This window comes from Patiria miniata, unplaced genomic scaffold (genome assembly GCF_015706575.1).
Source record: "Patiria miniata isolate m_02_andy unplaced genomic scaffold, ASM1570657v1 HiC_scaffold_1, whole genome shotgun sequence".
Classification (NCBI taxonomy): Eukaryota; Metazoa; Echinodermata; class Asteroidea; order Valvatida; family Asterinidae; genus Patiria; species Patiria miniata.
In genome coordinates, this window is record NW_024037047.1 from 37,814,334 (window position 1) to 37,874,690 (window position 60,357).

Here is a 60,357-nt window from a genome sequence, read left to right on the forward strand (position 1 = left end):
AAACTCTTTGATTTGATGTTGAAAATCAAGTTCATTAGTGCACAGACTAACCCTCTCTTTTTTCTTTTGCAGTTTTTTTTTCTTTCTTCCCTGTCTCTTGTCCGAGTGTACTTGCAGGTATTGACGACGGCCGGGACGGGATGTTTCTCTGAGGGTCCGCTGTTGGGTTTTGTGAGTTGAGTTGTGCATGTTTAATTTCACATGCTTTTTCTTAGAGTTTTATTGTGTAGTGGGCCCCTGTGTTGTATGTATAGGTGTTGAAGTCAAAGACTTGCTTTCCAAAATGCAACATAGCCCTTTGGAATACTGGTGCCAAATGTCTAGAGTCTTAAGACTCCAGAGAGTAAATCACAGCAGAAAAGCTGACTCTCGAGGAAAATCCTCCCAAAAAGTGACGAAGAATGGCGTTATGGCATTTTGGAGGGAAACTCTTTGATTTGATGTTGAAATCAAGTTCATTAGTTGCACAGACTACCCTCTCTTTTTTTCTTTTTGCAGTTTTTTTTTCTTTCTTCCCTGTCTCTTGTCCGAGTGTACTTGCAGGTATTGACAACGGCCGGGACGGGATGTTCTCTGAGGGTCCGCTGTTGGGGTTTTGTGAGTTGAGTTGTGCATGTTTAATTTCATGCTTTTTCTTAGAGTTTTATTGTGTAGTGGGGCCCCTGTGTTTGTATGTATAGGTGTTGAAATCAAAGACTTGCTTTCCAAAATGCAACATAGCCATTGGAATACTGGTGCCAATGTCTAGAGTCTTAAGACTCCAGAGAGTAAATCACAGCAGAAAAGCTGACTCTCGAGGAAAAATTCTTCCTAAAAGTGACGAAGAATGGCGTTATGGCGTTTTGGAGGGAAACTCTTTGATTTGATGTTGAAATCAAGTTCATTAGTGCACACACTAACCCTCTCTTTTTTTCTTTTGCAGTTTTTTTTTCTTTCTTCCCTGTCTCTTGTTCGAGGTGTACTTGCAGGTATTGACGACGGCCGGAAGACGGGATGTTTCTCTGAGGGTCCGCTGTTGGGGTTTTGTGAGTTGAGTTGTGCATGTTTAATTTCATGCTTTTTCTTAGAGTTTTATTGTGTAGTGGGGCCCTGTGTTTGTATGTATAGGTGTTGAAGTCAAAGACTTGCTTTCCAAAATGCAACATAGCCATTTGGAATACTGGTGCCAATTTCTAGAGTCTTAAGACTCCAGAGAGTAAATCACAGCAGAAAAGAGCTGACTCTCGAGGAAAAGTCTTCCCAAAAAGTGACGAAGAATGGCGTTATGGCGTTTTGGAGGGAAACTCTTTGATTTGATGTTGAAATCAAGTTCATTAGTGCACAGACTAACCCTCTCTTTTTTTCTTTGTGCAGTTTTTTTCTTTCTTCCCTGTCTCTTGTCCGAGTGTACTTGCAGGTATTGACGACGGCCGGGACGGGATGTTCTCTGAGGGTCCGCTGTTGGGGTTTTGTGAGTTGAGTTGTGCATGTTTAATTTCATGCTTTTTCTTAGAGTTTTTGTGTAGTGGGGCCCCTGTGTTTGTATGTATAGGTGTTGAAGTCAAAGACTTGCTTTCCAAAATGCAACATAGCCATTGGAATACTGGTGCCAAATGTCAGAGTCTTAAGTAAGACTCCAGAGAGTAAATCACACAGAGAAAAGCTGACTCTCGAGGAAAATTCTTCCCTAAAAGTGACGAAGAATGGCGTTATGGGCATTTTGGAGGGAAACTCTTTGATTTGATGTTGAAATCAAGTTCATTAGTGCACAGACTAACCCTCTCTTTTTTTTTCTTTGCAGTTTTTTTTCTTTCTTCCCCTGTCCTCTTGTCCGTGTACTTTTGCAGGTATTGACGACGGCCGGACGGGATGTTTTCTCTGAGGGTCCGCTGTTGGGGTTTTGTGAGTGAGTTGTGCATGTTTAATTTCATGCTTTTTCTTAGAGTTTTATTGTGTAGTGGGGCCCCTGTGTTTGTGTATGTATAGGTGTTGAAGTCAAAGACTTGCTTTCCAAAATGCAACATAGCCATTTGGAATACTGGTGCCAAATGTCTAGAGTCTTAAGACTCCAGAGAGTAAATCACAGCAGAAAAGCTGACTCTCGAGGAAAAGTCTTCCCCAAAAGTGACGAAGAATGGCGTTATGGCATTTTGGGGAGGGAAACTCTTTGATTTGATGTTGATCAAGTTCATTAGTGCACAGACTAACCCTCTCTTTTTTCCTTTTGCAGTTTTTTTTCTTTCTTCCCTGTCTCTTGTCCGAGTGTACTTGCAGGTATTGACGACGGCCGGGACGGGATGTTCTCTGAGGTCCGCTGTTGGGGTTTTGTGAGTTGAGTTTGTGCATGTTTTAATTTCATGCTTTTTCTCTTAGAGTTTTATTGTGTAGTGGGGCCCCTGTGTGTTTGTATGTATAGGTGTTGAAGTCAAAGACTTGCTTTCCAAAATGCAACATAGCCATTGGAATCTGGTGCCAAATGTCTAATCTTAAGACTCCAGAGAGTAAATCACAGCAGAAAGCTGACTCTCGAGGAAAATTCTTCCCTAAAGTGACGAAGAATGGCGTTATGGCGTTTGGAGGGAACTCTTTGATTTGATGTTGAAATCAAGTTCATTAGTGCACAGACTAACCCTGTCTTTTTTTCTTTTGCAGTTTTTTTTTCTTTCTTCCCTGTCTCTTGTCCGAGTGTACTTGCAGGTATTGACGACGGCCGGGACGGGATGTTCTCTGAGGGTCCGCTGTTGGGGTTTTGTGTGAGTTGAGTTTGTGCATGTTTAATTTCATGCTTTTTCTTAGAGTTTTATTGTGTAGTGGGGGCCCTGTGTTTGTATGTATAGGTGTTGAAGTCAAAAGACTTGCTTTCCAAAATGCAACATAGCCATTTGGAATACTGTGCCAAATGTCTAGAGTCTTAAGACTCCAGAGAGTAAATCACAGCAGAAAAGCTGACTCTCGAGGAAAATTCTTCCCTAAAAGTGACGAAGAATGGCGTCATGGCCTTTTGGAGGGAAACTCTTTGATTTGATGTTGAAATCAAGTTCATTATTGCACAATCCCCTCTCTTTTTTTCTTTTGCAGTTTTTTTTTCTTTCTTCCCTGTCTCTTGTCCGAGTGTACTTGCAGGTATTGACGACGGCCGGGACGGGATGTTCTCTGAGGGTCCGCTGTTGGGTGTTTTGTGAGTTGAGTTGTGCATGTTTAATTTCATGCTTTTCTTAGAGTTTTATTGTGTAGTGTGGGGCCCCTGTGTTTGTATGTATAGGTGTTGAGTCAAAGACTTGCTTTCCAAAATGCAACATAGCCATTTGGAATACTGGTGCCAAATGTCTAGAGTCTTAAGACTCCAGAGAGTAAATCACAGCAGAAAAGCTGACTCTCGAGGAAAATTCTTCCCTAAATGACGAAGAATGGCGTTATGGCCTTTTGGAGGGAAACTCTTTGATTTGATGTTGAAATCAAGTTCATTAGTGCACAGACTAACCCTCTCTTTTTTTCTTTTGCAGTTTTTTTTTCTTTCTTCCCTGTCTCTTGTCCGAGTGTACTTGCAGGTATTGACGACGGCCGGGACGGGATGTTCTCTGAGGGTCCGCTGTTGGGGTTTTGTGAGTTGAGTTGTGCTGTTTAATTTCATGCTTTTTCTTAGAGTTTTATTGTGTAGTGGGGCCCCTGTGGTTTGTATGTATAGGTGTTGAAGTCAAAGACTTGCTTTCCAAAATGCAACATAGCCATTTGGAATACTGGTGCCAAATGTCTAGAGTCTTAAGACTCCAGAGATTAATCACAGCAGAAAAGCTGACTCTCAAGGAAATTCTTCCCAAAAAGTGACGAAGAATGGCGTTATGGCGTTTTGGAGGGAAACTCTTTGATTTGATGTTGAAATCAAGTTCATTAGTGCACAGACTACCCTCTCTTTTTTTTCTTTTGCAGTTTTTTTTTCTTTCCCTGTCTCTTGTCCGAGTGTACTTGCAGGTATTGACGACGGCCGGGACGGGATGTTCTCTGAGGGTCCGCTGTTGGGGTTTTGTGAGTTGAGTTGTGCATGTTTATTTCATGCTTTTTCTTAGAGTTTTATTGTTATTGTGGTGGGGCCCCTGTGTTTGTATGTATAGGTGTTGAAGTCAAAGACTTGCTTTCCAAAATGCAACATAGCCCTTTGGAATACTGGTGCAAATGTCTAGAGTCTTAAGACTCCAGAGAGTAAATCACAGCAGAAAAGCTGACTCTCGAGGAAAAGTCTTCCCAAAAAGTGACGAAGAATGGCGTTATGGATTTTGGAGGGAACTCTTTGATTTGATGTTGAAATCAAGTTCATTAGTGCACAGACTAACCCTCTCTTTTTTTTTCTTTTGCAGTTTTTTTTTTTTCTTCCCTTCTCTTGTCCGAGTGTACTTGCAGGTATTGACACGGCCGGGACGGGATGTTCTCTGAGGGTCCGCTGTTGGGGTTTTGTGAGTTGAGTTGTGCATGTTTATTTTCATGCTTTTTCTTAGAGTTTTATTGTGTAGTGGGGCCCCTGTGTTTGTATGTATAGGTGTTGAAATCAAAGACTTGCTTTCCAAAATGCAACATAGCCATTTGGAATACTGGTGCCAAATGTCTAGAGTCTTAAGACTCCAGAGGTAAATCACAGCAGAAGAAGCTGACTCTCGAGGAAATTCTTCCAAAAGTGACGAAGAATGGGCTTATGGCGTTTTGGAGGGAAACTCTTTGATTTGATTTTGAAATCAAGTTCATTAGTGCACACACTAACCCTCTCTTTTTTTCTTTTGCAGTTTTTTTTTCTTTCTTCCCTGTCTCTTGTTCGAGTGTACTTGCAGGTATTGACGACGGCCGGGACGGATTTCTCTGAGGGTCCGCTGTTGGGGTTTTGTGAGTTGAGTGTGCATGTTTAAATTTCATGCTTTTTCTTAGAGTTTTATGTGTAGTAGTGGGCCCCTGTGTTTGTATGTATAGGTGTTGAAGTCAAAGACTTGCTTTCCAAAATGCAACATAGCCATTTGGAATACTGGTGCCAAATGTCTAGAGTCTTAAGACTCCAGAGAGTAAATCACAGCAGAAAAGCTGACTCTCGAGGAAAAGTCTTCCCCAAAGTGACGAAGAATGGCGTTATGGCGTTTTGGAGGGAAACTCTTTGATTTGATGTTGAAATCAAGTTCATTAGTGCACAGACTAAACCCTCTCTTTTTTTTCTTTTGCAGTTTTTTTTTTTTTCTTCCCGTCTCTTGTCCGAGTGTACTTGCAGGTATTGACGACGGCCGGGACGGGATGTTCTCTGAGGGTCCGCTGTTGGGTTTTGTGAGTTTGAGTTGTGCATGTTTATTTCATGCTTTTTCTTAGAGTTTTATTGTGTAGTGGGGCCCCTGTGTTTGTATGTATAGGTGTTGAAGTCAAAGACTTGCTTTCCAAAATGCAACATAGCCATTTGGAATACTGGTGCCAAATGTCTAGAGTCTTAAGACTCCAGAGAGTAAATCACCAGAAAAGCTGACTCTCGAGGAAAATTCTTCCTAAAAGTGACGAAGAATGGCGTTATTGCATTTTGGAGGGAAACTCTTTGATTTGATGTTGAAATCAAGTTCATTAGTGCACAGACTAACCCTCTCTTTTTTTCTTTTGCAGTTTTTTTTTCTTTCTTCCCTGTCTCTCTTGTCCGAGTGTACTTGCAGGTATTGACGACGGCCGGGACGGGATGTTCTCTGAGGGTCCGCTGTTGGGGTTTTTGTGAGTTGAGTTGTGCATGTTTAATTTCATGCTTTTTCTTAGAGTTTTATTGTGTAGTGGGGCCCTGTGTTTTGTATGTATAGGTGTTGAAGTCAAAGACTTGCTTTCCAAAATGCAACATAGCCATTTTGGAATACTGGTGCCAAATGTAGAGTCTTAAGACTCCAGAGAGTAAATCACAGCAGAAAAGCTGACTCTCGAGGAAAAGTCTTCCCAAAAGTGACGAAGAATGGCGTTATGGCATTTTGGAGGGAAACTCTTTGATTTGATGTTGAAATCAAGTTCATTAGTGCACAGACTAACCCTCTCTTTTTTTCTTTTGCAGTTTTTTTTCTTCTTCCCTGTCTCTGTCCGAGTGTACTTGCAGGTATTGACGACGGCCGGGACGGGATGTTCTCTGAGGGTCCGCTGTTGGGGTTTGTGAGTTGAGTTGTGCATGTTTAATTTCATGCTTTTTCTTAGAGTTTTATTGTGTAGTGGGGCCCCTGTGTTTGTATGTATAGGTGTGAAGTCAAAGACTTGCTTTCCAAAATGCAACATAGCCATTTGAAATACTGGTGCCAAATGTCTAGAGTCTTAAGACTCCAGAGAGTAAATCACAGCAGAAAAGCTGAGTCTCGAGGAAAATTCTTCCCAAAAGTGACGAAGAATGGCGTTATGGCGTTTTGGAGGGAAACTCTTTGATTTGATGTTGAAACAAGTTCATTAGTGCACAGACTAACCCTCTCTTTTTTTCTTTTGCAGTTTTTTTTTCTTCTTCCCTGTCTCTTGTCCGAGTGTACTTGCAGGTATTGACGACGGCCGGGACGGGTGTTCTCTGAGGGTCCGCTGTTGGGGTTTTGTGAGTTGAGTTGTGCATGTTTAATTTCATGCTTTTTCTTAGAGTTTTTTGTGTAGTGGGGCCCCTGTGTTTGTATGTATAGGTGTTGAAGTCAAAGACTTGCTTTCCAAAATGCAACATAGCCATTTGGAATACTGGTGCCAAATGTCTAGAGTCTTAAGACTCCAGAGAAGTAAATCACAGCAGAAAGCAGACTCTCGAGGAAATTCTTCCCAAAAAGTGACGAAGAATGGCGTTATGGCGTTTTGGAGGGAAACTCTTTGATTTGATGTTGAAATCAAGTTCATAGTGCACAGACTAAACCTCTCCCTTTTTCTTTTGCAGTTTTTTTTTTCTTTCTTCCCTGTTCTCTTGTCCGAGTGTACTTGCAGGTATTGACGACGGCCGGGACGGATGTTCTCTGAGGGTCCGCTGTTGGGGTTTTGTGAGTTGAGTTTGTGCATGTTTATTTTCAGCTTTTTCTAGAGTTTTATTGGTTGTGTGGGGGCCCTGTGTTTGTATGTATAGGTGTTGAAGTCAAAGACTTGCTTTCCAAAATGCAACATAGCCATTTGGAATACTGGTGCCAAATGTCTAGAGTCTTAAGACTCCAGAGAGTAAATCACAGCAGAAAAGCTGACTCTCGGGAAAATTCTTCCCAAAAAGTGACGAAGAATGGGGTTATGGCGTTTTGGAGGGAAACTCTTTGATTTGATGTTGAAATCCAAGTTCATTAGTGCACAGGAGACTAACCCCTCTTTTTTTCTTTTGCAGTTTTTTTTTCTTTCTCTCCTGTCTCTTGTCCGAGTGTACTTGCAGGTATTGACGACGGCCGGGACGGGATGTTCTCTGAGGGTCCGCTGTTGGGGTTTTGTGAGTTGGGTTGTGGCATGTTTTAATTTCATGCTTTTTCTTAGAGTTTTATTGTGTAGTGGGGCCCCTGTGTTTGTATGTATAGGTGTTGAAGTCAAAGACTTGCTTTCCAAAATGCAACATAGCCATTTGGAATACTGGTGCAAATGTCTAGAGTCTTAAGACTCCAGAGAGTAAATCACAGCAGAAAAGCTGACTCTCAAGGAAAATTCTTCCAAAAGTGACGAAGAATGCGTTATGGGCGTTTTGGAGGGAACTCTTTGATTTGATGTTGAAATCAAGTTCATTAGTGCACAGACTAACCCTCTCTTTTTTTTCTTTTGCAGTTTTTTTTTCTTTCTCCCTGTCTCTTGTCCGAGTGTACTTGCAGGTATGGACGACGGCCGGGACGGGATGTTCTCTGAGGGTCCGCTGTTGGGGTTTTGTGAGTGAGTTGTGCATGTTTAATTTCATGCTTTTTCTTAGAGTTTTATTGTGTAGTGGGTCCCTGTGTTGTATGTATAGGGTGTTGAAGTCAAAGACTTGCTTTCCAAAATGCAACATAGCCATTTGGAATACTGGTGCCAAATGTCTAGAGTCTTAAGACTCCAGAGAGTAAATCACAGCAGAAAAGCTGACTCTCGAGAAAAATTCTTCCCAAAAAGTGAAGAAAATGGCGTTATGGCGTTTTGGAGGGAAACTCTTTGATTTGATGTTGAAATCAAGTTCATTAGTGCACAGACTAACCCTGTCTTTTTTTCTTTTGCAGTTTTTTTTTTTCTTCTTCCCTGTCTCTTGTCCGAGTGTACTTGCAGGTATTGACGACGGCCGGGACGGGATGTTCTCTGAGGGTCCGCTTTGGGGTTTTGTGAGTTGAGTTGTGCATGTTTAATTCATGCTTTTTCTTAGAGTTTTTATTGTTAGTGGGGCCCCCTGTGTTTGTATGTATAGGTGTTGAAGTCAAAGACTTGCTTTCCAAAATGCAACATAGCCATTTGGAATACTGGTGCCAAATGTCTAGAGTCTTAAGACTCCCGAGAGTAATCACAGCAGAAGAAGCTGACTCTCGAGGAAAAGTCTTCCCAAAAGTGACGAAGAATGGCTTATGGCATTTTGGGAGGGAAACTCTTTGATTTGATGTTGAAATCAAGTTCATTAGTGCACAGACTAACCCTCTCTTTTTTTTCTTTTGCAGGTTTTTTTTTTTCTTCCCTGTCTCTTGTCCGAGTGTACTTGCAGGTTATTGACGACGGCCCGGGACGGGATGTTCTCTGAGGGTCCGCTGTTGGGGTTTTGTGAGTTGAGTTGTGCATGTTTAATTTCATGCTTTTTTCTTAGAGTTTTATTGTGTAGTGGGGGCCCCTGTGTTTGTATGTATAGGTGTTGAAGTCAAACTTGCTTTCCAAAATGCAACATAGCCATTTGGAATACTGGTGCCAAATGTCTAGAGTCTTAAGACTCCAGAGAGTAAATCACAGCAGAAAAGCTGACTCTAGAAGGAATTCTTCCCTAAGTGACGAAGAATGGCGTTTTGGAGGGAAACTCTTTGATTTGATGTTGAAATCAAGTTCATTAGTGCACAGACTAACCCTCTCTTTTTTTCTTTTGCAGTTTTTTTTTCTTTCTTCCCTGTCTCTTGTCCGAGTGTACTTGTAGGTATTGACGACGGCCGGGACGGGATGTTCTCTGAGGGTCCGCTGTTGGGGTTTTGTGAGTTGAGTTGTGCATGTTTAATTTCATGCTTTTTCTTAGAGTTTTATTGTGTAGTGGGGCCCCCTGGTTTGTATGTATAGTGTTGAAGTCAAAGACTTGCTTTCCAAAATGCAACATAGCCATTTGGAATACTGGTGCCAAATGTCTAGAGTCTTAAGACTCCAGAGAGTAAATCACAGCAGAAAAGCTGACTCTCGAGGAAAACTTCTCCCAAAAGTGACGAAGAATGGCGTTATGGCGTTTTGGAGGGAACTCTTTGATTTGATGTTGAAATCAAGTTCATTAGTGCACAGACTAACCCTCTCTTTTTTTCTTTTGCAGTTTTTTTTCTTTCTTCCTGTCTCTTGTCCGAGTGTACTTGCAGGTATTGACGACGGCCGGGACGGGATGTTCTCTGAGGGTCCGCTGTTGGGGTTTTGTGAGTTGAGTTGTGCATGTTTAATTTCATGCTTTTTCTTAGAGTTTTTATTGTGTAGTGGGGCCCTGTGTTTGTATGTATAGGTGTTGAAGTCAAAGACTTGCTTTCCAAAATGCAACATAGCCATTTGGAATACTGGTGCCAAATGTCTAGAGTCTTAAGACTCCAGAGAGTAAATCACAGCAGAAAAAGCTGACTCTCCAGGAAAATTCTTCCCTAAAAGTGACGAAGAATGGCGTTATGGCGTTTTGGAGGGAAACTCTTTGATTTGATGTTGAATCAAGTTCATTAGTGCACAGACTAACCTCTCTTTTTTTCTTTTGCAGTTTTTTTTTCCTTTCTTCCTTGTCTCTTGTCCGAGTGTACTTGCAGGTATGGACGACGGCCGGGGAACGGGATGTTCTCTGAGGGTCCGCTGTTGGGGTTTTGTGAGTTTTGGTTGTGCATGTTTAATTTCATGCTTTTTCTTAGAGTTTTTTGTGTAGTGGGGCCCCTGTGTTTGTATGTATAGGTGTTGAAGTCAAAGACTTGCTTTCCAAAATGCAACATAGCCATTTGGAATACTGGTGCCAAATGTCTAGAGTCTTAAGACTCCAGAGAGTAAATCACCGCAGAAAAGCTGACTCTCGAGGAAAAGTCTTCCAAAAAGTGACGAAGAATGGCGTTATGGCATTTTGGAGGGAAACTCTTTGATTTGATGTTGAAATCAAGTTCATTAGTGCACAGACTAACCCTGTCTTTTTTTCTTTTGCAGTTTTTTTTTCTTTCTTCCCTGTCTCTTGTCCGAGTGTACTTGCAGGTATTGACGACGGCCGGGACGGGATGTTCTCTGAGGGTCCGCTGTTGGGGTTTTGTGTGAGTTGAGTTGTGCATGTTTAATTTCATGCTTTTTTTAGAGTTTTATTGTGTAGTGGGGCCCCTGTGTTTGTATGTATAGGTGTTGAAGTCAAAGACTTGCTTTCCAAAATGCAACATAGCCGTTTGGAATACTGGTGCCAAATGTCTAGAGTCTAAGACTCCAGAGAGTAAATCACAGCAGAAAAGCTGACTCTCGAGGAAAAGTCTTCCCTAAAGTGACGAAGAATGGCGTTATGGCGTTTTGGAGGGAAACTCTTTGATTTGATGTTGAAATCAAGTTCATTAGTGCACAGACTAACCCTCTCTCTTTTTTCTTTTGCAGTTTTTTTTCTTTCTTCCCTGTCTCTTGTCCCGAGTGTACTTGCAGGTATTAATGACGACGGCCGGGACGGATGTTCTCTGAGGGTCCGCTGTTGGGGTTTTGTGAGTTGAGTTGTGCTTGTTTAATTTCATGCTTTTTCTTAGAGTTTTATTGTGTAGTGGGGCCCCTGTGTTTTGTATGTATAGGTGTGAAGTCAAAGACTTGCTTTCCAAAATGCAACATAGCCATTTGTAATACTGGTGCCAAATGTCTAGAGTCTTAAGACTCCAGAGAGTAAATCACAGCAGAAAAGCTGAGTCTCGAGGAAAATTCTTCCAAAAAGTGACGAAGAATGGCGTTATGGCGTTTTGGGAGGAAACTCTTTGATTTGATGTTGAAATCAAGTTCATTAGTGCACAGACTAACCCTCTCTTTTTTCTTTTGCAGTTTTTTTTTCTTCTTCCCTGTCTCTTGTCCGAGTGTACTTGCAGGTATTGACGACGGCCGGGACGGGATGTTCTCTGAGGGTCCGCTGTTGGGGTTTTGTGAGTTGAGTTGTGCATGTTTATTTCATGCTTTTTCTTAGAGTTTTATTGTGTAGTGGGGCCCCTGTGTTTGTATGTATAGGTGTTGAAGTCAAAGACTTGCTTTCCAAAATGCAACATAGTAGCTTTGGAATACTGGTGCCAATGTCTAGAGTCTTAAGACTCCAGAGAGTAAATCACAGCAGAAAAGCAGACTCTCGAGGGAAATTCTTCCCAAAAAGTGACGAAGAATGGCGTTATGGCGTTTTGGAGGGAAACTCTTTGATTTGATGTTGAAATCAGTTCATTAGTGCACAGACTAAACCTCTTCTCTTTTTCTTTTGCAGTTTTTTTTTTCTTTCTTCCCTGTTTCTTGTCCGAGTGTACTTGCAGGTATTGACGACGGCCGGGACGGGATGTTCTCTGAGGGTCCGCTGTTGGGGTTTTGTGTGAGTTGAGTTGTGCATGTTTAATTTCATGCTTTTTCTTAGAGTTTTATTGTGTAGTGGGCCCCTGCCTGTTGTGTGTATATGGTGGTGTTGAAGTCAAGACTTGCTTTCCAAAATGCAACATAGCCATTTGGAATACTGGTGCCCAAATGTCTAGAGTCTTAAGACTCCAGAGAGTAAATCACAGCAGAAAAGCTGACTCTCGAGGAAAATTCTTCCCAAAAAGTGACGAAGAATGGCGTTATGGGCGTTTTGGGGGAAACTCTTTGATTTGATGTTGAAATCAAGTTCATTAGTGCACAGACTAACCCTCTCTTTTTTTTCTTTTGCAGTTTTTTTTCTTTCTTCCCTGTCTCTTGTCCGAGTGTACTTGCAGGTATTGACGACGGCCGGGACGGGATGTTCTCTGAGGGTCCGCTGTTGGGGTTTTGTGAGTTGAGTTGTGTGCATGTTTAATTCATGCTTTTTCTTAGAGTTTTATTGTGTAGTGGGGCCCCTGTGTTTGTATGTATAGGTGTTGAAGTCAAAGACTTGCTTTCCAAAATGCAACATAGCCATTTGGAATACTGGTGCCAAATGTCTAGAGTCTTAAGACTCCAGAGAGTAAATCACAGCAGAAAAGCTGACTCTCAAGGAAAATTCTTCCAAAAGTGACGAAGAATGGCGTTATGGCGTTTTGGAGGGAAACTCTTTGATTTGATGTTGAAATCAAGTTCATTAGTGCACAGACTAACCCTCTCTTTTTTTCTTTTGCAGTTTTTTTTCTTTCTTCCCTGTCTCTTGTCCGAGTGTACTTGCAGGTATTGACGACGGCCGGGACGGGATGTTCTCTGAGGGTCCGCTGTTGGGGTTTTGTGAGTTGAGTTGTGCATGTTTAATTTCATGCTTTTTCTTAGAGTTTTTATTGTGTGAGTGGGGCCCCTGTGTTTGTATGTATAGGTGTTGAAGTCAAAGACTTGCTTTCCAAAATGCAACATAGCCATTTGGAATACTGGTTCCAAATGTCTAGAGTCTTAAGACTCCCGAGAGTAAATCACAGCAGAAAAGCTGACTCTCGCTGAAAATTCTTCCCAAAAAGTGACGAAGAATGGCGTTATGGCGTTTTGGAGGGAAACTCTTTGATTTGATGTTGAAATCAAGTTCATTAGTGCACAGACTAACCCTCTCTTTTTTCTTTTGCAGTTTTTTTTTCTTTCTTCCCTGTCTCTTGTCCGAGTGTACTTGCAGGTATTGACGACGGCCGGGACGGGATGTTCTCTGAGGGTCCGCTGTTGGGGTTTTGTGAGTTGAGTTGTGCATATTTAATTTCATGCTTTTTCTTAGAGTTTTATTGTGTAGTAAGGCCCCTGTGTTTGTATGTATAGGTGTTGAAGTCAAAGACTTGCTTTCCAAAATGCAACATAGCCATTTGGAATACTGGTGCCAAATGTCTAGAGTCTTAAGACTCCAGAGAGTAAATCACAGCAGAAAAGCTGACTCTCGAGGAAAATTCTTCCCAAAAGTGACGAAGAATGGCGTTATGGCGTTTTGGAGGGAAACTCTTTGATTTGATGTTGAAATCAAGTTCATTAGTGCACAGACTAACCCTCTCTTTTTTTCTTTTGCAGTTTTTTTTCTTCTTCCCTGTCTCTTGTCCGAGTGTACTTCCAGGTATTGACGACGGCCGGGACGGGATGTTCTCCGAGGGTCCGCTGTTGGGGTTTTGTGAGTTGAGTTGTGCATGTTTAATTCATGCTTTTTCTTAGAGTTTTATTGTGTAGTGGGGCCCCTGTGTTTGTATGTATAGGTGTTGAAGTCAAAGACTTGCTTTCGAAAATGCAACAAAGCCATTTGGAATACTGGTTCCAAATGTCTAGAGTCTTAAGACTCCCGAGAGTAAATCACAGCAGAAAAGCTGACTCTCGCTGAAAATTCTTCCCAAAAAGTGACGAAGAATGGCGTTATGGCGTTTTGGAGGGAAACTCTTTGATTTGATGTTGAAATCAAGTTCATTAGTGCACAGACTAACCCTCTCTTTTTTTTCTTTTGCAGTTTTTTTTTCTTTCTTCCCTGTCTCTTGTCCGAGTGTACTTGCAGGTATTGACGACGGCCGGGACGGGATGTTCTCTGAGGGTCCGCTGTTGGGGTTTTGTGAGTTGAGTTGTGCATGTTTAATTTCATGCTTTTTCTTAGAGTTTTATTGTGTAGGGGCCCCTGTGTTTGTATGTATATAGTGTTGAAGTCAAAGACTTGCTTTCCAAAATGCAACAGAGCCATTTGGAATACTGGTGCCAAATGTCTAGAGTCTTAAGACTCCCGAGAGTAAATCACAGCAGAAAAGCTGACTCTCGCTGAAAATTCTTCCCAAAAGTGACGAAGAATGGCGTTATGGCGTTTTGGAGGGAAACTCTTTGATTTGATGTTGAAATCAAGTTCATTAGTGCACAGACTAACCCTCTCTTTTTTTCTTTTGCAGTTTTTTTTTCTTTCTTCTCTGTCTCTTGTCCGAGTGTACTTGCAGGTATGACGACGGCCGGGACGGGATGTTCTCTGAGGGTCCGCTGTTGGGGTTTTGTGAGTTGAGTTGTGCATGTTTAATTTCATGCTTTTTCTTAGAGTTTTATTGTGTAGTGGGGCCCCTGTGTTTGTATGTATAGGTGTTGAAGTCAAAGACTTGCTTTCCAAAATACAACATAGCCATTCGGAATACTGGTGCCAAATGTCTAGAGTCTTAAGACTGCAGAGAGTAAATCACAGCAGAAAAGCTGACTCTCGAGGAAAATTCTTCCCAAAAAGTGACGAAGAATGGCGTTATGGCGTTTTGGAGGGAAACTCTTTGATTTGATGTTGAAATCAAGTTCATTAGTGCACAGACTAACCCTCTCTTTTTTTCTTTTGCAGTTTTTTTTCTTTCTTCCCTGTCTCTTGTCCGAGTGTACTTGCAGGTATTGACGACGGCCGGGACGGGATGTTCTCTGAGGGTCCGCTGTTGGGGTTTTGTGAGTTGAGTTGTGCTTGTTTAATTTCATGCTTTTTCTTAGAGTTTTATTGTGTAGTGGGGCCCCTGTGTTTGTATGTATAGGTGTTGAAGTCAAAGACTTGCTTTCCAAAATACAACATAGCCATTTGGAATACTGGTGCCAAAGTCTAGAGTCTTAAGACTCCAGAGAGTAAATCACAGCAGAAAAGCTGACTCTCGAGGAAAATTCTTCCCAAAAAGTGACGAAGAATGGCGTTATGGCGTTTTGGAGGGAAACTCTTTGATTTGATGTTGAAATCAAGTTCATTAGTGCACAGACTAACCCTCTCTTTTTTTTCTTTTGCAGTTTTTTTTTTCTTTCTTCCCTGTCTCTTGTCCGAGTGTACTTGCAGGTATTGACGACGGCCGGGACGGGATGTTCTCTGAGGTCCGCTGTTGGGGTTTTGTGAGTTGAGTTGTGCATGTTTAATTTCATGCTTTTTCTTAGAGTTTTATTGTTTAGTGGGGCCCCTGTGTTTGTATGTATAGGTGTTGAAGTCAAAGACTTGCTTTCGAAAATGCAACATAGCCATTTGGAATACTGGTTCCAAATGTCTAGAGTCTTAAGACTCCCGAGAGTAAATCACAGCAGAAAAGCTGACTCTCGCTGAAAATTCTTCCCAAAAAGTGACGAAGAATGGCGTTATGGCGTTTGGAGGGAAACTCTTTGATTTGATGTTGAAATCAAGTTCATTAGTGCACAGACTAACCCTCTCTTTTTTTCTTTTGCAGTTTTTTTTCTTTCTTCCCTGTCTCTTGTCCGAGTGTACTTGCAGGTATTGACGACGGCCGGGACGGGATGTTCTCTGAGGGTCCGCTGTTGGGGTTTTGTGAGTTGAGTTGTGCATATTTAATTTCATGCTTTTTCTTAGAGTTTTATTGTGTAGTAAGGCCCCTGTGTTTGTATGTATAGGTGTTGAAGTCAAAGACTTGCTTTCCAAAATGCAACATAGCCATTTGGAATACTGGTGCCAAATGTCTAGAGTCTTAAGACTCCCGAGAGTAAATCACAGCAGAAAAGCTGACTCTCGCTGAAAATTCTTCCCAAAAAGTGACGAAGAATGGCGTTATGGCGTTTTGGAGGGAAACTCTTTGATTTGATGTTGAAATCAAGTTCATTAGTGCACAGACTAACCCTCTCTTTTTTTTCTTTTGCAGTTTTTTTTTCTTTCTTCTCTGTCTCTTGTCCGAGTGTACTTGCAGGTATTGACGACGGCCGGGACGGGATGTTCTCTGAGGGTCCGCTGTTGGGGTTTTGTGAGTTGAGTTGTGCATGTTTAATTTCATGCTTTTTCTTAGAGTTTTATTGTGTAGTGGGGCCCCTGTGTTTGTATGTATAGGTGTTGAAGTCAAAGACTTGCTTTCCAAAATACAACATAGCCATTCGGAATACTGGTGCCAAATGTCTAGAGTCTTAAGACTGCAGAGAGTAAATCACAGCAGAAAAGCTGACTCTCGAGGAAAATTCTTCCCAAAAGTGACGAAGAATGGCGTTATGGCGTTTTGGAAGGAAACTCTTTGATTTGATGTTGAAATCAAGTTCATTAGTGCACAGACTAACCCTCTCTTTTTTTCTTTTGCAGTTTTTTTCTTTCTTCCCTGTCTCTTGTCCGAGTGTACTTGCAGGTATTGACGACGGCCGGGACGGGATGTTCTCTGAGGGTCCGCTGTTGGGGTTTTGTGAGTTGAGTTGTGCATGTTTAATTTCATGCTTTTTCTTAGAGTTTTATTGTGTAGTGGGGCCCCTGTGTTTGTATGTATAGGTGTTGAAGTCAAAGACTTGCTTTCGAAAATGCAACATAGCCATTTGGAATACTGGTTCCAAATGTCTAGAGTCTTCAGACTCCCGAGAGTAAATCACAGCAGAAAAGCTGACTCTCGCTGAAAATTCTTCCCAAAAAGTGACGAAGAATGGCGTTATGGCGTTTTGGAGGGAAACTCTTTGATTTGATGTTGAAATCAAGTTCATTAGTGCACAGACTAACCCTGTCTTTTTTTCTTTTGCAGTTTTTTTTCTTTCTTCCTGTCTTTTGTCCGAGTGTACTTGCAGGTATTGACGACGGCCGGGACGGGATGTTCTCTGAGGGTCCGCTGTTGGGGTTTTGTGAGTTGAGTTGTGCATATTTAATTTCATGCTTTTTCTTAGAGTTTTATTGTGTAGTAAGGCCCCTGTGTTTGTATGTATAGGTGTTGAAGTCAAAGACTTGCTTTCCAAAATGCAACATAGCCATTTGGAATACTGGTGCCAAATGTCTAGAGTCTTAAGACTCCCGAGAGTAAATCACCGCAGAAAAGCTGACTCTCGCTGAAAATTCTTCCCAAAAAGTGACGAAGAATGGCGTTATGGCGTTTTGGAGGGAAACTCTTTGATTTGATGTTGAAATCAAGTTCATTAGTGCACAGACTAACCCTCTCTTTTTTCTTTTGCAGTTTTTTTTTCTTTCTTCTCTGTCTCTTGTCCGAGTGTACTTGCAGGTATTGACGACGGCCGGGACGGGATGTTCTCTGAGGGTCCGCTGTTGGGGTTTTGTGAGTTGAGTTGTGCATGTTTAATTTCATGCTTTTTCTTAGAGTTTTATTGTGTAGTGGGGCCCCTGTGTTTGTATGTATAGGTGTTGAAGTCAAAGACTTGCTTTCCAAATACAACATAGCCATTTGGAATACTGGTGCCAAATGTCTAGAGTCTTAAGACTGCAGAGAGTAAATCACAGCAGAAAAGCTGACTCTCGAGGAAAATTCTTCCAAAAAGTGACGAAGAATGGCGTTATGGCGTTTTGGAGGGAAACTCTTTGATTTGATGTTGAAATCAAGTTCATTAGTGCACAGACTAACCCTCTCTTTTTTTCTTTTGCAGTTTTTTTTTCTTTCTTCCCTGTCTCTTGTCCGAGTGTACTTGCAGGTATTGACGACGGCCGGGACGGGATGTTCTCTGAGGGTCCGCTGTTGGGGTTTTGTGAGTTGAGTTGTGCATATTTAATTTCATGCTTTTTCTTAGAGTTTTATTGTGTAGTAAGGCCCCTGTGTTTGTATGTATAGGTGTTGAAGTCAAAGACTTGCTTTCCAAAATGCAACATAGCCATTTGGAATACTGGTGCCAAATGTCTAGAGTCTTAAGACTCCCGAGAGTAAATCACAGCAGAAAAGCTGACTCTCGCTGAAAATTCTTCCCAAAAAGTGACGAAGAATGGCGTTTTGGAGGGAAACTCTTTGATTTGATGTTGAAATCAAGTTCATTAGTGCACAGACTAACCCTCTCTTTTTTTCTTTTGCAGTTTTTTTTTCTTTCTTCTCTGTCTCTTGTCCGAGTGTACTTGCAGGTATTGACGACGGCCGGGACGGGATGTTCTCTGAGGGTCCGCTGTTGGGGTTTTGTGAGTTGAGTTGTGCATGTTTAATTTCATGCTTTTTCTTAGAGTTTTATTGTGTAGTGGGGCCCCTGTGTTTGTATGTATAGGTGTTGAAGTCAAAGACTTGCTTTCCAAAATACAACATAGCCATTCGGAATACTGGTGCCAAATGTCTAGAGTCTTAAGACTGCAGAGAGTAAATCACAGCAGAAAAGCTGACTCTCGAGGAAAATTCTTCCCAAAAAGTGACGAAGAATGGCGTTATGGCGTTTTGGAGGGAAACTCTTTGATTTGATGTTGAAATCAAGTTCATTAGTGCACAGACTAACCCTCTCTTTTTTTCTTTTGCAGTTTTTTTTCTTTCTTCGCTGTCTCTTGTCCGAGTGTACTTGCAGGTATTGACGACGGCCGGGACGGGATGTTCTCTGAGGGTCCGCTGTTGGGGTTTTGTGAGTTGAGTTGTGCTTGTTTAATTTCATGCTTTTCTTAGAGTTTTTATTGTGTAGTGGGGCCCCTGTGTTTGTATGTATAGGTGTTGAAGTCAAAGACTTGCTTTCCAAAATACAACATAGCCATTTGGAATACTGGTGCCAAATGTCTAGAGTCTTAAGACTCCAGAGAGTAAATCACAGCAGAAAAGCTGACTCTCGAGGAAAATTCTTCCCAAAAAGTGACGAAGAATGGCGTTATGGCGTTTTGGAGGGAAACTCTTTGATTTGATGTTGAAATCAAGTTCATTAGTGCACAGACTAACCCTGTCTTTTTTTCTTTTGCAGTTTTTTTTTCTTTCTTCCCTGTCTCTTGTCCGAGTGTACTTGCAGGTATTGACGACGGCCGGGACGGGATGTTCTCTGAGGGTCCGCTGTTGGGGTTTTGTGAGTTGAGTTGTGCATGTTTAATTTCATGCTTTTTCTTAGAGTTTTATTGTGTAGTGGGGCCCTGTGTTTGTATGTATGGGTGTTGAAGTCAAAGACTTGCTTTCCAAAATGCAACATAGCCATTTGGAATACTGGTGCCAAATGTCTAGAGTCTTAAGACTCCCGAGAGTAAATCACAGCAGAAAAGCTGACTCTCGCTGAAAATTCTTCCCAAAAAGTGACGAAGAATGGCGTTATGGCGTTTTGGAGGGAAACTCTTTGATTTGATGTTGAAATCAAGTTCATTAGTGCACAGACTAACCCTCTCTTTTTTTCTTTTGCAGTTTTTTTTTCTTCTTCCCTGTCTCTTGTCCGAGTGTACTTGCAGGTATTGACGACGGCCGGGACGGGATGTTCTCTGAGGGTCCGCTGTTGGGGTTTTGTGAGTTGAGTTGTGCATGTTTAATTTCATGCTTTTTCTTAGAGTTTTATTGTGTAGTGGGGCCCCTGTGTTTGTATGTATAGGTGTTGAAGTCAAAGACTTGCTTTCCAAAATGCAACATAGCCATTTGGAATACTGGTGCCAAATGTCTAGAGTCTTAAGACTCCAGAGAGTAAATCACAGCAGAAAAGCTGACTCTCGAGGAAAATTCTTCCCAAAAAGTGACGAAGAATGGCGTTATGGCGTTTTGGAGGGAAACTCTTTGATTTGATGTTGAAATCAAGTTCATTAGTGCACAGACTAACCCTCTCTTTTTTTCTTTTGCAGTTTTTTTTTTTCTTCTCTCTGTCTCTTGTCCGAGTGTACTTGCAGGTATTGACGACGGCCGGGACGGGATGTTCTCTGAGGGTCCGCTGTTGGGGTTTTGTGAGTTGAGTTGTGCATGTTTAATTTCATGCTTTTTCTTAGAGTTTTATTGTGTAGTGGGGCCCCTGTGTTTGTATGTATAGGTGTTGAAGTCAAAGACTTGCTTTCCAAAATACAACATAGCCATTTGGAATACTGGTGCCAAATGTCTAGAGTCTTAAAACTGCAGAGAGTAAATCACAGCAGAAAAGCTGACTCTCGAGGAAAATTCTTCCCAAAAGTGACGAAGAATGGCGTTATGGCGTTTTGGAGGGAAACTCTTTGATTTGATGTTGAAATCAAGTTCATTAGTGCACAGACTAACCCTCTCTTTTTTTCTTTTGCAGTTTTTTTTTCTTTCTTCCCTGTCTCTTGTCCGAGTGTACTTGCAGGTATTGACGACGGCCGGGACGGGATGTTCTCTGAGGGTCCGCTGTTGGGGTTTTGTGAGTTGAGTTGTGCATGTTTAATTTCATGCTTTTTCTTAGAGTTTTATTGTGTAGTGGGGCCCCTGTGTTTGTATGTATAGGTGTTGAAGTCGAAGACTTGCTTTCCAAAATACAACATAGCCATTTGGAATACTGGTGCCAAATGTCTAGAGTCTTAAGACTCCAGAGAGTAAATCACAGCAGAAAAGCTGACTCTCGAGGAAAATTCTTCCCAAAAAGTGACGAAGAATGGCGTTATGGCGTTTTGGAGGGAAACTCTTTGATTTGATGTTGAAATCAAGTTCATTAGTGCACAGACTAACCCTCTCTTTTTTTTTTTGCAGTTTTTTTTTCTTTCTTCGCTGTCTCTTGTCCGAGTGTACTTCCAGGTATTGACGACGGCCGGGACGGGATGTTCTCTGAGGGTCCGCTGTTGGGGTTTTGTGAGTTGAGTTGTGCAGGTTTAATTTCATGCTTTTTCTTAGAGTTTTATTGTGTAGTGGGGCCCCTGTGTTTGTATGTATGGGTGTTGAAGTCAAAGACTTGCTTTCCAAAATGCAACATAGCCATTTGGAATACTGGTGCCAAATGTCTAGAGTCTTAAGACTCCAGAGAGTAAATCACAGCAGAAAAGCTGACTCTCGAGGAAAATTCTTCCCAAAAAGTGACGAAGAATGGCGTTATGGCATTTTGGAGGGAAACTCTTTGATTTGATGTTAAAAACAAGTTCATTAGTGCACAGACTAACCCTCTCTTTTTTTCTTTTGCAGTTTTTTTTTCTTCTTCCCTGTCTCTTGTCCGAGTGTACTTGCAGGTATTGACGACGGCCGGGACGGGATGTTCTCTGAGGGTCCGCTGTTGAGGTTTTGTGAGTTGAGTTGTGCATGTTTAATTTCATGCTTTTTCTTAGAGTTTTATTGTGTAGTGGGGCCCCTGTGTTTGTATGTATAGGTGTTGAAGTCAAAGACTTGCTTTCCAAAATGCAACATAGCCATTTGAATACTGGTGCCAAATGTCTAGAGTCTTAAGACTCCAGAGAGTAAATCACAGCAGAAAAGCAGACTCTCGAGGAAATTCTTCCCAAAAAGTGACGAAGAATGGCGTTATGGCATTTTGGAGGGAAACTCTTTGATTTGATGTTGAAATCAAGTTCATTAGTGCACAGACTAACCCTCTCTTTTTTTCTTTTGCAGTTTTTTTTTCTTCTTCCCTGTCTCTTGTCCGAGTGTACTTGCAGGTATTGACGACGGCCGGGACGGGATGTTCTCTGAGGGTCCACTGTTGGGGTTTTGTGAGTTGAGTTGTGCATGTTTAATTTCATGCTTTTTCTTAGAGTTTTATTGTGTAGTGGGGCCCCTGTGTTTGTATGTATAGGTGTTGAAGTCAAAGACTTGCTTTCCAAAATGCAACATAGCCATTTGGAATACTGGTGCCAAATGTCTAGAGTCTTAAGACTCCAGAGAGTAAATCACAGCAGAAAAGCTGACTCTCGAGGAAAATTCTTCCCAAAAAGTGACGAAGAATGGCGTTATGGCATTTTGGAGGGAAACTCTTTGATTTGATGTTAAAAACAAGTTCATTAGTGCACAGACTAACCCTCTCTTTTTTCTTTTGCAGTTTTTTTTTCTTCTTCCCTGTCTCTTGTCCGAGTGTACTTGCAGGTATTGACGGCGGCCGGGACGGGATGTTCTCTGAGGGTCCGCTGTTGAGGTTTTGTGAGTTGAGTTGTGCATGTTTAATTTCATGCTTTTTCTTAGAGTTTTATTGTGTAGTGGGGCCCCTGTGTTTGTATGTATAGGTGTTGAAGTCAAAGAATTGCTTTCCAAAATGCAACATAGCCATTTGGAATACTGGTGCCAAATGTCTAGAGTCTTAAGACTCCAGAGAGTAAATCACAGCAGAAAAGCTGACTCTCGAGGAAAATTCTTCCCAAAAAGTGACGAAGAATGGCGTTGTGGCGGTTGTAGTTAACAACACTGTTTCAAGTTCAACACTGTATATTCCTGGCTTATTTATTACCAAAATGACTGTGGCGATTGCAGAGTTCACGTAAAAACTGCAACAAAGCAAAAACAAAACTAACTCTAATTAGAATACAAGTATCTAAAATAAAGGAAAATCACTAATCTAAAATGTGCATCAAAAATAGTAGCAATAAACCCTCAAAAATGTAAGGTCAAAGGTCATCTTAGCAGTGAAAGTGCACTCAACAATAATCATCTGATGCAAATAATGTAATGAAAATCTAGCCTTAAATTTACCCAAATCACACTTATGTAGCACAAAAACTGCAATAATATTAAGTTCTCTAATAATCAATCTTCTTTACCTCTGTCCTCGGGTCCTGGGGTGGAAGGATGATCGAATTATACTGAGTCAAAATACGAGTCAAAAATTTAGGACACAGACATGTGTCATCAATAAGGACCATGAATCTGTGGTAACAATGAAGAGCGCCCTCATGAGTTGTGGAGAGCGCCACCATGTGGCAAGCTTGGAATAACTCACCAGCAGTTACATGGCTCCCCTAATTTGACCTTTCAAATTACTTAACAACATTAACAATTTTAACATTAAACTTGACTAAAGGCGCAAAACTGGAAATAGTAACTACTATACTACTGAGAATGTGAACACTACGTGGCTCCTTTAAGTACAGTTCATGTATCGGCTCAAGTTCAGGCATTTGGCTCCTCGTCGGGGCGTCCCTGGTCCAACAGTAGTACAACCTTATGGATAGGCCTCTCGAAGACAGATCGACCAGTTTGGAGCTTGACCTTCCTGATGTGACCGTCTGAGCTTGGGTACGTCTCAACCACACGAGCGAGTTGCCACTGGCATCGGGGAGTGGAGTCGTCGACCATCATGACGATGTTGCCTATCTCCAGATTCTGCTGAGCCTTCTGCCACTTCTTCCGCTCTTGTAGGGTCGACAAATACTCAGTCTTCCAACGTGACCAGAACTGGTTGGCAAGGTACTGGACTCTGCGCCATCGGCGTCGGCAATAAAGATCTTGTTGGATGAAGACTCCTGGCGGAGGGAGAACTACCTTGCTTTTCAGCGTTAGCAGTTGGCTTGGCGTGAGGGGCTCTTCTGAATCTGGGGCCACCATGTCAACGTAGGTGAGAGGTCGGCTGTTCACAATTGCTTCAGCCTCGGTCATGAGGGTCCTCAAGAGCTCATCATCCAGTTGTTGCCCATGTTTCTGCAGCAATGTTGAGAGCGCCTGTCTGATTGAACGGATGAGCCTCTCCCATGTGCCTCCCATGTGACTGGCTGTGGGAACGTTCATATTGAATGTCACCCAATCACAACTGTCCTTTAGCAGCTCTTGAGATATCTTGGGTTGATCCATCTCGGCTAGGGCAGCGTCCAGTTCATTCTTTCCACCGATGAAGTTTGTGCCTCTATCGGAGCGGAGTTGTCTCACTGGACCCCTTCTACATGTGAATCTGCGGTAGGCATTCAAGAATGAGTCGGTGTTCAGCGAATTAGCTGTCTCGATATGGACTGCACGGGATGCCATACAGGTGAAGATGACCCCCCATCTTTTTAGCTCCTTTCGTCCTTCTTTAATCATGAAGGGACCAAAGTAGTCTACAGCGCTATAGGTGAAGGGTGCGGATGGATCCAATCTGTCCTTGGGTAGTTCTGCCATCTTCTGCCCACAGGGAGCATGTCTGAGTTTGCGGCAGGTCACGCACTTCCAAATATGGCTGGTAACAGCTGATCTTGCCCCCAGAATCCAAAAGCCAGCTTGGCGAATGCTATTCAGTGTCATGCCACGGCCTGAGTGACAACTCTGAACATGGTAGTGTTCAATCACCAGGTCAGTCACGTGGCCATGACGTGGAAGCAAGATGGGATGCTTGATCTCTTTAGGTGCTTTGGCTTGCTTGATGCGTCCACCGACTCTCAACAGCTTCGTTTCATCTATGACTGGGTCAAGCATATACAGAGGACTGCTCTTGTTCAGGGGGTTTCCTGGGCCTTGCTGCTCGCCATTAGGAAGACCATCGGGTTTGCTGAGGGCTCGATTTTTCCTTTGGAAATGCTTCCTCTTGAGTTAGCCTCAGTATCAGTCGTTCTGCATGCTGGAGTTCGTCTACAGTGAGGGGGGTGTTGGCATCAGGTGCAGTAGTAGCTGTTTTGAAGCAGCGATCTCTAAGCTTCTTCATGTAGCGTTGGCACAATGCTACTGCACGTTTCAGGCGAAACCAGTTTGAGTAGGACTGGAATCTTTCAAGCATGCTCGGGTAGTTGGAGGTCTCAGTGTGGACATTGAATGCAGATGCCTTCTTCACCTCTGGGTCGTTTGAACTTGGCTCCACGTACTCAGTGTCAGGTGGAGGGGTTTCTCTTTCTTGCAGGAAACCTGGACCACTCCACCAGAGTTTGCTCTTGATGAGCGACTTGGCAGAAAGACCTCGGGAAGCTGCATCTGCTGGGTTAGTTTTAGTGTCAACATGTCGCCAATCTTCAGGTGTGGTGTGATCTCTGATCTTCTGCACGCGGTTGGCGACGAATATGTGGAACCTCTTGCTGTCATTGGCAATATACCCGAGTACGACTCTGCTATCAGTGTAGTAGAACTGAGTCACATCGCTATACTCTAGTTCCTTCATGAGGAAAGTACTGACTTTCACCGAGATGACGGCTGCTGTAAGTTCCAGTCGAGGGATGGTAACTGGCTTCGAAGGAGTTACTCTGGACTTTCCCATGACCAGAGTTGTACATACACTTCCTTTGTCGTCTATCAGTCGCAAGTAGCTACACTGACCATAGCCTTCGGTACTGGCATCGGAGAAGTGATGCAGTTCTGCTGACTTGATGACATCAAACTTCTCAGGCTTGTAGCATCGTGGGATATTCAGTGATGCCAAATGCAGGATGTCGTTCCTCCATTTCTCCCACTCAGATCTGATTTCCTCTGAGATTGGGTCGTCCCATGCATACCCATCACGACACAAGGTTTGGAGAATGCGTTTTCCAACAAGCAAGACTGGTGCTACCAGACCAAGTGGATCAAATATGGAGCTGACGCTCGACATGATGCCGCGACGAGTGGGTGGTTTGTCGTTGAAGTGGACTCTGAACTGGAAAGCATCGGATTCAACACACCACTGTACACCTAGAGTACGCTCGATGGGAAGGCCTTCTGAGAACACGTCAACGTTCTGAACATCCTTGGCTCGTTCACTGAGAGGTATGGAATTCACAACCACCTTGTCATTGGAGATGAACTTATGAAGGTGAAATCCACTCTTCTGACACAGCCGTCTGCTGTCTTCTATCAACTTCAGGGCTTCATCGGAAGTTGGGACTGACTTTAGTCCATCATCGACGTAGAAGTCCTTCCGTATGAAGTCGGCTGCCGCCGTCCCACAACTATCTTCGTATGCATCAGCAGCACACTTCAGTGCAAAATTTGCACAAGCTGGGGAAGAGGTAGCGCCGAACAAGTGAACCGTCATTCGATATTCATTTGGGGACTGGTTCATGTCACCTCCTGGCCACCACAAGAATCTCAGGTAGCTGCGATCTTCCACGTTGACGCCAACTTGATGAAACATGCCTTCGATGTCACAGGTGAAGGCGACGTGGTCCTTCCGAAATCGGCAAAGAACCCCAACAAGATTGTTGGTCATATCGGGTCCCTGCAGTAGGTGTCGATTCAACACTTCACCCTCGTATTCAGCACTGCAGTCGAAGACGACTCTGATCTTGTTTGGTTTCTTGGGATGGTATACCCCGTGATGAGGTATGTACCACACGGCCTTGTTGTCCAGGTCAAGTTCCTCGTCCGGAACCTTCTCTGCGTAGCCCTTTTCGATGATGTTTTCCATGAAGGTCTTGTAATCATCTCGATATTTTTGGTTGCTCAACATCTTCATTTTTTGCTTGTTGAGCCGCTTCAGAGCTACTGGCTTGTTGTTGGGGAGCTGGACATCTGTTTTGAGTGGGAGGGGCATCTCAAAGTGGCCATCATCACGTCTGTGGATACCATCCTTCATCTTCTGCATGAACTTTCGGTCATCGTGGGAAACCATTTCTTCGGTGTCTTTCCCGATGAAGTCCATCTCGAACATTTTTGTGACTTGGAGGGGGCTGACTTCTTTCACCTGGGTGCGAAAGGCGAAGTGGCCTTGTTGCTCCTTTGATGCATTCGAAATTCTGCAAACATTGTTGCCACCGTTGTCATGACGCATCATTCCTATCACTCCCCATCCAAGGGCTGTTCTGACTGCATATGGGGCATCTTCCTCTCCATGGACGACATCTCTCGGCTTGATTGCGCGAGTTGCATTGCAGCCAATCAAAAGTCCGATCTCGGTTTCACTCAGGTAGGGAGGTAGCAGGTTGGCGACTCGTTTCAAGTGAGGCCACTCCTTCACGGTGTCCAACTTCGGAATCTGCTCACGGTTTGCATTGATAGATTCTCTGGAGTAGGCGCCTGGTAATTGTATCTCGGTGTCCTCGGACAATCCCTTGACAGTTAGGCCATGCACCTTTTTGGATGATATAGTGCCCTTCGCTAATATTGTAGACAGACTCAGCTGGACTGCCTCTCCATCGATTCCGAGCCTTTCTAGTGTCCAATCTGAGACGAAGCAAGAATCGGAATGTTCATCTAATAGGGCGTATACTATCACCTTCGCAGAGGGTTCTTTGATGTGATGAACGACGACGGGAACGATGAGAGTGTGTGAGCAATTTTCTCCGACGTCAAGTGTCTGCACTCGATGTGTGGTAGATTGAACAACAACCACTTCTTTGTCATCGGTGTCATCTTTGGTCTGCACATCTGGAGTGGACTTGGAGAAGTCGTGCAGCAAAGTAGGGTGGGAGCGCCCACAGACTGCACACTGCTTCTTGTGGCGACACTCGCGACTTCTGTGACCCCATTTGAGGCATCCAAAGCAAAGGCCGCTCTTCTTGATGAGGTCATGCCTTTCACTAAGGCTCATGGCTGCAAAACTGCTACAGGAATCGAGTTGATGTTGGCTCTTGCAGAGGGGACATGTTGATGCCTTGTTTGCATTGGGTGAAGGGGGGGTGTTGCCCTTTAGGGGGCTAGTCTTCTTCTTCGTTGTGAGCTCATCTGCCTTTGAGGCAAATGTCGTGGATGTTCCCGACTTGGTAGGTTTGACAAATTTTGTCAATTCCCTCTTCTCGTCCATCGGTTTTTGGTGAAAGGGGCTACAGGCAATGCGAGCCTCCTTTGCGATGAATTTGCACAGCTCGGCAAAGGGCGGGTAGTCACCTTCCTCTGCATCCTTCTGGCCATACATGCACTGGTCGACGAAACGAAGCCAACGACCCTGCACCTGCCTCGGTAGCTTCTCTATAATTTTCTTGTGCTCGGCTGGGTCGTCAAGAACCTTTAACTGGCTCAGAGTTGACATGGCTGTTTCGCACTGGAAAAGGAAATCTGAGAGATTACGCAGTCCTTTTCCATCGTCTTGCTTCACGGTCGGCCATTTGCTTATTTTCTCACGATAGGTGCTTGCAGCTAGCATCTTGTTACCGTACCGCTCAGTCAGGAGTTTCTTCGCTTTCTGGTATGCGTTCTCACTGTTCAAGGCGAGAAGTCCTTTGATACACTCTCGGGCCTCACCAGACGTGTATCTGCCTAAATAGTATAGGCGGTCGATTGGTGATGTGTAGCGCTGCTCTACCAGGACGGAAAAGGAATTCATCCACACGGGGAAGTCGAATACACTGCCTTTGAAGATTTCTGGTTCTTTCTTAGGCAATTTCTCCTCCCGGTGTGTGAGCACATCTGCCAGTGCTGTGATGGCACTTGCCACATCGTTGCGGGGTACATCACTGGTCTGTGGGGGGAGAACTGCGTCAGATGAATCCGACATTCCAGTAGGTGGAGTAGACATAGGGGGTGGGGTTTTAGGGAAATTGTCACCATCATTCTGTGTGTCTCGAAAGGTATTCAAAGTCCCATGTTCTAGTTTGCGAGCACGATGTTGTGGACTATCGTTTGGTGCGTTCTCAGCTTCTGCCTCGGTAAATGGCCCATCAATTATTGGGGGGAGGTCATTTACATCATTCAACTGCTGAGGGGACTCACCATCAAACTTGTCCAAAACTTCAAGTCTTGCGCTGCTCACATTAATCTCTGTCTGGAGTCTCAGCTGATTCGCTCGTCTTTGAAGTTCCAGTCGTGACATCTCTATCTGCTGCATGAGTCGTTGATTTTCCATTTCTAATGTTCGTCTTGATATCTCCAACTCATGTGCTTCATTGATAGCTGCAGACCGAGCAGTAAGCTCTGCTCTCTTCTGCTCCTCTGTTATACGAAGCAGCTCTGTGTTTGAGTGTCTTGAGCTGGCTCTCGAACTGCGACTGCCATGGCTGAGAACTGAAGCCGAATCACCAAGCTGTATATCATCCGTGTCTGACATCTTATCCCAAGAAGAGTTTTTACTGTGGCGGTTGTAGTTAACAACACTGTTTCAAGTTCAACACTGTATATTCCTGGCTTATTTATTACCAAAAATGACTGTGGCGATTGCAGAGTTCACGTAAAAACTGCAACAAAGCAAAAACAAAACTAACTCTAATTAGAATACAAGTATCTTAAAATAAAGGAAAATCACTAATCTAAAATGTGCATCAAAAATAGTAGCAATAAACCCTCAAAAATGTAAGGTCAAAGGTCATCTTAGCAGTGAAAGTGCACTCAACAATAATCATCTGATGCAAATAATGTAATGAAAATCTAGCCTTAAATTTACCCAAATCACACTTATGTAGCACAAAAACTGCAATAATATTAAGTTCTCTAATAATCAATCTTTCTTTACCTCTGTCCTCGGGTCCTGGGGTGGAAGGATGATCGAATTATACTGAGTCAAAATACGAGTCAAAAATTTAGGACACAGACATGTGTCATCAATAAGGACCATGAATCTGTGGTAACAATGAAGAGCGCCCTCATGAGTTGTGGAGAGCGCCACCATGTGGCAAGCTTGGAATAACTCACCAGCAGTTACAGGCGTTATGGCATTTTGGAGGGAAACTCTTTGATTTGATGTTGAAATCAAGTTCATTAGTGCACAGACTAACCCTCTCTTTTTTTCTTTTGCAGTTTTTTTTCTTTCTTCCCTGTCTCTTGTCCGAGTGTACTTGCAGGTATTGACGACGGCCGGGACGGGATGTTCTCTGAGGGTCCGCTGTTGGGGTTTTGTGAGTTGAGTTGTGCAGGTTTAATTTCATGCTTTTTCTTAGAGTTTTATTGTGTAGTGGGGCCCCTGTGTTTGTATGTATGGGTGTTGAAGTCAAAGACTTGCTTTCCAAAATGCAACATAGCCATTTGGAATACTGGTGCCAAATGTCTAGAGTCTTAAGACTCCCGAGAGTAAATCACAGCAGAAAAGCTGACTCTCGCTGAAAATTCTTCCCAAAAAGTGACGAAGAATGGCGTTATGGCGTTTTGGAGGGAAACTCTTTGATTTGATGTTGAAATCAAGTTCATTAGTGCACAGACTAACCCTCTCTTTTTTTCTTTTGCAGTTTTTTTTTCTTTCTTCGCTGTCTCTTGTCCGAGTGTACTTCCAGGTATTGACGACGGCCGGGACGGGATGTTCTCTGAGGGTCCGCTGTTGGGGTTTTGTGAGTTGAGTTGTGCATGTTTAATTTCATGCTTTTTCTTAGAGTTTTATTGTGTAGTGGGGCCCCTGTGTTTGTATGTATGGGTGTTGAAGTCAAAGACTTGCTTTCCAAAATGCAACATAGCCATTTGGAATACTGGTGCCAAATGTCTAGAGTCTTAAGACTCCAGAGAGTAAATCACAGCAGAAAAGCTGACTCTCGAGGAAAATTCTTCCCAAAAAGTGACGAAGAATGGCGTTATGGCATTTTGGAGGGAAACTCTTTGATTTGATATTAAAAACAAGTTCATTAGTGCACAGACTAACCCTCTCTTTTTTTTTTTGCAGTTTTTTTTTCTTCTTCCCTGTCTCTTGTCCGAGTGTACTTGCAGGTATTGACGACGGCCGGGACGGGATGTTCTCTGAGGGTCCGCTGTTGAGGTTTTGTGAGTTGAGTTGTGCATGTTTAATTTCATGCTTTTTCTTAGAGTTTTATTGTGTAGTGGGGCCCCTGTGTTTGTATGTATAGGTGTTGAAGTCAAAGACTTGCTTTCCAAAATGCAACATAGCCATTTGGAATACTGGTGCCAAATGTCTAGAGTCTTAAGACTCCAGAGAGTAAATCACAGCAGAAAAGCAGACTCTCGAGGAAAATTCTTCCCAAAAAGTGACGAAGAATGGCGTTATGGCATTTTGGAGGGAAACTCTTTGATTTGATGTTGAAATCAAGTTCATTAGTGCACAGACTAACCCTCTCTTTTTTTCTTTTGCAGTTTTTTTTTTCTTCTTCCCTGTCTCTTGTCCGAGTGTACTTGCAGGTATTGACGACGGCCGGGACGGGATGTTCTCTGAGGGTCCACTGTTGGGGTTTTGTGAGTTGAGTTGTGCATGTTTAATTTCATGCTTTTTCTTAGAGTTTTATTGTGTAGTGGGGCCCCTGTGTTTGTATGTATAGGTGTTGAAGTCAAAGACTTGCTTTCCAAAATACAACATAGCCATTTGGAATACTGGTGCCAAATGTCTAGAGTCTTAATACTGCAGAGAGTAAATCACAGCAGAAAAGCTGACTCTCGAGGAAAATTCTTCCCAAAAAGTGACGAAGAATGGCGTTATGGCGTTTTGGAGGGAAACTCTTTGATTTGATGTTGAAATCAAGTTCATTAGTGCACAGACTAACCCTCTCTTTTTTTCTTTTGCAGTTTTTTTTTCTTTCTTCCATGTCTCTTGTCCGAGTGTACTTGCAGGTATTGACGACGGCCGGGACGGGATGTTCTCTGAGGGTCCGCTGTTGGGGTTTTGTGAGTTGAGTTGTGCATGTTTAATTTCATGCTTTTTCTTAGAGTTTTATTGTGTAGTGGGGCCCCTGTGTTTGTATGTATAGGTGTTGAAGTCGAAGACTTGCTTTCCAAAATACAACATAGCCATTTGGAATACTGGTGCCAAATGTCTAGAGTCTTAAGACTCCAGAGAGTAAATCACAGCAGAAAAGCTGACTCTCGAGGAAAATTCTTCCCAAAAAGTGACGAAGAATGGCGTTATGGCGTTTTGGAGGGAAACTCTTTGATTTGATGTTGAAATCAAGTTCATAAGTGCACAGACTAACCCTCTCTTTTTTTCTTTTGCAGTTTTTTTTTCTTTCTTCCCTGTCTCTTGTCCGAGTGTACTTGCAGGTATTGACGACGGCCGGGACGGGATGTTCTCTGAGGGTCCGCTGTTGGGGTTTTGTGAGTTGAGTTGTGCAGGTTTAATTTCATGCTTTTTCTTAGAGTTTTATTGTGTAGTGGGGCCCCTGTGTTTGTATGTATGGGTGTTGAAGTCAAAGACTTGCTTTCCAAAATGCAACATAGCCATTTGGAATACTGGTGCCAAATGTCTAGAGTCTTAAGACTCCAGAGAGTAAATCACAGCAGAAAAGCTGACTCTCGAGGAAAATTCTTCCCAAAAAGTGACGAAGAATGGCGTTATGGCATTTTGGAGGGAAACTCTTTGATTTGATGTTAAAAACAAGTTCATTAGTGCACAGACTAACCCTCTCTTTTTTTCTTTTGCAGTTTTTTTTTCTTCTTCCCTGTCTCTTGTCCGAGTGTACTTGCAGGTATTGACGACGGCCGGGACGGGATGTTCTCTGAGGGTCCGCTGTTGAGGTTTTGTGAGTTGAGTTGTGCATGTTTAATTTCATGCTTTTTCTTAGAGTTTTATTGTGTAGTGGGGCCCCTGTGTTTGTATGTATAGGTGTTGAAGTCAAAGACTTGCTTTCCAAAATGCAACATAGCCATTTGGAATACTGGTGCCAAATGTCTAGAGTCTTAAGACTCCAGAGAGTAAATCACAGCAGAAAAGCTGACTCTCGAGGAAAATTCTTCCCAAAAAGTGACGAAGAATGGCGTTATGGCATTTTGGAGGGAAACTCTTTGATTTGATGTTGAAATCAAGTTCATTAGTGCACAGACTAACCCTCTCTTTTTTTCTTTTGCAGTTTTTTTTTCTTCTTCCCTGTCTCTTGTCCGAGTGTACTTGCAGGTATTGACGACGGCCGGGACGGGATGTTCTCTGAGGGTCCGCTGTTGGGGTTTTGTGAGTTGAGTTGTGCATGTTTAATTTCATGCTTTTTCTTAGAGTTTTATTGTGTAGTGGGGCCCCTGTGTTTGTATGTATAGGTATTGAAGTCAAAGACTTGCTTTCCAAAATGCAACATAGCCATTTGGAATACTGGTGCCAAATGTCTAGAGTCTTAAGACTCCAGAGAGTAAATCACAGCAGAAAAGCTGACTCTCGAGGAAAATTCTTCCCAAAAAGTGACGAAGAATGGCGTTATGGCGTTTTGGAGGGAAACTCTTTGATTTGATGTTGAAATCAAGTTCATTAGTGCACAGACTTACCCTCTCCTTTTTTCTTTTGCAGTTTTTTTTTCTTTCTTCTCTGTCTCTTGTCCGAGTGTACTTGCAGGTATTGACGACGGCCGGGACGGGATGTTCTCTGAGGGTCCGCTGTTGGGGTTTTGTGAGTTGAGTTGTGCATGTTTAATTTCATGCTTTTTCTTAGAGTTTTATTGTGTAGTGGGGCCCCTGTGTTTGTATGTATAGGTGTTGAAGTCAAAGACTTGCTTTCCAAAATACAACATAGCCATTTGGAATACTGGTGCCAAATGTCTAGAGTCTTAAGACTCCAGAGAGTAAATCACAGCAGAAAAGCTGACTCTCGAGGAAAATTCTTCCCAAAAAGTGACGAAGAATGGCGTTATGGCATTTTGGAGGGAAACTCTTTGATTTGATGTTAAAAACAAGTTCATTAGTGCACAGACTAACCCTCTCTTTTTTTCTTTGGCAGTTTTTTTTTCTTCTTCTCTGTCTCTTGTCCGAGTGTACTTGCAGGTATTGACGACGGCCGGGACGGGATGTTCTCTGAGGGTCCGCTGTTGAGGTTTTGTGAGTTGAGTTGTGCATGTTTAATTTCATGCTTTTTCTTAGAGTTTTATTGTGTAGTGGGGCCCCTGTGTTTGTATGTATAGGTGTTGAAGTCAAAGACTTGCTTTCCAAAATGCAACATAGCCATTTGGAATACTGGTGCCAAATGTCTAGAGTCTTAAGACTCCAGAGAGTAAATCACAGCAGAAAAGCTGACTCTCGAGGAAAATTCTTCCCAAAAAGTGACGAAGAATGGCGTTATGGCATTTTGGAGGGAAACTCTTTGATTTGATGTTGAAATCAAGTTCATTAGTGCACAGACTAACCCTCTCTTTTTTTCTTTTGCAGTTTTTTTTTCTTCTTCCCTGTCTCTTGTCCGAGTGTACTTGCAGGTATTGACGACGGCCGGGACGGGATGTTCTCTGAGGGTCCGCTGTTGGGGTTTTGTGAGTTGAGTTGTGCATGTTTAATTTCATGCTTTTTCTTAGAGTTTTATTGTGTAGTGGGGCCCCTGTGTTTGTATGTATAGGTATTGAAGTCAAAGACTTGCTTTCCAAAATGCAACATAGCCATTTGGAATACTGGTGCCAAATGTCTAGAGTCTTAAGACTCCAGAGAGTAAATCACAGCAGAAAAGCTGACTCTCGAGGAAAATTCTTCCCAAAAAGTGACGAAGAATGGCGTTATGGCGTTTTGGAGGGAAACTCTTTGATTTGATGTTGAAATCAAGTTCATTAGTGCACAGACTTACCCTCTCTTTTTTTCTTTTGCAGTTTTTTTTTCTTTCTTCTCTGTCTCTTGTCCGAGTGTACTTGCAGGTATTGACGACGGCCGGGACGGGATGTTCTCTGAGGGTCCGCTGTTGGGGTTTTGTGAGTTGAGTTGTGCATGTTTAATTTCATGCTTTTTCTTAGAGTTTTATTGTGTAGTGGGGCCCCTGTGTTTGTATGTATAGGTGTTGAAGTCAAAGACTTGCTTTCCAAAATACAACATAGCCATTTGGAATACTGGTGCCAAATGTCTAGAGTCTTAAGACTCCAGAGAGTAAATCACAGCAGAAAAGCTGACTCTCGAGGAAAATTCTTCCCAAAAAGTGACGAAGAATGGCGTTATGGCGTTTTGGAGGGAAACTCTTTGATTTGATGTTGAAATCAAGTTCATTAGTGCACAGACTAACCCTCTCTTTTTTTCTTTTGCAGTTTTTTTTTCTTTCTTCCCTGTCTCTTGTCCGAGTGTACTTGCAGGTATTGACGACGGCCGGGACGGGATGTTCTCTGAGGGTCCGCTGTTGGGGTTTTGTGAGTTGAGTTGTGCATGTTTAATTTCATGCTTTTTCTTAGAGTTTTATTGTGTAGTGGGGCCCCTGTGTTTGTATGTATAGGTGTTGAAGTCAAAGACTTGCTTTCCAAAATACAACATAGCCATTTGGAATACTGGTGCCAAATGTCTAGAGTCTTAAGACTCCAGAGAGTAAATCACAGCAGAAAAGCTGACTCTCGAGGAAAATTCTTCCCAAAAAGTGACGAAGAATGGCGTTATGGCGTTTTGGAGGGAAACTCTTTGATTTGATGTTGAAATCAAGTTCATTAGTGCACAGACTAACCCTCTCTTTTTTTTCTTTTGCAGTTTTTTTTTCTTTCTTCCCTGTCTCTTGTCCGAGTGTACTTGCAGGTATTGACGACGGCCGGGACGGGATGTTCTCTGAGGGTCCGCTGTTGGGGTTTTGTGAGTTGAGTTGTGCATGTTTAATTTCATGCTTTTTCTTAGAGTTTTATTGTGTAGTGGGGCCCCTGTGTTTGTATGTATAGGTGTTGAAGTCAAAGACTTGCTTTCCAAAATGCAACATAGCCATTTGGAATACTGGTGCCAAATGTCTAGAGTCTTAAGACTCCAGAGAGTAAATCACAGCAGAAAAGCTGACTCTCGAGGAAAATTCTTCCCAAAAAGTGACGAAGAATGGCGTTATGGCGTTTTGGAGGGAAACTCTTTGATTTGATGTTGAAATCAAGTTCATTAGTGCACAGACTAACCCTCTCTTTTTTTCTTTTGCAGTTTTTTTTTTTTCTTCCCTGTCTCTTGTCCGAGTGTACTTGCAGGTATTGACGACGGCCGGGACGGGATGTTCTCTGAGGGTCCGCTGTTGGGGTTTTGTGAGTTGAGTTGTGCATGTTTAATTTCATGCTTTTTCTTAGAGTTTTATTGTGTAGTGGGGCCCCTGTGTTTGTATGTATAGGTGTTGAAGTCAAAGACTTGCTTTCCAAAATGCAACATAGCCATTTGGAATACTGGTGCCAAATGTCTAGAGTCTTAAGACTCCAGAGAGTAAATCACAGCAGAAAAGCTGACTCTCGAGGAAAATTCTTCCCAAAAAGTGACGAAGAATGGCGTTATGGCGTTTTGGAGGGAAACTCTTTGATTTGATGTTGAAATCAAGTTCATTAGTGCACAGACTAACCCTCTCTTTTTTTCTTTTGCAGTTTTTTTTCTTTCTTCCCTGTCTCTTGTCCGAGTGTACTTGCAGGTATTGACGACGGCCGGGACGGGATGTTCTCTGAGGGTCCGCTGTTGGGGTTTTGTGAGTTGAGTTGTGCATGTTTAATTTCATGCTTTTTCTTAGAGTTTTATTGTGTAGTGGGGACCCTGTGTTTGTATGTATAGGTGTTGAAGTCAAAGACTTGCTTTCCAAAATGCAACACAGCCATTTGGAATACTGGTGCCAAATGTCTAGAGTCTTAAACTCCAGAGAGTAAATCACAGCAGAAAAGCTGACTCTCGAGGAAAATTCTTCCCAAAAAGTGACGAAGAATGGCGTTATGGCGTTTTGGAGGGAAACTCTTTGATTTGATGTTGAAATCAAGTTCATTAGTGCACAGACTAACCCTCTCTTTTTTTCTTTTGCAGTTTTTTCTTCTTTCTTCCCTGTCTCTTGTCCGAGTGTACTTGCAGGTATTGACGACGGCCGGGACGGGATGTTCTCTGAGGGTCCGCTGTTGGGGTTTTGTGAGTTGAGTTGTGCATGTTTAATTTCATGCTTTTTCTTAGAGTTTTATTGTGTAGTGGGGCCCCTGTGTTTGTATGTGTAGGTGTTGAAGTCAAAGACTTGCTTTCCAAAATGCAACATAGCCATTTGTAGACAATTCAACATTGTGCATAATAAAATATACATGTATGATCAAGTACCGGTAGCTTTTTTTTGATAAAATCAATCAGTTTGTTTTTATAATACGTTTAGCTGCCTCATTGTTATGGCCTAATTTCATCCTCATTATCAGGTGAAATCCATTGTTTCAAATTGTATACTACCTCAATCTGCTGAAATGTTCTTTTTGTGGCATTTGTTCATGGAGGGTTAATCACTGGCTAAATCTTGCAAAATGCAAGAGTGACAAGTTATGCAAACTGTAGCATCAAGAATTATATACATGCCTTAAATTTTTAGATGTAATTTGAGGTAATGACAAATTGTAATACATGAACTTGAATTGGTTGTCATCGGCGATACTGATCAATTAGAGAAATGAAGGTACTTGTGTTGAACTAATTACTACAGTTTCAATGATTAGGGTAATTTGTTTTTTGTCAAGGTTGTCTTTCAAACAGAAATCGTGTGCAATATCCAAGGTAATTTTAAATACTCATGCAAGTATGATGCATTTGTTTTTGTAGGTAAAGTTCATCTCTGACGATTATACTGAAGAGATGTACATAACGCAGAAGATGCAGTGAGTTTATTGATGGTAAGTGAAAAATGTCACAAAAAGAACTGTGAAATAATGGTACCTGATGGATTATAACTAAGTGTAATCTGAAAAATGTTTCTTACATCAGCATACCCAAAATAATACCTAGTGGAGGAAAGATGAGGAAAGATGGTTTGTCAGACAGGTACATTTTGGAATGCCGCTGGATGACTTTAACATAAATATTTATCGTAGAGAGCCAACAAACAAGATAACTGGAACTTATGTGGATGGAGAAACCGAGCTGACTGAACTTCAGAGATGCTATGGGTCATCAACACCACCATTCTTCAAACCTTTAAAAAATCCTAGGACATGTAACAACCATCTTGCCGGATCATTCTCGCCCGGAGGGGACAACATGTCCTGAGCGCAATTGACCTTGCCAGGGTCAGGTCACGACCTGTGATGCCACCCAGGTCATACCAGAGGGAACAGGTCATCAAAGCAACGTACGAAGTAGGGGTCAAGGTGTAATCCCTATGTGACCTATTTGGCACGTGGATCCAGCAGCTTTGGACGCTTCTATTTTTTCCAACCATTTTACGGTTTCTGTCCCCCACAGATGGGAAGACAGTGTTTGCTGACAAAAAAAGTTGAGAGCTGTACATGTGTACTTTCTTACGTGGGAGTATTTTGACACCCTCTTTAATTAGTGCCAGTTGCAATATTCCAGATTCGGCAATCGATTGCATTGTAGAACAGCTAGTAAAAACTCAACTGGATATTGAGATGCAAACGACCCAAGTAAAGTCTGCCTCACATGGACTTCTACCTGAAAAAAGACAGAAGTGCTGCACTTCTTCACACATACGCCTTGAAAAGAGCCACCCACTGCGTATCTCAATTGACAGAATGGAGTTGGTATGCAGATGAACAGTTTGGCTCTTTTGTAGCGGTAATGCTTGACAGAGATGTGGACAGTAAACTGATCAAAGGAAACTCTGCTTGTGGCAGTGTTTACAAACTTGTCTTAACCAAGAACATAAAGAAATATAGCAATACATGAGCATGTACTGTCCAAAGCTAGTCTTGCGTCTTGTCTATATGGTGCGGATACATACTGGGTTGTCAGCCTTTGATACCTGCTGCTCCTTTAGTGTGTTTCCATTACTGTTGCTTCTACACTAATGTGGACACAAACTGGACTGATTTCATCCGGGGCAGTAGAGGTCTCTAGTATGTTGCATGTTGAATTGAGAAAGATGTGTCTCCACGTTTCAGGATCATAACCTACTAAAGATTGTTCAGTACACAGAACTATGTACTTATGATCTTGACAGAGGAGCACTGTGGAAGAGATATGCAGACATCTTTAAAAATCTCTCATCACTTGCTGCATCAACCACTACTAGTGTGGAAGGCAAGCTGCTGATGATTGTGTTAGCTGGAGATTGGCCTTGTCAACCAGGCCCCCTACTTCAAAGGCAGCCTCAAGCATCGGCACATAATTGGAGAAGCAGCAGATGTTAGAGAAACTGTGATGCTTCAGCACTGTTTAGCATAGGCTGTATTAGCTACCATACTACCTAAGTGCCTTTCATGCAGACCTCCAGCTGACTCAGTGCTTGTGTACAGTCATCACCAACAAAGATGATATGATGGATGTGACTTGCAATAGACTGAACTTCTGATTCATTTGTACAGGTTTCTGTGCTTGGCCAAGTTACAGTGCCGTCATCCAGCCTTCAAGCATGGTTCAGGTGAGTGTAACTGTTGAATATTTTACTTAGATTGTATCATTGTAATGTAAGGAGCATCGTTTTGTCAGTTGTAAACAAAACCATTGAACTGAATCGAACTAAAATTTCACACAAGAAAGAACAATACACATGTATGCTTGTGATCATCAACAGCTGGTATAACATTGAATGTGAGATATTTGATATATTATGAGACATGTTATGTATCTTTCCAGAGGGAGTTTTGGGGGACACACTTTATTTTTTTTTGTGGAACACCCTTGTGATGGATCCTCATGCATGTCATTCTCTTATCTGATTGTTTGTAGAAGCCATGAACCACAAATCAGCATGTTTCCTTCCAGTTTCCAATGAGCACTCTGACAGCATCACTTAGCATGCCAGTATTCAACATTGTGCAGGTGAGACAGATTGTCTGATGTTCTGGATTTTGGCATAATTATTATTATTTTTTTTTTTGATGTTTAAATTTTTGTTCTTAAAAAAATAAAATGAACTGAATTGTGTTTGGTTTGGATCATCTTCCCGGTGAGAATTTCTACTCTGGGGCTTGTGTGCAGACGCTGATTCCCATGCTATAAGGACTTGGGGCTTTCTGATGTTAATTGTGATCAACATAATGTGTCGCCTCACCTATACTTTTGTGAAGTGCTTAACTCAGCTGGTGATGTGTTACACATCATCTCGCACTTTTGTGAAAAAAATTTCATGCCACCAGACTAATATGTCAGACAGGAACGTGCATTGTAGTAAATATTTGTGTGCATTCCAAAGATAAGTATCATTAAAAACAACTGTACAATTGCATTATGCATCTAGCATGTCTAGGCAAAATTTCTTTGCAATAGCAATTTTCAAGCTAGAAATTTGTGATCATTTCTCTGATTACTGAAAATTTATATATGTACAACTTCGAAATACTTGCCAATTATGGCATAGGATTTGATGAAGAAGTAATCAATAAATCAATTAATTCTGTGTAGATCATCTCTGTAAAGATGGCTGTGTTGCTTCAGTTGCCACATCTCTACGTATGTTCTTCCTGTTAGCAAAGGCACACTGTGACAGCATATACTTTCTACATGCTAATACATGCACAGTATTGTTCAGGTGAGTAGATATTTAACTGACAATCTGTTGTGATTGTCACATTAAATGTTGCATGATTGCGGATGTAAAAGTTAAAAACTGCCTGAATAAGAATAACGGTTATAAAAGCTTTTACGCAAAAAAATGTATAAATTTATACTTCAGTGTGAAAAAGCTTCCACAAGTAAAAATATCCTGCCAAATGAAAATAGCAATTCTTGGTGTTAAAACACAAGTACATGTAGTCATTAAAGGGAATATACAACGTTTGCTTTTTCTGTAATTTTGTTGTACTGACTGTTTTAAAGTTTTGTGTTCGTAGATGCTGGAAAAACCAAGAAAAACAATCATGACCTTGTAAGCTGGTTCCCTGACCCCACTGAAATTGAATGGTGACAGTCAGGCTAGCTTGTAGCCATTCATGGGTTATATCATTGATTGCAAAGAAAATGTGGACTGACTAAATACGGTAAATTTGGGACAGTATGTGAAAAGAGTCAGATTTTCCAAAGGCTGGTCGGTCAATTAGTGTTGGAAATTGTACAGAAATACCACTTATCTTAAAAATGATGGCATACAAGGTGACATGATTTTATAGGATGCTTTAGACTGTCATTTACCAACAGTCCAGTAAGGTATCACATACTAATTTGGTAGTTTTGTTTTGTGATGTATGCAAATGTTGTATTTTCCTGATTTTTTAAAAAGGTTATAATGTTTGTACTTTGGACAACGATTGCACTTGGCATGTGGAGTCTGACATAAAAAGGCTTTGAATACATTTCTAGAAATAATATTACACTTTCAGTAAAATGCAACTTGAAGTGATCGTGTCCAATAGTTGCTGAGCAGTTTGCAAAGATTTGTTGTGCCAAAAATTTACCATGCATAATTTGTGTAGAGTGCTGTTTATGATCAAGCATTTCATGTTTTGTTTTATTCAGGGAAAGACATATGCAAACCTATCAGCTTCCAAAGTCGGCAACATCCTGCTGTCACTACAGTCTCAGCACCTACCAGCTCCCACTCTGTCAGCAACATCCTGCTGTCACATGTCCAGCTACTGGTACTTGAAGTTACTGTGTGCTTGTACATTCTCAGCACCTACTAGCTCTCACTCTGTCAGCAACATCCTGCTGTCACATGTCCAGCTATTGGTACTCGGAGTTACTATTTGCTTGTACTTTCTCAGCACCTACCAGCTCCCACTCTGTCAGCAACATCCTGTCCAGCTACCGGCACTTGGAGTTATTGTGTGCTTGTACATTCTCAGCACCTACTAGTTCCCACTCTGTCAGCAACATCCTGCTGTCACACCTCCAGATATGTGGAGTTATTGTGCTTTTACAGTCTCAGCCAGTATTGGATTGCAAGTTGTCTTATGCTGCTACAACCTACACATTTAGCATTCTCTTGAACCTTGAGGAACCACCATATGAACAAAGAGACTCTGAAACACTCATAATAAACCTGTCACGGTGGTTTGTTGAACATTCGTATTATTTGGAGGACTTGCAATTAGCTCATATAGTCAACTAGCTATTCCAGTCCTCTGGAAGAGTTAGTTGGCTGCTTGAGGTTATTCTATACTAGTAGCATGCCTTTTTTGTGCACGGTCAAGAGTAGATCGAGAAAGCAGTTGTTTTTAAGGGCAAAACAATTGTTCTTGTTCCTTGAAAAAGTTGGTCAAAACATTTTCCCAACCAATTTTTTTATTTAAACAGTAAGATAAAGGGCAACAAGGACTGTTTAATGCCATTTTAATATCCAAGATATTCAAAGCTTTGGTGTTATTGGCAAAGAGAGTACCCACAAGAGTGGTTGTGACATGTACATGCAATACTGTTTGCAATGATTATGCTATTATTATGATAAAAATCGTGCAAAGTACGGCGTTAAAATGGGCTTTCTCCTTGTACATAGCACAATACATAAGTGATTGTGATCATAAATGTATTGAATTACATAAAATATGATTGTGGATAAATATTTGGTAATTTTGGGGAGGGGTGAGTAGTAGGGGGGGGGGGGGGGAGGGAGCATATTAATGCCGGTGCATACTTTGTCTGATTGCTATGAAAATGTGATATTATCAAGCATTGGCTGATTCATGTTCGCACCAAGTATGCCAGTGTCATGGTCTCACTTATCAGGTGTGCGCACTTCTCCAAAAGGGACATTTAACTTCAATACGCACGTGCAAAATTGTGCTGCGGCTGTACATTATCGCCAACCTTATTGCGTGTGCTCACTGCACTGTGTTTGTGAAGAAGTGAGCACATTATAAGTAAGACTGTGACACTGGCTAAGCTATGAATTGCTACCGAGATAATTGCCTACTTTTGCGTCATTTCGTCTATGTTAATTTAAGTATTTGTTTACAATATCATTTATAGATTAAACTCATTAAAGAGACACTGCAGCCTGGCAAATGCGCAATTGGGCTACAAAATGCATTTTGAGTCGAATGGTGTTAAGTGCTTGGGATATAAACAACTACACAAACATCCATTGAAAATCACCAGGGGGGGGGGGGCACTTTTGCAACCCTCAAAATATGTGTGTTCAGTGCTGGTTGAGATTCCAGCTGTAAACGTTTCACCCTCTGCGCACATCAACCGGATGTTTCAAGCAAGATATCGTAAACAATGCAAAACATGACATTTTCAAGGATTTCAGGGAACAATAATTTATGGAATTTTGAGGAAACATTTTTGCTATTTTGTTTGGTAGAATACTATTGTTTTATATTAAAGAAAATGCTTTCATACAAATAAAAAAATTATACAAATAAAAATGTGTTGTGTTTTTTAATCACAGATAGGATATGGTTATATCACATTTTAACCCATTAAAGTCCATGGCCATTTTATAATCTGCGTTGTTTCATAAAAAAATTGTGTATGTTGTTTCATAGCATCTTTTAAAACTCGTCATTCAACCCCAAAAAAATTGAAAAGAAAATGAAAGATGATGAAATACGCTTTAATTTGATGTGTGTCTTGAACACGTTGGAGAGTGAGTATTTTCCCGAATTTCTGAAGTGTGAGCATTTACCATTGGGGTCTATAAAAGTTTATTTACTGGTCTGCTAACTTTAAGCCACGTTAGTTTTGCGCACCGCGTAAACAACTTTCGTCTTACTCTATTGTTAAGTTTAAGGAATCGTTCAGTTTGAGAATACACTGTTCTAGTTTTCGGACCCAAAACCTCCAGCCAAACACGACGCAAATAAAAAAAACCAGCGGTGATATCTGCATGTACAGCTTCATGTATGTATTACGCAGACAATTTATTCAGCCACAAGAGGGCGTCCTTACATTTCACAATGCAGGTTCTTTAAAGATTCTCATTTTCAAGTTAAGCACACCTCGGTTTAACCACAGGCTGTGGTTTCATTGTGTGGAAATCATTTTGAAGTTTAAAGTGTATTTCATTGGAAAACAATGCTGAAAGTTCAAAAATAAAAAAAGAAGAAAAAAATTACATTCAATGAATTTCAGATTATATGGAAGCATGAACATAAAATCTGTCAAAGTTAGCCGAAAATCGGCTAAAACGGTCACTGTGGACAGGATTAGACCTCGGCAACACGTGCGCTGCATGCGGCCGGGCTGACTTACATACGATGTATGTGCGTACATATATGTACAACGTACGTGCATGTCATATGCACATCGTGGAAGTCCTGTGCATGTTTTAAAGCTCTCTACCGCAACTTGCGCAAGGGTATTTTTAGCCGACGTCGCGTCAACTGTGTGTACACCGAAACAGCTAAAAACTTAAGAAAAGGTACAGCAAGGTTTTGATTTTCTCAGATGGCCGGCAGTGGTGTAGTGAGATCCAATGCTCGACTCTTCACCGGTGCTCTTTTCAGTGTCTCAGGAAGGTCGTATCCTCTCAAAAATAAAGAAGGGTGAAGTTCATCAGGATATTGCTGGCCGTATTTAAAGTGGTTGCTGCAGACTGTAGTCGATGATTTTACTTTGAAATCCTGCCGTTAGGTCAGTTGAGTCCAGAGAGGGAAGTGTTTCTTATCCCTGCATGAGTGAAATCTGAGTGTGTTTACATGCTCTTTGATGACATCTATCAAGAGAAGAAGAAACGTAAGATAGAGATATTTATTGTTTGATGACGGAGAAAAAAAAACCACATAAGACTTCGCAATTATTTTTATGAGTAAAACAATGGAGTAGGCTAGCTAGCTAAGCCTACTACAGTACTAGCTGACTAGGACAAATATGTACATGTGTACATGTTTATTTTTTTCACATTTTCGTGAACAGAATATAAACAATCATGAAATTGTCTGTAAAAGTCACACATCGTTCGCTGACAGAAGTAACAATTAAACCATTATAAAAGCCACATATTTGTCCGATAAGAAAAGAGTCATAAAAGGGAGCTTTTGAGGGGCACAGAAACTTAAATGCATTGGCCGACACAATCATGACAGTGCAGAGTGTCCCGTGTTTCCCCGGTCGCGTGCCGGTCGTCGGCACATCGCGATTGCGTCGGGTCGGAACTGCGCGCTACTACTTTTTGTCGTGAGAACATTTTTTTTCTGTACATCAAAGTAAAGTAAAAATTCAAAGTAAAAATTTCGTTGCTCATTTTACTCATGAGTAGATGAGCAATGACTCACGAGTAAATGAGCAATGAAACTGAGTAGATGAGCAGTGACTCGTGAGTAGATGAGCAGTGACTCACGAGTAAATGAGCAATGAATTGAGCAGATGAGCAATGGAAATGAGAAGATGAGCAGAAAGTAGTTACTCACGAGTAAATGAGCAATGAATTGAGCAGATGAGCAGTGACTTATATATTAAACGTTTTTATCCGTTTCTTACCATTCGGAGCTTAACCTTCAAAACTGCAACATGAATGTTATTTCTGCAGTCAAACCTTATGCTTGTCACATGTGTGACAAAAGCTTCGGACGGAGATATAACCTACAGAGGCATGCAGACAATGTACATGCTGTAGATGATTCTGAAACAGATGAAGTTGAGGAGGATCATTCTGAACCTGATTGGCAAAGCCGTAGATTTGAAGATCTATATATAATATGGAAAACTATGAAGCTGAATCTACGTATGATGAAGACGAAGATCTTGAGGACGATGATTCGGAATCCGAAACGGAGGTGGAAGATGACGAATTATCTGATGAAGACGAGTCTAGTTCTGATTTGGAAGACAACACCGCATATCGAGACTGGTTGAAAGAGTCCATAGAAGCCACCCAGGAGATGTGGAGTGACAAAATTTAATATGAAAAGTACATTAACGAGGATATGAGTAAAGATCAGGCCAAGGAAAAGGCCAACAGGAAGACCATGTGGGCAGTCGAGCGAATCTTTTTCAACAAATACAAGGATTTTTTACCTATATCTGAAAGACAGTGGCACTCATCAAGAAATTGTGGAAGATATCGAACGAAAATTGATTACGGGCATGAAATTGAACACTGCTCTGAACAGAATTATGCCTAGATACCGTAACACTTTTGACGGATTGTTCCAACAAGATGAGGATGAAGAAAACGATGAAGACAGTGATGATTAAAGACTAGTAGTTTCAAAAAGATTACTCATTTTTTAAAATAATCTAGCAGTGTCTTATAGGAAAAAAATAGTATTTGAAATAGTCTCCCCTTATCACTCTTATACAGTTATCCCTTATGGCTTAGAAGAAGAGCATGCCCATGCATGAAGATTTAAACTTGTGTGGGTTCTATATACGATGTGGCTTTAAATAGACAGTGTATTGTAAACCGGTATATGTCAGGTACAAAAGACAATATTATTAGAAACAGGTCTGAAATTATAAAATGGGCAGTTTATGATGACTGCATAATATTAGTGCACGTATATAAAGTTATATGCATGATAATGATAAATAAATTCTCAAATAATCCTTGAAAATCATCAGTGTGAAATGTTTTCCTTTTATTTATCTTAATACCCATTCCTTATTATTTGCTTTATCTGTTGACTACCTGGCCCCATACGTCATCCCTCATCAACAGTACAACGCTCCACGTGCACTAAACCGACCAGCAAATAAGTGCAATGACATCATAATTAAGCGATGGCCCCCGAATCCATTCATGGCTTGGATATGTTCACAATGCAGGTTGTTATTGAAGCGATTATATAACGGTGACGATAATCCTTTTATCAGCTTCCCATGACTGAGTCGTCAACTCAGCGGTCAGATTCTTCATAATTCAATACTCTGCTCAAAATTGTTCCTCGGTACCGCTAAATCTCAAGCTCAGCATTGACGCACAGCGAGGCATATACAAGTACATGTATCTAACGTTCTCTTAGCAATGCGGCCACAAACAACGATTCCATACGGGGAGATTTTAAAAACACCGCGGACAATGCACATGACCGGACTTGTCCGGTTGTTTGTCATCATTCGATGAGTCAGCACTATGACGTCACTGGATTCCCCCATTCGAGTACAAAGGCTATTATGATAGAGTGGAAACAGGCACGAGTATGATATGCGGCTTGAAAAATCCCTTCAATTCAGATGTATATAGGGCTTTTTACTGTACTATACGTAAATTTATGTTATGTATTTGTCCCTATGTACATCGTATTGTTTTCACTGCTGTGATACGTATAATATTCGATACCGTAATAATGGTACGCGCCTTTATTATTTAAATTTACGCAAGCCCCTCCGCCCGTCACACTCCCCCGTGGTGAATGGTAGATTCCCGTTGCTCATTTTATGCTAATGAGGGTCACGTGGGGGCCAAATCCGGACTTCTGATTGGTCGAGAGCCCGTCAAAAATGGGGAAAATATCCTGGTTAGACGGGCTTCACTACTGATATCACCTGGGCGGTGTCATTTTTACTTCCCGGATGCGCAGCACAATCGGCCAATGATGTGGTCCAATTTGATCATGAACATTTATGAGGTGTAGTGATACATATTATGACTTGTGCGTGACAAGAAGTTGCCAGTCAAGTTGATCAAAAGTCAAACAGTCTGAATGTTATGGTCTGGAATACTTACAATTCAAATAATGTGGATTAGCAAGACACTGGACGAACTCAAGCTCCACTTGGAATCTGTTTTTTTCGGCATCTAGGCCCTCTAGTTTAAACAAAAAAGACAGAAGTTTTTTTGTTAGTTTAGTAGTTCACAATGACATCATGGGGGATGTCTTGGATGTCTACACGCCCATGCTTAGGAACTGTTGACACCACCTAATAATGTAGTGCACTTGGATTGTTTACAAGCGGCACCTTGCTTGAGCAAAATTGTTTCCCAAATTCCATGGAAATGAAATTTCTGCAAGTTTGAAATATCCCTGTTCCTAATTCTAGCTTCTGCTGACAATTATCAAATATTCTTTTTAAATCCACTGTGAACCATTTTAGGTTCATGACATGGGGAGGCTCCAGTGTTCGACCGTGAGTGCTCAATTGTACTCACTCACTCTTAAGCCAGCAAAATTCTCCAAAGTTTTTGATGTGGCCAAAAAAGGTCCTCAGTATTTCACCAACCCAGAAGACTCAAGTCAATCTTTAAAGGAGACTTTTCTTCAATATTTTTCACAATCTATTTTCTTGAATTGCATGTTTTGAATACCTTAAGTTTGAGGCTCTCATACACCACCAGTGGCGTAGCCAGGAATTTTTCAGTGGGGGGGGGGGGGGGGGGGGGGCGCTGGGGGGGGGGGCTGGAACATTTCATGGGGGGGGGGCGTCATGTAGGGGTATCAATCGCTTCTCAAAAGTGGGGGGGGGAGACCATACCTTGATCAGAACTGATGCGAGCGCGAAGCCCTTACGGCGTGGGGGTTCGGGGCCCGCTTTAATAAGGGCCCCCAAAAATTGGATTCTAGATGTTCTGTGGTGTGATCTGAAGCAATTTCTTACCACTTTCTTCCATGCTTTAACTTATATTTTCTTAGCAAAAGATAATTATTTGAACATCGTTTTCGAGGTTGGAGTCATTGAATCAGCTATCGGTATTCTGAGCTATAGGTGTAGGGTTCGGGGCCCGCTTAAGGGCCCCGAAAAAATTGGATTCTCGATGCTCTGTGGTGTGATCTGAGGCAATTTCTTACCACTTTAACCAATATTTATCTTAGCACAAAAGATAATAATGTAAACATAATTTTCGAGGTTTTCTCAGCTAAAGGCAAAAGAAATTTTGTTGAACAGTGTTTTCGAGGTTGGAGTCATTGAATCAGCTACCAGAATTCTGAAAAATTTTGGATTCTAAATGCTCTGTGGTGCTATCTGATACAATTTCTGACCACTTTAACCAATATTTTCTAAGGAAAGATACATTGTAGTAGTACATAATAGGGCCCTGTAAATGAGACACGAGTTCAAAAATCTGGGGGGGGGGGGACATTTGATATTGTGTCCCCCACCCTTCAAAAAGCAAAACTTTATTGTGTCCCCCACCCTTCAAAACGTGGGGGGGGGGGGAACCAGTCCCCCTGTCCCCCCAGGATTGACGCCTATGGCGTCTTGTAGATCAATGATAATTTTTTTAAAACTCAAAATCTCAGGGGGGGGGGGCGACTGGGGGGGGGGGGACGACAAGGTTTAATGGGGCCCCCCTCTGTCGCCCCCCCCCCCACGCCCCCCCCGGCTACGCCACTGATTTCAAGGAATTTTAATTGGTCTATTATTATTATTTAGCTTATATGAATGGAGGAAAAAGTTTGTGCGTGGCCGATTCGCGTGATATCGCTGACTGAAACTGTGTGACCCACGGACCACCTGTCTACAATACGTGTTCCGTGGTGTGAGCGAGCAGTGCAGTGGGTGTTAATACGCATTTTAGATTATCATTATGCGCTATGGGCCTATGTCACGCCGGTTGTCAGCTTACTGGTCCGCGGTCGCCGGTCGAAGGGTCGTTTCTCAGTGGTCATCATGTGGATCATTCGCGACTATTTAGATTTAGATCAATGATAATTTTTTTAGAAACTCAAAATCTAAGTGGGGGGGGGGGCGACTGGGGGGGGGCGACAAGGTAATTTGTTAAAGATTGGGGCAAAGCATTCTGCCACCTTACAAAAAACTCCATATTGATAAAACAAAAAGAAAAAGGCAAACAGATACTTGAATCATATGCTTATGAACTTTCTGGCCGGAAAAACTAACAATTTCAAATGTCCCGCATTGCGCATTTGTCGGCCATCTCCCACAATGCATGCATTGCACTAGAAAAAATTATTTCTCCATGGCAAACTCTTGGTGGCGCACTGCATTGTGAATCGCCCGAATTAAAAGCTCGATGCTGATTGGATGATAACAAAAACTTTTTCTAGGTTTTTCTATCAGCCAATCAACATCAGGCTTTCATTGTGTCAGGCTTTCATGCGTACTGGGAGAACTACAACGTGCAGGTCTCACGTCTCTGACGGCAAAAAGAGGTAGGAAAGTCACATTTTCTTTGAAAGTGCATTTCAAATTACAACAAACATGAGCTAACCTAAGAAAAAAAAAATGCTTTAGCAATCACACCCAGGCTACACTGCGGCGGCACAAGTGATTTAACAGATGGTCATGTTGACCAGTGATTGTGCGTACAATAGCCTGGTCTGCCCCACGCGAAAACACGCTACGCTTTATCGGTCAGCGGCAAAGTGCGACATTCTCGTCAAGCACTACACTTTTAACTTTCGAAGATAACGAAAGAAATACTTTTGATTCTCGATATGAAAAGATTCCCATAATGGAAAGATTTCCATATACGAAGTTCACTCAACACTCTGTGTACAAACCCTATGAGAGTGGACTGAAAAATTGTAAGTGTTTTCTAAGAAAATGCTTGTATTTTCTCACTGCTCAAATTGACTTTGATGACATGAAATTGCTATCTGGGGGCTTGTTAGTCAATACAGAGGAAAATTAGTGAACTTCGCATATGCCCCCATAATTTCCAATTTCATTTGCACACTTTTGCGTATCAAAAATTTCAACATAAAATTTCACAAAAATTAGACATCTGAAAAAGGCAGCACTTTTAGATTAGCTTATAAAAAGGGTGAGTATGCTTCTAAAGCAAAAAAACCCTACAAACTAAGCCTAAATGTGAAAATCAAAATTTGACAAAGTTCGACACGTTTTTGTACATGTGGAAGTGTGGCCTTTATTTACGGAGGTAAATTGGCCACATTTAGGCCTATGGGGCTAGCCCGTGGTGAGCGTTCGCGTAATACGCGAAGCATTTTGCCCACAGACACAATAGCAAATGTTGTTACAACTCGACTCGGGACAAGTCGACCGTTGAGACAGCTTGACTTAATGGAAATGTATACACGTGGAGCGGAAAAAGTTGCATGGCAGGACCAATCCCGGGTGCGGCACGGGCATATACTCGATGCACAGAGGGCGCTCCAATCCGGTGGCCGTCGCGTCGGGCCGGCGCGCCCTGCCCGCGAGGACCGGGCCCGGCCCAGCACGCAGGTACGGCAAGTGGGCGCACAGGCCCAGCACAAACGATGTCACCGTGCACGGTACGGCCACGTTGACCGACTGGGGATGAGATAAGTGGGCGCACAGGGCTGGCAAAAACGATGTCACCGACTCACCGTGCATGGTACGGACAAGTTGACCGGCAAATGGGCGCACAGGCCCGGCAAAAACGATGCCACCTTGCACAGTACGGCCAAGTTGACCGGGGTTGCGCGCACAGGCCCGGAAAAAAACGAACGATGTGCACGGACAACATGCTGCGCTATATCAGCTCTGTTATATGCAACCAAAAAAACCCCAAAACTTTTGTGTCATCACTCCCAGACGGCGATCAGCCGCCGTCAAAATCCCCGGTACTATCCCCAAACTAGGCCCCAAAACATGCAAGGCGACTTGTCTCAACGGTCGGCTTGTCTTTCCATTTATCGCACATATGGTCGAGTTGTCTCAACGGTCGAGTTGTCTCAACGGTCGACTTGTCCCGAGTCGAGTTGTCTCAACGGTCGACTTGTCTGACCCCTGAATGGAGTGGACCTGTATTGTTGTGCCGGCAAGGTGCCGAGTTGGCAAGGTGCAGAAGTAATCGGTTTAATACCGACTCAAGCTCGTCCCCAGTGCTTACTTTATTTCCAACGTTGTTTAAATAGTAAACCCTGTATAGGAAACTTCCTTCCTGCATCCTGATTCGATACCGCAATTGGCTAGAAATGGATTTATATCGTGTACTTGGTGTTGTTATTCACAACGTGCAGGACGTGTTTTCGCGATCATTCGTCCACGCCTTCTCGAAAATATTCATTTCCTTTCCAGTTTGTTAATATTAATGTGGCGATTCATAATAATTTGAAAATCATCAAAACGTATTTTGTCACCCCGTGCTTAGGCACGCCATACTTTTTGGATGCAAATGTATACATTGCGTGGCAAATGTATACATTGGGGCCTATATGACACAGCGCACAAAAGCCAGTGCATGCTGCAGATGTAGGGAGATAACGTTGTTTTGGCGTACTATTATTGAAGTGCAAGACGATAACTTTTCTTTTGGCTGAGCCTGGCATAGCCAGACATACCTAGTCTGCGACGTGTAGACCAGTTCGAGGGCTTTCTCTCCAAGCTGTGAGCTGTGCTGTTTTGTGTATCCTTAAATAACGGAGGCCAAAGGCACTGGGGTAGGTTTATCTGTATAATTTATTATTTAATAATATTTATAAATCAGACCGATTACTTTGTTAGAAACTTAATTGTCACCTCACTTAATGTAATTTTTCAGGGTTTTTTACTTCTACTGAAAGAAGTCTTGTCTTCTTCGGGATAATAAAGCTAGATAAGAGATAGATCTGAAGCTTGTCATTTGTCATGTCATCTGTTGAATAAAACAACGGCGAGGCCTGCCGACGAGTCGACCCTTGATATGTGGCTTTCCAGCTACTACAGAATGGCGACGAGGATGGGATGACATGCCGTTTTCCACTTCCAGACAAGACCCCTAGTGTCAAATTTAGTTCGAACTTATCATTATAGGGCGGTATCAAAGATTTGTTTATTATAAAATTTGTTTTTAAGAGTTTAAACAAACTTGCGATTATTTTTAGAAGCTTTAAGCTTTGTTCAAGTTTCAATTTCAGCCCGTCGTGCAAGTTGGCACATGGTTTGGAGCTACATGTAGAATATTAGGTCGTGTAATTTGTGTTTTTTTGGTCCCATTGATATTTTATTTACACGATTCACGTCGGTATTTATGGAAAATTAATGAAACACTGTAGTGATTGACTGGCGATTGTACATGTTTTTGTACACAATGAAGATGCCACACATGTGTTAGTCTTTTTAAATTATTGTACTGTTCTGTGTGACTTGAATCTCCTCACTTACTTACCGTATTGTCCTGACAATTTGATATTTGCACCATGGCCTTACCTGCAGATGTGTCTGATGCCATATTGCAATCGAACCAAGCTCTCGCAGACACTCTTGCAGGGGCATTTCAGAATTTAAAGTACCAGCGAGTCAGCACAGTACGACTGGTGAAATTTTGTGGGCCTCCCACTAGAGCTGGGGATCAGACCATACATGAGTGGTTGGCCGATATCGGGACATATTGTAGGCAAGTTGGACTTGGAGATGGGGAAAAGTGAGTACTGCCTTAGATTACTTGAGCGGGATTGCCAAGGAAGAAGTGCTATGTACCCCTAACGAACAACGGGATGATTTCAATAAGCTTACCGCGCTGCTGAAAACCGGTTCGGTTCTCCAGAGTCCGTTCAATCCTTGACAAGAACCCTGTACGGCCGAATGCAGTTGCAAGGTGAAAGCCTTACAGATTACAGTCGTGTACTAATTCGGTTGCATGATCGGATCGAAGCCGCTGCAGTAAATGCGCAAGAGAAAAATGCACTTGCTCAGCTTCGAGAAAGCACCTTGAAAGAACAATTCATGAAAGATGTGGAGGATATCTCAGTCAAGCGAGAATTGCGAAAACTCTGTCATAGCCGGGCCGATATCTTGTTTTGTGAGCTGCGTGAGTTTGCGTTGGAATTATTTCCTACCACGGAACAGTCACACCCCAATAATTCGGCGCCTGATGACTCTGATGTTGCAACTGCAACTGCTTATAGGGCCGCCGCAGTACCCGATAGCAAAGCGCTTTCTGAAGTTCTAGAGAACCAAAAACAGCTTGTTACTTCTGTACAGCAATTAGTAGCGCAGCAGACCTCGATGAATGCAGACATAAAAGTCATTGTGATGGTGTGAAGCACTTGCTAACTTCACAGCGGCCTAAAAAGCCTATGGTCAAATGCTCATTCTGCAACAGGCCGGGGCATACTGCTGAAAATTGCTACAAGCGAAAGCGAATCGAAAATACAAAGCCTGTAGAACATGCTGGCAAGAACGCAGAAGGCCATACCTCGGGAAACGTGGATCCTCCGTCGCAGAGGGCAGTGTAACGGAGGCTCACACCGTATTTTTGCCCACGGACTGTGTACCCGATATTTCAGTTGTTTCTAATTATGTTATTGAAAGGGATGAGCCACTGGCCGGGAGTGTCAATCTTTCCGCTTCCGAGATTCGTAAAAGGCTCCTCGGTAAATGCCCTACTGCAACTGTTATCGTGAATGAGGTCACCACAAAGTGTTTGCTTGACACAGGCGCTGAGGTCTCTTTACTGTCAAGCCAGTTTTATCAAAAACATGTAGCAAACACCTTGGGGAAATTACAGCCCGTGGGCAAGCTCATCAAACTGATGGGCGCCAATGATCTCGAAATCCCAGTAGAAGGTTACATAGAGACCTCATTAGAAGTTTTGGGCCAAAGTTTTAAGGCTACTTTCGTAGTTTCTAGAGAGACGGTAGCATCCGCTAACGTCTCCCAGAAAAACTATTGCCCCGTTATACTTGGCTGTAACATTTTGAGGCGAATTGCAGCCAATTCGAAGAGAATTGGGTCTGTTCAGCTAGATCCAGACTGGGATCTAGCACTCCGTTGGTTGCAAACCGCAGTATTGGTTGAGCAGACGTGTACACGTGTGAACGTGTTGTTGTGCCCCCGCAAACTGTGGATAGTGTCAAGTGTATTTTGAACGACCACGACTTAAATTCGTTGCATAACAAGGAGTTTTTTTAGTGAGCAGCATTCCCCTTTGCTTGTCTAACAATGGTAGTTTCCGAGAAGTAAAGTCGGGTAACGAAGATGGTTCATATGTCAGGTGCTTGAAGGTGTCGGACAAATTGACGGTGCAAATATTAACTTGTATATAGCAAATGCTAGTGCAGAGCCCTTGATTATCCCGGCGCTCACTCAGGTAGCAGTTTTATCTGCAATTAATACTGAGGAGCAGATTTTCCTTGAGCAGGATGGGGATGGGCTTCACGTGTCAGTGCACCGTGTTGTAGCCAGTGTTCGCGAAGAAAACGAACCGAATGACTCCATAGATAGCAATTTGCCTTGCAATGAGCATGAGTTAAAAGAGGATGCACTGACAGATAGCCAAAATAGGGAAACCTTTGTTTTTCCAGACGGCACCAATTTTGTCATGTCTCCTGGTCTTACCTTTAAACACTTAGCACCAGAAGACGCTATTAAGGCAGCGGAATTAATTAAAAATTATATCGATGTTTTCTCAGCCGGGCCCTTTGATTTGGGTTATTGTGACATCATCCCTCACAAAATACGGCTGAGCGATGATACTCCAGTGAACCTCCCTTATCGGAGAATATTACCTTCTAAGGTTGGAGAAGTGAAGACCCTGCTTCAGGATCTTCTAGATAGGGGCATAATACGTCGATCATCTAGTCCTTACGCGAGTACCATCGTTCTTGTGCGTAAGAAAAGTGGCCAACTCAGATTATGTATTGACTACAGTTGCTTAAACGCGAAGACAGCCAAAGATTCATTTCCATTGCCGAGGATAGACGAAACCCTAGAGGCTCTTGGTGGCGCTAAAGTATTTTCTTCTTTAGATATGGCCCATGGCTACTTCCAAGTAGCCATGGAAGAAGATTCTATTGATAAGACCGCGTTTAGGGTACCTTGGGGACTCTATGAATTTTTACGTCTTCCCCAGGGTCTCATCAACAGCCCAAGTACGTTTCAGAGAATAATGGAACACATTTTCGGAGATCTGAACCTGTCGGAGCTGATTCTCTATCTAGATGACCTGTTAGTCTACTCTGCCACATTTGACAGCCACATTGAGAGACTTGACAAAGTTTTCAGTCGTTTCAAACAATACGATCTCAAACTAAACGGGTCAAAGTGTCAGTTATTCAGAGATTCCGTGGTTCATTTGGGTCATGTCGTAGACTCTAACGGAGTGTCAGTAGATCCTGATAAAACCGAACGAGTGAGGTATTGGCCTACCCCAACAACTGCAAATCAACTGCGTTCCTTCCTTGGGTTAGCCTCGTACTACAGGCGTTTGCAGAGCCTTTACACGCGCTCACCGGTAAAGCACAATCAAAAGCAGGGAAGGCCACAGCCCCATTCGTTTGGACAGAAGAGGCCGACGTAGCTTTCAATGTTTTGAAAGACGTACTGTGCACGGCCCCTGTCTTGGCATATCCGTGCTTTGATCGCGACTTTGTACTTGAGAAGGATGTTCTGCTAAGGGTTTAGGCGCGTGTCAGGCTGATGACAGTGGGAAACTTCACTCAGTCGCGTACGCGAGTCGAAGTCTACGCGGAGCAGAGACAAATTATGCCGATTTATCCAGTTTCAAGCTGGAATTACTCGCCTTGAAATGGGCAGTGTCAGAAAAATTTCGCGACTACCTGCTTGGTTACCACACAATCGTGTGGACTGACCATAACCCTCTGTCTCACCTACAAACGGCAAAACTTGGTGCTACTGAGCAGAGATGGATAGCCCAATTAGCACCTTTCGATCTTGAGATAAAATATAGATCCGGGAAGACAAATAAGTGTGCTGACGCCCTAAGCCGCTATCTTCATGTCGCCTCAGTAACCTGCGTTGAACTACTAAATTATGGACTCACCTGCGAGGGTTCACAAGTACCCATTGATGTGTCAGCTCAGAATGCGCCCGAAACGCATACCCAAAAGACAGAAGGCACATCACAGGAGACCGCCGGTTCTGCCCCTGCGGTGCTCCCCTCGTTCTCACATGAGGAGCTTGCCTCCTTCAGAAAGAAGATCAGTCGTTACGAGTTGTGTGGGACAGTTGGTATAAAAAAATGCAAGCCTTGCCAAAATATGGATGATGTTAAACTCACTTCCGAAGTGCGTGGTTGGTTGAAAGAATGGCCACGAATAACAGAACACAATGGCGTTTTGTATAGGGAAACTGTTGATCCAGCTAGAGGGACTGTTTTCCAACTCCTTGTTCCGCAAAAACTCCGTAAGTTAGTTTTGGAAGCAGCCCACGACCATTGGGGCCACCAAGGCATAATCAGAACATTGGCGTTTCTTCAGCAGCGCTGTTATTGGCCGGGAATGACGAATTGTGTCCGAAATCACGTTCAGACGTGTTTTCGTTGTACGTTGACGAAAGTGCCAACGCCAACAATTCGTTCGCCAATGCGGCATTTGCTGGCGTTTCAACCTCTTGAACGCCTTGCTATCGATTTTGTCAAACTTGATGTCGGTAAGGGGAAGATTGAAAATGTTCTCGTACTTACTGATGCCTACACTAAATTCTCCCTAGCAATTCCATGTAGGGATCAAACAGCGCCTACAGTAGCTCGTGTCTTAACAAGTGTATCAAGAGATTCCGGTGCACTGTTTAACTTTTATTTTATATTGTTTAACTTACACTTTTATATCCATGGTTCATATACACTATATGATTTATGGGAACCAAAGTCGAAGCTTAAGTAAAGCTAGTTCACATTATTGATTACCTTTTCAGAAAACCGCTACACACATTCTGAGTTGAATAGCGTGTGACCAAACTTGTATTGTAAAGTTACTGCTGATTTAAACTTTATTTCCAAAAAGGAAAAAATTGAATTATATCGTACCCACCATTAGTAGTTCTGTACAAAAACCTTTAACTTAATATGCTATATTTGTGCTTGACTATATGACACAGCGCGCAAAAGCCAGTGCATGCTGCAGATGCATGGAAATTACGCTGTTTTGGCGTACTATTGACACAGCGCACAAAAGCCAGTGCATGCTGCAGATGCAGGGAGATTACGCTGTTTTGGCGTACTATTATTGAAGTGCAAGACGATAACTTTTCTTTTGGCTGAGCCTGGCATAGCCAGACATACCTAGTCTGCGACGTGTAGACCAGTTCGAGGGCTTTCTCTCCAAGCTGTGAGCTGTGCTGTTTTGTGTATCCTTAAATAACGGAAGCCAAAGGCACTGGGGTAGGTTTATCTGTATAATTTATTATTTAATAATATTTATAAATCAGACCGATTACTTTGTTAGAAACTTAATTGTCACCTCACTTAATGTAATTTTTCAGGGTTTTTACTTCTACTGAAAGAAGTCTTGTCTTCTTCGGGATCATAAAGCTAGATAAGAGATAGATCTGAAGCTTGTCATTTGTCATGTCATCTGTTGAATAAAACAACGGCGAGGCCTGCCGACGAGTCGACCCTTGATATGTGGCTTTCCAGCTACTACAATAATATGAAATGTGATACTGCATGTTCTCTCGTTAAGATCGTAACAGTTTAATTAAAATAAAATCATGTTTTCGTAACTCACGCCATGCTTGCGCTGCGACGAATTGATTCTGTTTCTACCCCAGACACCGCATTCAAAAACAAACGCAAATGTAACGCACAGGCTGGCACTAGACTACTCCTAATTTGCATACTTGTTCAAAAATCTTGCACATGCAAATGATCCAATACCACTTACCAGGGTGAGAGAGCAGGTAGTGGTGGGCGCGTACTGCTCGACACCCTGGGGACGAGGTTGGTACGACTACGACTACGTGGCACTAGTACGATAATCCTTTCCTAGGGACGATGGACACACATCTATCGTCTCTCTTCTGGCCTTTTTCTTGCCTTATTTACAGAACCTTCATGATATAAGACTTGAAAGAGGTTTTACTATGCATTGATATAATAAAATCAAATAATTAACACCAATATCATGAATTATTTCGATACAATAAAAAGACAAACCTCCTGCCGAATGCGCTGAAGCTACCGAAGTCGCCATTGTTGCACGCAGTCTGGTTCCCTGACTATGCCGTGACGTTGTCACCGGTCGGGGGGGGGGGTTTCGATCCAACTCGGACCCAAACCACTCGACAACCAACTCGGACCAACTACCAACTCGGACCCACTACCAACTCGGACCTACAACCAACTCGGACCCACTACCAACTCGGACCCATGCATGACCAACTCGGACCCATCGTTTACAATAATTCGACAGCGTTTTCAATCATTCGACAATATTATAAAGTTTGTCCACTTATCATCTGTTAATACAGTGATGCTGTTAAGTATAAATTTTCATTGTAGTTGTCAGGTAAAATATCTGTATGGCAGCAGTTTGTCGTTGTAAATGCATTGAAATGCGCTTTAAAAGTGTAATTAATTATTCATTTTTAATTTGTTTCCATTGAAACGTATTGCGCTTTAACCAAAAGTAATTAAAATTAAAGTTTAACCAATTATTCATGTTCATATTTGACATCGTTCACGCCATCTTGCTCAATTTAACAGCGATTTATTTCATTTTTAGTTCAAACCACATAAATTCAGAACAGAGATCTTCATGGAAAATAAAATTGGAAAGTAAGACATTGAAACATAAACACTTTCAAACATGGCATTATTAATTCAATGAATATAAGTAAACATATATAAGTCATTAAATAAAAATAAATAAGGTATAAAAACAAAGTCTATTCTATCTAATTTGTACATGTACATGTATTTAAAACAAAAACCCACATAAACACCATTGCATACCCTGCAAGAAAAACGAAGGTTCCATATTGAACACAAAAAGGTTAATCAAAAAAGTATAAAAAGTTACACAGATTCGTAAAAAAACCACAAAATTAAAAGCCAGCATGTGAAAAAAGATAAACTTATTAAGTACCCTACAAAAAGATGAAATGTAAATCATCAAAAAGGAGTGTTGGAGCTCTGGGAAGATTATCCTTCAAGGCCTTACATGTAGCTGCTGTATGTTCGACTATGATGTTCCACGGGGGAAAAAGTTAATCAAAAAAATATTAAAAGTTAAACAGATTCGTAAAAAAAAAACAATTAAAAAAACTAACAATTACATGAAATGAAAGGTCTATTTCAAATTAATAACTTCCTCACTGAACAAAATGTGTAATATGCTTTACCAAAAAACAAAGTAAGTGAATTTAAATATATAATTAAATGAAAAACTGCCTAAATGGGTAAACAATATTATTATAAATGACAGGAGTATAAACAAAACGTGCCATTTCCAAGTACCCAAAAATAATTAAAATCACGTAGTATGATCAAACAACAAAATTAAAAGCCCCATTCTGACCAATATTAGTACAGAATATGTTCACTATATATAAGCACTGTAACTTAAGATGACCTTTAAATATAATCTCTGAAACTAATGATTAAGTCATTGTTGGGTCCGAGTTGGTCGTGCTTGGGTCCGAGTGGTAGTGGGTCGAGTTGGTAGTGGGTCTGAGTTGGTCTTCGGTTCGAGTTGGTAGTGGGTCCGAGTTGGTAGTGGGTCCGAGTTGGCGGGGGTCCGAGTTGCGTGGGTCCGACTTAGCATGGGTCCGACTTGGTTTGGGTCCGAGTTGACCTGATGCCGGGGGGGGGGGGGTGGCCAGGGAGGAATTTTCCTGCATGATTGTAACATTACAGTTTGACAATGACATTTCTGTAAGAAAACAATTAGGGGCGGATCAAGGATTTTCCAAAAGGGGGGGGGGCGTGAAATGTGGCGCCAAGGGGGGGGGGGGGACATAATGTGATTTAAAGTATTGCGAGCGCGTAGCGCAAAGCCTATAACTTAACAGCGTGGGTAGCGGCGGCGGAACCGGGGGATTTTTCCAGGCCAATAATAGTGCCCCTCTCGTGGTTATTAATCATGTGCCTCGAGATGAAAACGAAACTGCCCCCTCAAACGCAAACGTATGAAAGCATATGACCGCGCTACAAATAAAATTGTTCTCCTCTCTTGTATAAACGCAAAACTGCACCTCAAACACACAAGTACCCCTCTCGCTTTTTGTGCAACTTCTCGAGATGGAAAATTGCGCCTCGAAAGATAGTGCCCCGCTCGCAACTTAAATTAATTGTGCCCCCAAGATGAAAAATTGCTCCTAAAATAAGTAGTGCTCTTCACGCGAATAAAATGGTCACATAAATGGCCATTAAAAAGCAACAGTGCCCCTATCGCTCGCAATATGGCCTGTAGCTACATATGGAGCTAGGACCAGGAAAGACAAAGAGCAAGATGGACAACATGATTATTCATTCCTCGTCATATTAATATAGCGAAATGAACGGGACCATATTCTTTTCCTTCACTTTCACACAGTACCGACAGAGGTTGCCCATGATTTTTTTGAGCAAGTGCCCTTTTTGGTGTTGCCCCCCCCCTCCCCAGTTTGAAAAGCGTTCTGCCTTTTTTAGCAAAAGCTAGATCATCATTATTACATATCATTTTCGAGTTGAGAGTCATTGAATCAGCTACATATATCCTGAGCTACATGTATAAAATCAAACTGTGGCCTACAAATTTATTCGGGGACGAATGTGTGTTTGTCTGGGTGTTTGTTGTGT

The 60,357-nt window shown here is 42.2% G+C and overlaps 2 protein-coding genes and 3 long non-coding RNA genes across 7 annotated transcripts; 1 reads left to right on the forward strand and 4 right to left on the reverse strand.

Moving 5' to 3' along the window:
• Positions 1–22,135: 22,135 nt before the first annotated feature.
• On the reverse strand, positions 22,136–25,164 carry LOC119733317. Its single transcript, XM_038206914.1, has 3 exons — positions 24,313–25,164; positions 22,442–24,173; positions 22,136–22,168 (listed from the first exon to the last, which is right to left on the reverse strand). The coding sequence occupies exons 1-2, from the start codon at positions 25,162–25,164 to the stop codon at positions 22,791–22,793; spliced, it is 2,235 nt and encodes a 744-aa protein (XP_038062842.1). The 3' UTR covers positions 22,136–22,168; positions 22,442–22,790.
• An 80-nt stretch (positions 25,165–25,244) lies between these two features.
• Positions 25,245–28,533, reverse strand: LOC119733327. Its single transcript, XM_038206920.1, has 2 exons — positions 25,386–28,533; positions 25,245–25,312 (listed from the first exon to the last, which is right to left on the reverse strand). The coding sequence occupies exons 1-2, from the start codon at positions 28,531–28,533 to the stop codon at positions 25,245–25,247; spliced, it is 3,216 nt and encodes a 1,071-aa protein (XP_038062848.1).
• A 64-nt stretch (positions 28,534–28,597) lies between these two features.
• LOC119729875 lies at positions 28,598–29,119 on the reverse strand. The gene is made up of 2 exons (XR_005271294.1): positions 28,936–29,119; positions 28,598–28,660 (listed from the first exon to the last, which is right to left on the reverse strand). It is a non-coding gene; the product is annotated as an uncharacterized LOC119729875 (long non-coding RNA).
• A 3,592-nt stretch (positions 29,120–32,711) lies between these two features.
• Positions 32,712–41,406, forward strand: LOC119729882. Of its 3 annotated transcripts, none has more exons than XR_005271297.1 (6): positions 32,712–32,721; positions 36,792–36,862; positions 38,513–38,568; positions 38,877–38,969; positions 39,552–39,678; positions 40,602–41,406. It is a non-coding gene; the product is annotated as an uncharacterized LOC119729882 (long non-coding RNA). The 3 variants fall into 3 exon arrangements; XR_005271296.1 differs by lacking the exon at positions 32,712–32,721 and adding an exon at positions 33,521–33,571; XR_005271295.1 differs by lacking the exon at positions 32,712–32,721 and having other exon boundaries at positions 36,212–36,862.
• A 2,008-nt stretch (positions 41,407–43,414) lies between these two features.
• On the reverse strand, positions 43,415–57,797 carry LOC119729892. The gene is made up of 3 exons (XR_005271298.1): positions 57,733–57,797; positions 46,696–46,776; positions 43,415–43,743 (listed from the first exon to the last, which is right to left on the reverse strand). It is a non-coding gene; the product is annotated as an uncharacterized LOC119729892 (long non-coding RNA).
• Between the last annotated feature and the right edge of the window lie 2,560 nt (positions 57,798–60,357).

Coding starts and splice junctions, on each gene's coding strand:
- LOC119733327 (XM_038206920.1), bottom strand. CDS start 28,533: ATGTCAGACACGGATGATATACAGCTTGGTGATTCGGCTTCAGTTCTC. Junction 25,313..25,385: donor AGAAGACAGCAGACGGCTGT/GTCAGAAGAGTG, acceptor CATACCTCTCAG/TGAACGAGCCAAGGATGTTC.
- LOC119733317 (XM_038206914.1), bottom strand. CDS start 25,164: ATGTCGAGCGTCAGCTCCATATTTGATCCACTTGGTCTGGTAGCACCA. Junction 24,174..24,312: donor GGTTTCGCCTGAAACGTGCA/GTAGCATTGTGC, acceptor GGCTAACTCAAG/AGGAAGCATTTCCAAAGGAA.